The following is a 60,948-nucleotide window of genomic DNA, read 5'->3' on the forward strand; positions in this document are numbered from 1 at the left end:
CCGGCTCGGCCCACCGGCACCCCGACGCCGGCCCCCGACCCCCACCGCTCGGCCATCGGCGCCCCGGCGCCCCTCCTCGACCTCGCGCCCAACGACGCCCCTCCTCCACCTCGCGCCGGCCCCCGACCCCCACCGGTTCGGCCCACCGGCGCCCCGACCCTACGCCACACCGACACGCCGCCCCGGATCGATGGCCGCACGCCACATCGACACGCCGCCTCGGATCGACGGCCCTACGCCGACCCTACGCTGCCCCCACTGCCACTACGCCGCCGACCCTACGCCGACCCTCGACGCCGGCCATCACCGCCCCGACGCCCACCGAAGCTCACCGCCGAGCACACGGTATATGACTTGCATTGTGTGTATGGTATATGACTTGTGTGTATGCAGTGTATGTTGTAACTGCGGAGCAACGCCGCCCCGTTGTTGTATATGCGGAGCAACGCCACCCCATTGTTGTATATGCGGAGCAACGTCGCCCCGTTGTTGTATATGCGGAGCAACGCCGCCCCGTTGTTGTATATGCGGAGCAACGCCGCCCTGTTGTTGTATATGCGGAGCAACGCCGCCCCGTTGTGTTGTATATGCGTAGCAACGTACGCCGCGATTCGTCCTAGCGAGAACGACGATTCGCCCTAGCGAGAACGACGATTCGCCCTAGCGAGAAGGGCGAATTCGCCCTAGCGAGAACGACGATTCGCCCTAGCGAGAAGGGCGAATTCGCCCTAGCGATAACGACGAATTCGCCCTAGCGAGAACGACGATTCGCCCTTCTCGCTAGGGCGAATCGTCGTTCTCGCTAGGGCGAATTCGTCGTTCTCGCTAGGGCGATTTTTCCTTCTCGCTAGGGCGAATTGTCGTTCTAGCTACGGTGAATCGTCGTTCTCGCTAGGGCGAATTGTCGTTCTTGCTAGGGCGAATTGTACATATATGACTTGTTTACATATATGAATTGTTTATATATATGACTTGTTTACATATGTGACTTAGATTTTGTTAAATTTGTTAGATATGGCTGCCCCGGGAGACAACATGGATGAAGAAATGATGAATATTATTGCTGGAGGTGATGCGCAGGATGTTGATGACGGAAGTCAATATCTAGCTCTTGAAAATGAGCAAGAAAATGTTTTGCAAGAAAATACAGGTGAGGTATATATACTAAATATATATTATATGTGGAATATTGTATATATTTCTGTGTACAAAAGATATTTATTTATTATTTTTTTATATGTAGCCCTCTAGATCGGTGACCACAACGGCGAAGAGCAAAAATGTTCGAGGACCGAAGAAACCACTGGAGGGCCGGTACATAATATCGGAATTCAAGATCGAGACAGGCGAACCACTTGGTCCACATAAAAGGAAATTTGTGGAACACTGTGGGTACCTTGTAAGGGGCAGAATTCCGATCAGTATCCGTGAATGGAAGAAAAAGATCAACGAGCCTGATGTTAGTTTTGTCCCTGATGTTGACAAGAATTTGCTCTGGAATGATATCCTTGCCCATTTCACGTTGCAAGCGGATGATTATGATGATATCAACGATGATGAATTGAAGGAGCTAGTTCGATCGTGGGCTATGAAGAAGATGGCCACACAATTCTAGACTTGGAAGAAATACCTATACAACACATACATCAAGAAGAACGAAACGCCGAATTGGGTTACTGCTAAGGGCCCGATCTCGAAACAGAGGGCCTATTGGAATGCTTTCGTACAGTACAAGACATCAGAAGAGGGTGAGGCACGGGTGAGAAGGAACCAAGAGAATGCCCGAAAAAAGGTATACCACCATGACATGGGATCAGGTGGCTACGATACTGCCATTTTGAAGTGGCAAAAAATGGAAGCGGACATTATTGCCAAGGGGATCGAACCAGAATCAGCCAAGTGGCCCCTACGCTCGAAGAATTTGTTTTTCGGTCATGGGGGAAGACTCGACCCACAGACTGGTCGAGCAGTGTATGGGCCAAAACTCGAAACATCAGCACGCCGATTGACTTTTGCTATAGAAGCCAAAGAGATTGGTGCGTTCAAGCCCAATAGAGAGAAGGATGAGCTGACGTATGCCATCAGGACTGCTGAACACACTGGCCGAACCAGAGGCTTAGGATGCAACACTCCATGGGTTCATGGTTTTCCTGATGACAGGGAAACCTACCGAAGCCGCCAGAGAAGCAAGGAGGAGCAAGCAGCGCGGGTGGCAGTGTTGGAGGAAATGGTGCTTGAAGCAAAGGAGCGAGAAAAAGCAATGGAAACAAGAATGCAGGAAGAAATCAGAAAGCAAATGCAGATAGCAATGAGTGCTCAGAGGCAGGCATCAGAGCCAGGAATGAATGTTAATATTAGCCCCCCTGGTCAGTTGAAAAGCAGCTGCGCTTCCACTGAGCTGCCAAAGCAAGATGACGCAGCGCTGCGCTTCCCCGTGGATGATGTCACTATTCCAATGACATCAATTGAGCTACATGTTCCAAGGGGGAATGACACAATCAAGGTCGCTGTCGGTGTTTTTACTCCTCCAGACCCTACCAAGACACCAAGAATCCATGGGACACCAATACAACCTGGATATGCTAGGGTTGCAGTGGACCAAGTGAGCAAAGGTTATGAGGATCTAGTTCTTGACATTCCCGGAGGTGATGGAGAGAAGACTCTAGGAGAAGCAGAGAAGGCATATATACTATGGCGCAAGCGCTACATCATTATCCCTGGGGCGTCTGCTCCACCGCCAGCAGACATTAGGTGCGGACAAAAGTTAACAAAACATTTTTTTGATAATTTTCTATGGGCATGACTAATAATAAGCATTTACTTATATCTGATTATTTTTTGTACTCACAAAGCAGGGCCTCCGCCAACCTAAGTCCAGTTGTTGCTTCTCCCGACCATCATAGTGCTCAGGGCAATGATGACGCCTTCGAAGGCACTGCTGCATCCCCACCATCTCCAACTCCTCCGCCGCCTCCAAGGAAGTCCACAACTCCTCCGCCGAGGTCTCCAACGCCTCCGCCGCCTCCAAAGTCTGCACTGCCTCCAAGGCGGTCACCAACGCCTCCCCCGCCTCCAAGGCGGTCTCCAACGCCTCCCCCGCCTCCAAGGAAGCTAGCCCTTAAGAGGTCCGCCCCACAAACGAAGCCGTTGCCCCGCCCGTCGGCAAAGAAGCAGAAAGCAAGTACTCATCCAGTTCCCCAAAAACTATCTTATGAGAAAAGTGATCAGGAATTAAAGGATGCAGTACAAAAAGATGTGCATGATTTCTTTCAAGGTGTAAAACAGGCACAACGAGCGAGGGACAACCCGGAGAAATCATACTTTTACCTACCTCCGAATCAGCTAAGAAAGAAGGTGGAACAAAAAAAACAGGATTCTCTTAAGAGCGCCGCGAAACAACCGATATCGGACTATGACCGCTCTCTCACCAAGTCATATGAGGCGGCGCAAAAAAAGAAGACAGTAGGGAAAGGTATTGCACAACTCGGACAACAATCGCAACAATCAATCCCCCCCTTGTCGTGCCTAACGAATATGGTTCAAACTTAAACTTAATGGAGGAGGTAGGCGGCTATGAGTCGTTGCTTCAGTTTTATCACAACACTGGTTTGAACCTTGCCCAAGTGCTCGCTGAAGGACCATCTGCTCCGGAAGTGGATCCTTACAAGAAGTTTGTAGCAGGCCAGAGTCTATACAACCCAGAGAAATTAGATGAACTGGGTACGCAAATGTACCTGCTAAACGAGTGGTACATGTCGGCGTCTGCTACGGGACAAATCTATATTTCTGTCAGAATTAGAAACCACCATTACTTCTGTGGCAATGACATTATCTATGTCGAGCTTCCAGAATTACACCAACTATGCCACCTGGACTCTCTCGACAAAAGTCTCATTAGCTGCTATTGTCTGTAAGTGTGATTATTTTCTACTATATTCACAATTTCTTTATTATATATTCACAATATATATTCACTATTTTCATGTATGCAGATATGAGATGACAGAACTTAGAAAGAGAAAGGATAATGATGTTGGGTTCGTTGATCCGTATGTTGTATTCAAACACCCTAACCCCCCGAAGGATTATAAGCCAGAACCTGAGAGAAATCTCATGAATTTCTTAGTGAACCAACGCGACAAGAAGGAGATACTCTTCCCCTACAACTTCAAGTGAGTGTTATTATAAGTAATTAATGTCGATCATATATATGGGACATCAATATTTCCTTACTAGCTAGTTACCTCTCTCACACACACACACACATATATATATATATATGTTTATGCAGCAATCACTGGATATTGATGGTCATCGATATGGCCAATAGTAGATTGAAAATCTTAGACTCGTTGAGAAAATCACAAACGGAGTATCAAGACATGATAGATATTATACAAGGGTAATTAATTTAGTTTCTCTATAACAACATATATATATATATATATATATATATATAATATATATATATATAATGGCGCCGATCTCTCAACAATTATTAAAGGTTAAATTATTTTTTTATTTTATTGGGAGCAGGGTTTGGAAAAGGTTAATTGAGGAACAAAAAATGAAACATTGCAAAGAGCCACTGGATGTAATCGCACACAAAGTAAGTACTATAACTACACATTTATATTCAATTAACACCATATGATGATTTCAATTCACCCTAATTGATTTTTTTTCGTAAAAGTGGGTTCTAAGGCAGGAGCAGGGTAACAACTACTGCGGATACTATGTTTGCGAGTTCATCATGGCGTACTCAAAGAGAACTCCTGAAGAGCGTCTCAAAGTACGTATATAAATACTTTTTCCTTCATATTATTTCGATCGTATATTTACAATTTCTTTATTGCTCTCATTTGTATAAGTAATTACATGAGCAATACACATACATATATATATATTAATACTTTTTTCTTTAACTTTTATTGAAGACTGAATGGTTGAGGAAAAGAGTCATACGACTTGACCAACTTAAAGCAATTCGAGAGACTATAGCAGGATTTCTCAATGATCAGGTCATCAACCCCAACGGCGAGTTCTATAATGACCCGAATGAAACGTGGAATCCAAATCTGGAGGAGTGAATTCCTAAGGACCTAAACAATTTATATATCAAACATTTGTAATATATATAGAGTATGGTGTACAAAGTAAGGACGCGTATATTCGTTTGTTATTTATGTACAAAGTTCGAACGAAAACTTACGCGTGCGAAGTACACATATATATTACTATTATATATTACTATTAGCAGCGTATTCGAAAATATATTTTAATATCAAAACTAACTAATCATTAAATGAAAAAAGAAACCAAAAATAGAAACCAGAAAAAGGAAAAAAAAAAGAGTGACCTTTAGTCCCGGTTGGTAACACCAACCGGGACTAAAAGTCCTGCCGCGTGGCGTTGAACGCCAACCCTGGAGACCCCCCTTTAGTCCCGGGCGCCAAGCCGGGACTAAAGGAGGGTACCTTTAGTCCTGGATTGGTGCTCCCGGTTGGGAAACCGGGACTAAAGGGGTTTCCCAACCGGGAGCAAAAACCCTTGCTGCACTAGAATGCTCTTCATCTCACCTGATCCCATCCACTTCATTCGGTTGTCATCGGCATGCACTTGGTGCTCCACACGGGTGCTTGCCGTAGTATGGTGGATATTTAAGTTAAGGAATACCCTTTCATGCCACAAGTATTTGTACAAGTCGACATCATGTATTAATCATTGACGCGAACTACAATCAACACACCGGTAAGGGACTAGATTGCTCGGTATAGACATGCCCAAGATTAGCCTAACCGACCCTTATGTTTGTTGACGCCTAAACCACATGTTCGCACACGAATATGATGCCACCGGCACGCTAGAAAGTGGCGATTTTCGTAGCCTTCCCATGCGGCATGAGCACCATGACATAGGCCGCCATCAGAGCGTGAGTCAGACTCGGACCAAACGGTATGGGGGAGGACGCGCGCGACTTAGCTCGAAATAATTTTTCTTGTTCTATTGCTTATAAAAATATAGCAAAAAAAGATTCAACGCTGGAGTTCGGACCCAGGCCATTGAGCTAAGTCACGCGCGTCCTAACCAGCTAAACCGCAATGGCATTGTTGCATGTTCCTCGGAACAATTATACTTGTTTCATTTTAAACGCCAAGATCTACGGCGCCGAGCTCGACATCCATTTCAAATGCAGACATCATCACTGTAAAAACTGTGACATTGATGATTGGCCAAGCTGCCTTTATGAATTCGTTGTTAAAACCGTCTGGCCCTGGAGATTTGTTGTTGGGCAAAGCCCTGATGACACTATCAATCTCTTCTAAAGTGAAAGGTTCTTCAAGGTGTTGCGGCTGTGAGCTTGTAGTGATTAGATTTTCTGGTTGCATAGTGAAACCACTAAATTCTGTGACACCTAGTCTCTGCCTGAATTTCATTCCACAGGATCTGATCTTTGTCATTGTGATTAGTTACAGTTATCTCCTCAGTTCATTAATCAACTTGTTTCTATGTCTCAAGGTTGCATTGGCATGGAAGAAATGTGTCCCATCATCCCTCAGTTGCACACTTGATGTTGCCCCTTTGCTTCCAATAAACATTCTGCTTTTCTAATAAGTTCAGGAGATGATTTTCTAGTATTTTTCTGAAGTTCCACTCTGCTAAGCTCAGATCTATGTAATCTTCTAGCACTTCTAGAAAGAGGATGACTAGCCTGACATTTGAGATCAAGGTCTTCAGGTTTGTCATTGAGGCCTGCCACTCCTTTAACCTTTTCCTGAGGACCTTTAGTTTAGCAGTAATGTTCTTAGCTTTATCAGTGATATGATTTGGCTGACTCCAGCTCTGTGTCAAGATGCTTTAGAATTCTGCATGTTTCAACCAGAAGTTTTCAAATCAAAAAATTCTACTTCTTGGGATTAGTGTGGAGACAGCCACCAGACATGGGCAGTGATCTGAAGGAACCATATCAAGGGTTTTAGCAGATGTATTGGGGTAGGAGATGGCCCAACTATTTGGGGTGAATACCTAGTCAAGCTTCTCTAGGAGATGAGAGGGTTGCATGTTTGACCAGGTAAACTTTCTGCCTTGTAGAACAATTTCATTATTGCCGAGAGCACTGATTGCAGAATTGAACCTGAACATTTCTGACAGGTCTCCACCAGGTTTATTTCTATCCTCAGGTTTTCTAATGAGATTAAAATATCCTAAAACCATCCAGTTTGTGTTCTCAGGCATTTCAATCTCTTTGAACCAGTTTAGAAATGAGCCTTTCCCTTCTGGTGTACATGGTCGATAAACACATGTAAGGATCCAGTTTGAATTGTCATGTTTGGAGCAGAATTCAACAGATAAATAAAAATCATTGTTGAATAATTTAGCTCCATCAAACACTGAACTTTTCCAAACTATCAAAATTGCCCCAGAGGCCCTAACTGATGGGAGGAACTCAAAAGCATCTAGAGCTGGGGGGCAGATTTTCCTGATGAAAGATACATCCATATTTTCCTTCTTGGTTTCTTGAAGACAGACAACATCACAAAAAGCATCAGTGATCTTGTTTCTAACTGGATCCCATTTTCAGGCAGAATTGATGCGCCTTACATTCCAGGTCAACACATTCCAGTTTTTAGTTAAGATCTGATTCATTGGGAAAAAATGCATTAGAAGAAGTTCACAGATCCATGCTTAACATGTATCAACAACCAGGTCCATAGGATTAACAGCCGTTTGTAATAACTAAACTCACCAAACTGTTGACAGACCAAGATAGGGGCACCATTACAATTACATTCTGTCTGAGTGCTCAAGCTGAGCCAAAAAAAGCTATAAGCCAAAAGAAAGTTGCCCTTAAGGCATCCTAGCTTCTCTCTACTGCATTTCTGTTCAACTGTCATTTTCACCATTGCCCTCAGGTTCTGCCTCTTTCCCTGCAGGCCCACCAGTGTCTCCCTTGCCTTCTTGTGTCTTGCTCTTTTTCCTTGCCACAGGTTCAGCCTTCTTCTTCTTGAATAGCGGTGCCGTCGGCGCGACAAAATAACGTTGCCGCACCACATGCATTGGCGCGGCAACATCTGTCATGTTAGATGGCGTTTCCGACGTGCACACCTTGTCACAGTATTGTTTTGTCGCTCCACCGGTAGTGGCGTGACGAGGCTGAATCTTAGAAAAATCATAACTTTTGATACGACTTCGGATGAAGATGAACTTTATATGAAAATTGTAGATCTCGATGGGATTTATAATTTTTTAGTTTTGAGTTTTTTCATTTGAGGATGTTAAGACGCTAAAAAAAGTAATATAAAATTTCATGAGCATAATAATTGCGTACTAATGCTTGTCGTATTAGAAAAATAATATCTTTTTTCTGTATGGTCTCAAATGAAGATACTTTTTACATAAAATATGTAGATCTCATTGTTTTGAGTTTTTACATTTGATGTCGTTCAGATGCTCGAAAAATGTAAAATTTTAGCAGCATAATAATCGCGTATTAGCGCTTGTTGCATTAGAAAAATAATATCGTTTTTATGTGGTGTCAAATGAAGGTACTTATTATATCAAAGTTGCAGCTCTTAATAAAATTTACAACTTTATAGTTTTGAGTTTTTATATTTGAGGTCGTTAACATAGTCTAAAAAATAATAAAATATTTTAGCAGCATATTAATCATGCACTAGGGTGTTGCCGCCTTACTAAAATTATAATGTTTTCTGTATACGATATTTTTTATATTAATGTTGTATCTAACTATGGTATCAACAGCTTTTTAGTTTTGAGGTCATTCATTTGAGATAGTTAAAATACCCAAAACGTATTAATCATGTATCAAAGCTTATCTTTTTTAGAAAAATCATATATTCCTTATTTGATGTCTCATAAAAATACTTTTCAAATGAAAGTTATGGATCCCATTGAGAGCTAGAAATTTCATATAATAAATATCTTTATTTGACACCATACAAAAATGATATTATTTTTCTAATGCAACAAGCACTAGTACGTGATTTTTATGCCGCTGAAATTTTATATTATTTTTTTAAGCATCTTAATGACCTCAAATATAAAACCTCGAAACTACTTGTAGATCTCATTGAGGGCTACAACTTTGATGTAAATAATATCTTCATTTGACACCATACACAAAAGATATTATTTTTCTAATATGACAACCACCATTATGCGATTAATTTGCTACTAAAATTTTATATTATTTATTGAGCATCTTAACTTCTTTAAATAAAAAAACTCAAAACTAGAGAATTGTAGATCTTATCGAGGTCTACAATTTTCATATAAAAGTTCATCTTCATCTAACGTCATATTAAAAAGTTATGATTTTTCTAAGGTTCAGTCTTATCACGCCACTCCCGGTGGCCCGACAAAACAATATTGTCACGCCAATGCAAGTGGCGTGACAAGATTCTCCACATCGGAAACATCGTCTAACATGGCAGATGTTGCCGCGCCAATTCATTTGGTGTGACCAAAAGGGCCAGATCGGCAAAAAAAATTTGGGAGCAATTATTATTAAAATATTGAATAAAAAAGATTAAAAATAAAAAAATGCCCACGCTGACGGAGTGGTGGATGTTGATATATAAGTTGACCCACCATCTGACCACCTAACACAATAGTGACGCGAGAATAGTGGTAGACTTTTGTGACCTGTTAGTTTTCTAGATAACAGAAAAAATCGGCGTCAGACTTCTTCGAAGAAGCATCAGACCGAAGTTCTTACACTTGCAAGCGCACACACATCCTCCATACATATTATCTCCACTGAGCGTGTATTTTCTACAGTAAAATATTTCATAGGACAAAATTTGAATGTTAAAATGATTAGTATTTTGAGACGGAGTAAGTAGGATATATCGTAGTTTAGTGTGGCATGATGACATCCAAGGGGCCAGTGCCTTTCCTTGAGCTTTCTAGCTCATTTCGGGCCACATAATTTCTCGGCCTGTTACCGTCGTACAAAAAAAAATGAAATTAGTGCCCCCCCACCCCCGCCATTTCGGTCAGCTTGTTACCGTCGCATCTCGGAAGTTCACAGCGCAAATTCGAAGAAGCTCTGGTTCCAGTTCGAGGACAAGTCATCTGCACGGTGAGATCTCGTTCCCCATATACACTGCTACAAAAAGCATTTTTAGGGGCGGCTGGTAACCCTTTGTAGGGACGGTTTACTCAGCCGCCCCTACGCAAGGGTCTCTACAAATCATGCATTTGTAGGGGCGGTTCCCAAGCCACCCCTACAAATCTATTTGTAGGGGCGGCTGGTAATACGAGCCGCCCCTACAAATCGATTTGTAGGGGCGGCTGTAGTACTAGCCGCCCCTACAAACAGGTATTTGTAGGGGCGGTTCAATCTAGAACCGCCCCTACAGTACGTTTTCCCGTCAATTTTTTTTTCAAATTTACAATTTAAAATCACGTTGCCGAACGTCCCACGACCAACGTTCCGAACCGCGTTCGTGTTGCCGAACGCCCCGCGACCAACATTCCGAACCACGTTCGTGTTGCCGAACGCCCCGCGACCAAAGTTCCGAACCACGTTCACGTTGCCGAACGCCCCGCGACCAGCGTTCGCGTTGCCGAATGCCCTGCGACCGCGACTACAAGCACAAGAGTATTCTATAAACTACAATTACAAGTCCAATTCACAAGAATATATACAATTCATCATTAAATATACAAATTCCATACACATTGTTATCAACGTCCTAGAGCTAGCCTTTCAGTCTCACGAAGGTGTTGGTACTGAGGATTTCTACCTAACTCAGACTCTCGGTCATGGTAGGCGCCTCTGACGTGTACAATCTGATCCAATATGAAGTTGCAAAGGTCGCTGACGAGCTCTAAGAGTTGGTCATCCTTGTATGGGTCTCTTTTCATTCCTTTCTCTTCTCTCCACTACAAGAGAACAAGTTTTGGTTTAGTATTTCATACCATTTACGAAGTTTTTATACTATGGGTGAAGAGGTTCAAACTTACCCTTAAGGGGTCTCCTGTAGGCACCGGTGTTACTCATCATAGAATATATATATAGTATCCACAATGTACACTCCCAGACTTCTGCTTGGGGCACTATGTGTTTTGCATATGAAAATGTTAAGTAATGCTTTTGACAGCCATGTAATGGAGTACTGAAGAAGTAAGTTACACTTACCGCACATAGTGTTTTTATAGTCAACTTTTCCTTCCTTGCTGAATCATGCCTTCCATAATGATTAGTGACATAGAACCTAAATGCCCTGTTCGAATTATTTTAGCAAATACAACTTGTTAGTATCCAAAAGTGAACGTTACAAGTATGTATACAAATATATAAGCTAATGAGGATTGTCGATATGTATACGTCTTGAGAATCGATATGAAGTCTTTGTATGTCACCGTGTCCTTATCTAATGAATCAAAGACCCATGCCATGCTCCTCCCGACATCGACGGCTATACAAATCCAGTGGTTGCTGCATGGATTTAATCATAGAACTAGATAAGCTCTTTTGCATCGAATAATATATATCGAACAAAGCTTTAAGTATAGAGTTGAGCTTACTCGAAGTTGTATGGTAGCCATATAGTAGAGTGTTGTTGGAGATTTTTAAAAGCCAGGGCAATGTATGCCGCAACCTTAAGGGACTCTTCCCTTAGTTTCGCCGTACGGATGTGCTCTTTCTCCCGAAGAGTCTTTGCAGCAGCTAGCTCTTTGGCATCCAGTGTCCACCGTTTAGGGTAATTGAAATTTGTTTGGGCTATAGCTTGAGGGTCCACATACCCGGCTTTCACACTTGGCATTTGTTTGACAATGTGCACTTGCATTCTACAAATCACGGCGTGGGTTAGTTACAACAAAATTCAAAGATTACATTCATAGCATATCGGAAGGACAAGGACTTACAAGCACCACGTGCGAATTAGATTCATCTCCATTTCTCACGGGTGAAAGCATGTCTGCATGTCATTGAAGTCAAAGACAATTTTCCCGGCTGGGCTTCCAAATGTGCCGGTAGGAAAGCATGCTTGTATGATATCTATGCTCGTTGGGAGAACACGCAAGTACCAATCATGGAACCTTCTCATTCCAAGTGGTAGGCGCTGGATGTCCCAGTTTGGTAGGAAGGGCTTGCCTCTTTCATATGTTTTTGGGCAATCCTTTGACCATTTGATGGCATCAACATTTGGATACTGCTTTACAATTTGGTGGAGTTTGCTAGTGACAGCCTCCTCAGAACCCTGTGATGGGACTTTTTTAACTTGGTTCTCAGGCTTGAACTGGTCATGGGAATACCACTTGGACACCAATGAGACGTCTTTGATCGGAACATAAACTGGCCTTATGATGATTGGATGCTTCTTTCGAAGTTCCCATTCAGGCACGTCCTCATCTTCTTCAGGAGGCACTCGTTGTTCATGTATCGGATGTGCTTGTTGAGAAGACTATGGTATCTCATGATGCACTTGCTCGGTACGAGCTAGAGAAGGCTATGGCATCTCATCAGGCACATGCTCGCTAGGAGGCGGGGAAGAATGTGGCATCTCAGGAATGTGGGGGTCACGAGACGGTGAAAATATCTCCCCGACCTCAACAACTCGCTCCAAATTTGGGAGAGGGGGAGGTGGCGAAGAAGCAGTCAATATAATGTCCCATTTGTGCCAGAGGATGAACTGCCCCATAACGTCTCCAAGTAACACTAGCCCCTCGGGAGTTGCGTAGTCTATCCTCCACTGCATGAACTCGGGCTTCACTGTATGCACCTCGACCCTAGTGTAGTCCGGCGGTATCTTATTATTGTGGTGTAAGCCACCGGGAGGATGTGCCACATCCGTTGCCACCTCCATCACAGTGTTCTGCCGACCGCTGAGAAACACCAAGGTGCAACTAGTTGGTTCCCGTATGTGATCGACTGGGGTTGTGGCTGCAGTGGAACCTTGGCTGCTAGGAACTTTTGGAGGGCTGCCAACTAATGCTAGTTCTCCCGGCGGCATCACTAATATCCGTGGCTCCGTAGATAGTCCTTGCTCCTCCAGCGCCTTCTCAACTAGAGCCTTCACTTGGAGCTTAAGACTAGTCTCCCGGTCTCGGCCATGTTTCTTGTACATGTGCCTGTCCTCTTCGAATCTTTGCTTCCAGGTCATCCTTTTTCCTAGCCCCCTGGTGCGGCCTGTGTGCTCCTTGTTTTCCAAGCCAAGGCTAAACTCGTCCCTCTCTTTGGAAGGATTGAATGAGTCCTTCTCCTTGTCTTCAGCATATTTCAGTATCCTTGATACCGCCTCTTGGGTCTCTAGCTTATCAAACTTAAGATTACTGCCGGATGATTCTGTACTCCTCGCATATATCCAATTTCTTGAGCGTACCTTCAAATTCGTCACATCGATATTCCCAGTAGCTGCGGCCTCTTCGTCCATCTTCCTAAACTGCTCTTCCTTGGCATAGTAGCCACCGTGGACTAGATGATGGTGGTGTTTGTTCCTCTTCGCTAGCTCGGTGTTACGGGTACTGAGCTCCAATGCCTCCGGTGAAGTCTTCTGAGCCACGAGCTCCTCCCATTGACTAGGAGTTATTTTGCCGAACTCGTTGAAGGGAGTTAACCCCTTTTGGTTATACTTCGTGTTGAGCTCTGACCTCCAACGTCGGAATGACTCTCCCATCACCCTGATAGCATTTTTTTTACCAATTCGTGCTTACCCTCCGGAAATCTAAAATTGACCTTCAGCTGCTTATCCCATAGTGCATTCTTTGTGTTCTCTGGTACCTCTTTCCAGTTAGGGATTGCTGGGTTCAATTTATCTCTTACTAGGGCCTCGATCGCATTACAGAATCGTCCTCTTAATTCCTTCGGCTCAAGGATCTCCCCTGCTAGCCCGACCTCCGTTATCACATAGCATGCCTTATCTGGATATAGATTTCCTTTTCTATCCCCTCGTTTCCTCTTAGGCTTGGTAGTCGTGGTTGTGTCTTGAGTTTGTGGAGCAGTGGCATCATGATCCGTCTCTGTGGCTGTTGCCTCTGCTCTCCTTTCCTCTACTCCGTCTTGTCCAGCGAGATGTCGCGGACATCGACATCGTCTTTTTTGAGTTTCAGGAGGGACCTGTATATACAATAGGTCAAAGTGTTAGTAGAGGTAACACAGCCAAAACTTTAGCAAAATTTACAAGCTAAGGCTTTTTCCCTACGTCCTCGTTCGGGTCAAAATCCTTGTCCAGATCTTCCTCCATTGGCCTCCTTCTGGCTTCACGTGGGAAAGGATCCTCGGGACTTTCATATCCCTCTTCTGAGTCATCATCATCATTATCCTCTTCTTCTTCGCCTTCAGCAGCCTCTCCTTCGGGGCCTTCCTCCTCGTCACACTCCTCCTGAGTAAGCATCACTTTTAGATCCTTTTCTACCTCGTTATCGAACTGTTCCTGAGTAAGGTGGTCCTCTAGTGCTTGCTCCTCAAGGGTTGGCTGTTCATCATGCTCAAGGCATCGGGCTGCACTGTCTGGTGTCCGCGACATTATTCCGCGCTTTGTTCTAAAAGATGCAAGAAAGTGTGCTTTAGATACGCGAGAAGGTATAAGAAATAAAAAAGGGCTATAAACCAAAGTAGTTCTATAAAACAACAATATATCAAAAAAACTAGTAGTCGCAGTAGTAGAGGCATCAGAAACATGTCAATCATCATCTGATCTTGAACTTGGAGCATCAAGGCATCATAACAGAGAAGAGAAGAGAAGGTAATGTAGGGGCGGCTGCTAATGATGCCAAGTTCCTCACAAGTTCTTGATCATCAGCTCATATTCCATATAATGTATGGACTTGGACAATTTTATCATCGGCAAAACAAAGGAGAGGAGAGGGGAGATTTGGCAAAAAAAAAAACAGCTGCTTAGCAAACATAGTGCAGCAGCTGATGGCAAAAGACAGGACAACAAGTCCTGGGCGAGTCCTGGGAGATTTGACAAAAAAAGGAACAGCAGCCAACAGTTAGTAGCTAGAAGTAGCAAGTAGTAGTAGTAAGTAGAAAGTAGTTGAGGAGAAGAGAGGTGAGAGAAGAGAGGAGAAGAGAGGTGAGAGAAGAGGATCAAGGACAGTTAGCTGTCTTCAATGATCACAATGATGAAGTTCTGGAGGCAAGGTTCAACTTTTAGGAACTCATTTATATTGAAGATGCATTTGTAGATAAAAGCAACTTCGACAAAGCAAATAACGGAGCATGGACATAGTTATTTGCACTGCAGCAACTTCGACAAAGCAAATAACGGAGCTATGTAATCAAAACCATAAAAAATACTGATCATAGTTATTTACAATGCAGGAACTTTGACAAAGCAAATAATGTAGTTATGTAATCAAGACCATAGAAAATATTGATTGGAAAGGAAGAAAGCAATAGCCTATTTCAATAACCCGTGAAAGCAGCACGTGTAGGAATATTTGCCATATCAAACATTCAGGAGCAATCTAAAAACACACAGTTTATTAAACTCTATGTAATTAAAAGTAGAGTTAAAACCACATATAATTGTAGGCTACCCCTAATTCATATTTCCATTGCACAGAAGTAGGAGAATAGATAGTATACACAAGGTATTATATATGTGCCCCTTTATCAAAATGGACTTTAACTAAAACATGGTTCAGTTAGTTATAGGCCCATCAGCAAGTCAAACCACATAAGCTTGCTGATCGCGGCACTAATAGTTTTAAATTCCTGTTGATACCATATATTACAAAAGTAGAACATGCAATCTTAACAAATTGCATGTAATTCTAGACCGGGCATCATTGTAATTCTATTAGGCATAAGCAAATTGCTGTTTTATACTAAATAAATAAAAGTATTCTGAAGCATCCCATAATATCTAGACCGGGCAACCTGGACACATGCAGTGCTAACCATAGACCATACAGGCATACAGCATCTCATTTTGAGCTGATGTATTGTAATTTCTGTATCATTTGTTTTTAGGATAAGTCTCTGTTAGATCATTTTCTGTTCACTGCTGAAGTATGCTCTAGATCTTGCGCCTTTTCCAATCTCCCTGGCCATGTTAGTCTTACTTTATCCCAAAGATAATTTTCCATGACCTTTTGTGATGCAACCTTAAGATTTGTAAATTAGTTATGTGCCAGTCATGATTTCAGCAGCCTAGGTAGAAAAATGTGCACTACTGTGTGTGGCTAACTAAACAGCAATTAGTAGCTGACAATGAAGGTTGTCCACTTACTCCACCTCTTCAGAAATGGCATATCTGTTTGGTGCTGCTTACATAGAAGCGCATTTTAACATGAGAGGAAATGCTCAATTTTTGATAGTTTGTTCTTCTAGCATTAGAACTGTATTTTTATTGGCATCAATGCCAGCATAAATAGGCTAAACTATGGCAAGCTACCATTGAAGCAGTGCTGTCTTGAGTTCATGTCGTGTGGGGTCAAATGCACAACTGTAGGTTCATTATAGTGCAACACTGACACTGGAAATGGAAGGCATGATCCAATAAGAATTCATCCAAAAAGTGGTTTAGCAGTTGCATTACAATCGGCTTATACTAGAAAGCTGTACGGTTTATGTTAACTTTGCATGTGTGGGGATTGTAATGTAACAAAATTTCTTTGGAGTACTTGTAGTTAGTACAAAATAACAATTTTAGATACAAATGTCCGATGAGTAGTTGTAGTTATGAAATTTTAGATGTGAAAACCAATTCCTCATGAGTTTGAACTTTCAAAGAAGTTGAAATTTTGCCAAAATTTTTGTTGTTTTACCTACATGAACATATGATTGCAGTACATTGAACACTACAAGTACGATGCATCTACACAGGGTGACGAAAATCAAAACGCTCAGTGACCATTTCATAGTTTGCTCTTGAAGCATGAAAACTACATTCTGGCATCAATCTCACTGTAAGAAAAGCTGAAATGTGGCAACCAATGGGGAGAAGGAATTACAGGAAATCGGAGTCCCAGTGTGGAATCGACCCAATCTCGACCAACCTAATCCATTTATCGGCTGAGATCGACGGAATAGCTGCAAGCACACGTACCTGACGAAATCGAAGAAGAGAAATAGGTCTACCGCCACCAAACGCCGCCAATATACACCGCCGCCGTGCACCCCCAAAAGCAGACGAAAAACTTGGGTAGAAGGGAACCCGCCGACTGGAGAAGTCGTCGCGTCTCCGGCAGCCAACCCGAGCTGGATCGATGGAGCCGCTGCACCGAATCGGGGAGGTTCGCTGCCGCCGCACCAGTTCGCGCCGCCACTGGTCCGGATGAAGAAGAGCCGATAACTAGCATCGGAGCAGGAGCAGACGCTACCCACTACCCCACGCCGAGGAAGGCTGATCAGACGCTTCACAACATCACACGTCGCCGCTCCTCTAGAAACCCTAGGGCAGGTGCACGGGAGGGGGCGCGGGAGGGGCGAGGGGGCGCGAGTGCGGGGAGGTGGCGCGGAGATGGGGCGCGCGGGTGCGGGAAAGGGGCGCGTGACGGCGTCGGCGGAGAAGGGGCGCAGGCCGGTGTCGGTGGGGCAGCCTGACGGCGACGGAGGAGAAGAGAGCGCCCAAATGAAGACAACACCTGTGCGCCCTCTGTTTTATATACAGGATGATTTGTAGGGGCAGTTTCTGATCCAACCGCCCCTAGAAATGTATTTTTATTTTTTTAAATTGTTAATTCTATATTATAAAAACAATTGTGTATATATAAAACAATTGTGACCAAAATAAAAGCAATATAAAAACAATTGTGTATATGCACAAATATAATATTTTGTGTTATTCTATATATGAAGAAATATATATATATAAACAATTGTACACAAAACAATATAGAAAACAAAAATTAAAAATTTGAATTTTAAAACTTTGACTACAATTTTATGACATTAAATGAAATAAAATGAAAATGTTGTAAACATAAAAGTTGTATAACTCATCAACATGTACAATTTTTATTTTGGTCATCTTGTCATGTGACTTTGTTTGAACGATTCAAATTTTGAAATTCAAACAATTTCAACTTGAAACAATATTTTGAAAGAGTAAATGATGTTCAAATAGAGTCATCTGGATGTTGCAAAGGGTAGTCTCACACACATGCATAAAATGTAGTCTCACACACATACAAAAATATGTAGTCTTACACACGTACATAAATATATAGTCTCACACGCATGCATAAATGAAGTCTTACAAACACACACTTACACAAACACTCCACGTTCAACAACTAGCTAGCCCGCTGTAACGACTTTCCCCTTGACACCTTTTCGTTCCCATGGCATTATGTCTTTGGGGAGGTTCTTTTCCACAACACTGATCTTCTTAGGAAAGTCTGTGAATAACGGCATCTTATCGTAGTTATTGTAAGCTTCAACATCGTCCATGCCATCAACTCCAATAATGTGTTGTTTTCCGGAGGCAACCATGTGTTTTGTCTTCTTCTTCGAGGGGAGGTTACTTTGTGGGTCAGACATATAGAAAACTTGTGCGACACATGAAGCGAGCACCCAAGGGTCATCTTGGTAGCCTAGATTCTCGAGGTCCAGGACTCTCGATCCAATCTCGTTCAGTTGGTGTTGTTTGATCCAGCGGCATCGAAACAGGGCCACTATTATATCCCTTCCATAGTCAAGTTCCCATATCTCTTCAATGATGCCAAAGTATTGGATCTTTCGCCCTAATCCATCGAGAGCCTCTATTCGAACGACGCTATTTTGGTTCACATATTTACTATCCTTTGCGTGGGTACAGTACATATACCCATTGATGTTATAAGCATTCCAAGATGTCACTTGTCTCGATGGCCCCTCCGCCAACCTACTGATGGTAATAGAGTCTATGGTTTCTCCAGGCGGTATGTTTTGGTCCTTCAGCCATGTAGTTAGTCTTGCTTGTGTTGTTTCATGACCCAATCATCTGAACGGCCATTTCTCTCTGCCATAATGATAGCCAAGTGTTCATCAATATACGGTTGCATCAGTTGTGTACTCTGCAAGACACTGTAATGCGCTCGACTCACCTCTTTGTAATCATGGTCGATGAACACTTTTCTACCACTAGTGCCCTTCCCAGCCAGCCTACCCTTGTGATGAGAATCGGGTTTACCAATCCCTTTCTGTACTTTTAGGTACTCTTGACAACACTAGACGACTTCTTCAGTACTGTAACCCTCTATCATGGAGCCCTCTGGGTATGGTCGATTATGCACGTATCGACTTAGAACCGACATGAATCGCTCGTAGGACCACATTTCATGCAAGTAGCAAGGGCCAAGCGCTTGTATTTGATGAACCATGTGAATCATGAGATGTGGCATTATATCAAAAAAAGCAGGAGGTAAACACATCTCCAGTTGGTTTTGTGTCTCCACATATTCATGTAGGTCACTCAGCTCTTCCTTGCTAATCGTCTTCTGTGAGATCTTCAAAAAGAAGTAGCACATGCGGGTGATGGCCATTTTCAAAAACTCTGGCTTTATAGCCCTGATTGCAATAGGTAGAAACACTATCAGCATCACATGGCAATCGTGAGCCTTGCAGTGTGTTATTGACAAGTCCTTCATCGACACTAGCTTCTTCACATTTGCTGAAACCCAGTCGGGACTTTGATCCCCCTCAGGAAAGTGCATATAGCTCTCTTCTCGTCTGGTATTAAGTTCAAGCACACCGCGGGCAGATTGTATTTTCCATTAGCCTCAGGTACCGGGTGAAGCTATGGCATCACGTGTAGCTGCACCATGTCTTTTTGTGCTTTCAGACCATCCTTTGACTTGCCTGTGTCCATCAAGGTAGCAATGAGACTCTCAAAGACATTCTTCTGCACGTGCATAGCATCAATGGCATGGGGGACCTCCAAGTCTGGCCAATAAGGCAGATACTGAAAGAAGATCGATTGTTTCTTGAAAGGTACGCCTTCGACAGGAGGTGTGCGTCTATCTCTGTTCGTCCCATCCGGATTCTTCTTTCCATACACGACGCGTATGTTTTTCACCATTCTGTACACGTGTTCTCCGTTATGATGTCTCTCCAGAGGGGGTTCAATCTCCGGGGCGTTGTCATAAAATCTAAAGAATAATTTGCTGCGGTACTTGTGACTTGTCTTTAAGAAGCGTCGGTTCCTTAGGTAAACTATCTTCTTGGATGCATCCAGGTACACCCATGTAGTACCATCCAAGCAAACCAAGCATCCCGTCTTCCCTTTGATCTGTCCAGACAAAGCAAACAGTGTGGGGTAATCATTGGTAGTAACAAATATTATTGCTCTACATATGAAGTCCTCCTTTCAGAACGCATTGTACATCTGCTCCCCATGCCTCCATAGCCTCTCCATTTCTTGCATCAAGGGCTCGAGGAACATGTCTATATCAATGCTTGGTTGTTTAGGGCCAGAAATAAGAATAGTGAGGAGAAGGTACTTTCTCTTCTGACACAACCATGTTGGGATGTTGTACATGGTCAAGATCACTGGCCATGTGTTGTGGTCGCTCATCCTCTCATTGAAGGGATTCATTCCATCGGTGCTCAAGCCAAACCGTACATTCCTTGGGTCATCGCTGAATTCTTTGTGCTTCTCATCAAACCTTTGCCACTGACTACAATCAGCCGGGTGTGCAATCTTATCATCATCCACCTTGCGCTCATCATCCCACCATGTCATGAGTGCGGCTTCTTTAGGGTTTAGGAAGATACGTCTCAAGCGGTCGGTCACTGGCAGGTACCACATTACCAGGGCAGGAATTCTTCTCTGCTTTGCATCGTTGCCTAATGGAGTGTCCTCTGGGGGCTGAGATTCTTGTACCGCCTTTTTTGTACCCTTCTTATTCCTCTTTTTCCCCGTGGAGGGTTCATCCCCACCGTAAAGGTCATTGTTCTTGTACTGGCTGGCCCCACACCGGGGACATTTATCCAGTGACTTGAACGTTTCGCCACGAAAAAGTATACAGTGGTTGGGGCATGCATGGATTTTTTTAACCCCCATTGTCAATGGACTTATGACCTTCTTCGCTTGGTATGTGTTGGCGGGAACTGAGTTTGGTTGTGGCAGCACCCATGATAGGAGATGCAATAGATCATTGAAACTACAGTCTGACTAGCCGTACTTAGCCTTCAGGATGAGCAGCTCAAGCATGAAACGTAGCAATGTCCAATGTGTCGAACAACCCTTTTCAACACCATACACAGTCTCCTTTGATGCTTTTGTCACCCTTTCTAAATTTTCTAGACCTTTCGGGCTATTTAGTAAAATCTCTAGTCTAAGGGCTCGAATCATGTCCTCCAAATCATCTTTATCCCCGACACATGCTCCACCATCATTATTGGCACCACCTTCATCGTTACCATCCCAACCACCAGCATCACCACCTTGTTCATTACCAAACTCGAAATCCATTCGTGCATCAAGCTCTGTTGAATATTGGGACATGGATTCTATGGTTTCGTCGTCGTATTCCTCCTCATCCTCGTCGTTAACAATAACCGTTTCACCATGATGAATCCACACTGTGTACTCCTCAACAAATCCTCGCATAATCAAATGTGATCTGATGATAGCCACATCTGTCCATGCCATACGGTTCTTGCAATCTTTACAGGGGCAAATAATTGTATCCTTATTCTCTTTCAATGTCGTTGCATGCTTCTTTGCGGTTTCAATAAATTTATCCACCTCTTCACGGAAACCTGCCTTGAACCTTAACGAACCATACATCCAAGAGTTCCTGTACTCCATCTTTTACAACAACAACAAAACAAACATTAAAGGACTACTTATTCAGATATATATAAAAATGAATCAAATTAATAATTACTTGATAATAAATGTATATACTTCAGATATATATGAATATAATAAATCTACTATAATTACATGAAGCATACAAACACACCATGGTAGAGGAAAATTAATTAATGGCCCATTTATCCATAAATAATTTAAATACATATCTATTGATTACAATAAATAATTTCAAAGACAACAATTATACTTTACCCAATATCTTTCATACAAACCCTAGTCCAATTTCATCAAACATAAATTTACAAAAACAAAATTAATAAAAAAACCAAACCCTAGATCTAGATCCACATGCACATCAAACATCCATAAAACTAACTAATTGTTCACTAAAATTAAGAAACATGGACCAAATAAGGGTATGATCTTGTTCCCCTCCCTACCCCAGTACATCTAAAACTTGGGTCTAATTTGCTTCATAAGTAGCTCAAGCACCATAGAAGAGAGAGAAAAACAAAACTCTAATTACTCACTAACCAACCATTAAAACTTCAAAAAAAGTGTGAAATAGCATTTTCTTACCTTCTACAACCTCTCCACCAAAGGATTTGAGACCAAAACCTTCCCCCCCTTAATAGAGCAATTTTTGGGAGGTGCCCAAGGCCTCCCCACCTTTCTTTCACGGGTTGGAGTGAGTGACCCGAGGAGGAAGAATGTTCTGCAGTGTTTTTATATGTGGGTCATTTGTAGGGGTGGCTGGTGATTGAGCCGCCCCTACAAATCAGAGGTATTTTATACCACTACTACAGAATGGACTTGTTGTCCCGAGCGGTAACGGCCTTTAGTCCCGGTTACCGCGCCGGGACAACGATCCCGGGACTAAAGAGGGACCTTTAGTCCCGGTTGGTGTTACCAACCGGGACTAAAGGCCCTCCAGCCGAGCAAACGTGGCCGCACCCTTTAGTCCTGGTTGGTAACCCCAACCGGGACTAAAGGTTCCTTTTTTTTCTTTTTTTTATTTAATTTGTTTTCAGTTCAGTTACACGTATTTGTTTAATATATAATATGTTTTTATGTACATATTCTACGCTGCTAATATAAATACACGCACGCATATAATTACATCTAATTCTCATCTCGAGCATTATTATATTCGAATAAAGTATGAACCTATATATATTATAGATATATATATGTATATATACAACACTTTCATAATCTTGTTCTCGAAAATAACGATATCAATAAACATTTAATTTACATCATTTATTCCTTAGGATCAAAGTAGAACTCGCCGTTGGGATTTAGCACTTTTTCTAGAAGATATCCTGCTATTGACTCTTGAACTGCTTTTAGATGGTCTTTTTGCATGACCCTTCGTTTCAACCATTCAGTCTTGCATTTGAAATAAAAGGAAAAGTATTAATACATATATATATATATATTCATTTAAAAATAAATAAAAAATTGATATATACATACTCTAAGGATATCTTTAGGAGTTCTTCTTATGTGCGCAGTGATAAATTCACAAACGTAGTATCCACACAAGTTATTACCTAGTTCCTGCCGCAAACACCACTGTACGAGAAGAAGATTATTCTCATCATCTCACATGTAAATTGAAGTACGATATAGTACTTAAACACGTGGGGAAGTGTATATAGTACAACTTACTGGTATTTCAACTACATTAAGTAGTGCCTTGCAATCCTTGCGATGTTGCCGAATAAACTCTTTCCAAACCCTGTGCGACCAATAATGTACGATCGTTAATAAATTATGGCAAAGTCTATTCAATAATAGTTGTGCGCGAGAGATCGAAATTACCCCTGGATAATGTCTATCATATCTTGGTATAGTGCCCGCTCTTTTCTCAACGAGTCAAAGATTACTAACCGACTTGAGTTTAACTCAATGACAATGAGTATCCAGTGAAACCTGCATTGGTTTATACACACACGTACATGCATATAAGTTGTATTGATATTACATAAAATGTGTAGACTACATTATTATTAACACTTACTCAAAGTTGTATGGGAAAAGTATTGTTGTCTTGTCGTGCTGCTTCACGAAGAACATCATGATATTCTCCTGTGCTTCAGATACCCACCGCTCCTTGACAATAATATCGGTTTTGAATACGATATAAGGATCAATGAAGCCAACACTGGTGTCTTATATTCTTTGGAGCTCTGACATCTGGAATCTGTATATAAATATAAGTTACATGTAAGGATAATTATATACACATACGCATGGAAGTGAGTTTATTAAATAAAAGTAAGAATCACTTACAAACAAAAGGAGCTAATGATTGATTTGTCCAGAGCGTCCAAGTGGAATAGTTGATGCAATTCTTCGAAACTAATATGTAAGATGTCATCGCCACGGAAGTAATGATGGTCTCTAAATCTGACAAAGATCCCCTGCTCACCCCTGCCACACGCCTGCATGTACCACTTGTTGAGCAAGTATATTTGCGTACCCAATTCATTCAGAGCCGCAGGGTTGTACAGACTTTTGCCATATTTATAAGTCTTCCAGGTATCAACTTCCAGGTTCTGGATTGGAGCTTTGCCCGTCAATTGATCCAAGGTTAAACCAGTATCTTTAAAAAAAGCATTAAGGGCTTGAACCGACACTTCTCTAGAGTTGTCTGGTCGATAGACTTCTATGTTGGAACCATATTCATTAGCAACAACAAGATTTTGCATTGGTTGCTTCTGTTGTCCGAGCTGTGGGACATCCTTCCCTGATGCTCTTTTCCTTTTCTTACCTGCATCATGTGACTTCACGAGGGAGCGGTCATAGTCTGATAGTGGCGAAGGCTTACGAAGTTCAATCATCTTTTTCTTGTGAGCATCGACCTTCTGCCTCAGCACCTCTCGTGGTAGGTAAAAGTACGGCTTCTCCTTAAGCTTCGCTTGACTCTTGTTTTTGGTATCTATAAAAAAATCTTTCACTTTTTTGTCTTCTTCAGCTACTATTTGCTCATCAGTCTTTTCAGGAAGTATTTCTTGAGAAATAACTCTTTTTCTCGGGGTCTTCTTTGCCGTCGGGACCTTAGACGTCTTTGTAGTGCGTCGCTGTGGAGGGGGTGGGGGTGGTGTTGGAGACCGGCGTGGAGGCGATGTGGCCGGTGTTGGTGGAGATCAGCGTGGAGGCGTTGGAGATCGTTGTGTAGGCGGTGGGGCCGGTGTAGGAGTTGGAGATCGTTGTGGAGGCGATGGGGCCGGTGTAGGTGTTGGCGATCGCCGTGGGGATGAAGTCGTCTCGCCCCCCGCGACGCTGTGATGAGATGGGGAATGAAAGATTTGGCTAGGCTGGGGGGAGACCCTGCTACAAAAACAAGTTGTGTGTCAATTATTTTTGAAGCCAATAGAAAATTAATGGAAAATAATATTTCATTCACTTTCATTCGTACCTAGGGTGAGGTAGGGGAAGCGGTGGCGCCCCAGGAATGATGATGAAGCGTTTGCGCCATTGAATAAATGTCTTCTCTGCTTCTCCTAGTGTCTTCTCCCCATCACCGCCTTCAATGTCAAGAGGAACATTGCTGTAACCTTTGAGCACTCTATCGACCGAGACGCTAGCATATCCAGGTTGAATAACTGACCCATGAATTCTTGGTGTCTTCGTTCGGTCTATTGGAGATACAACCCCGACAGCCACCATGATTGATGCATTATTACCATCTGGAATGTGCAGCTCACATGTTGTTAGAGGCTCGGTAATGTCATCAACAGGGAAGCGCAACCCAGCGTCGTCTTGAATAATTGGCAACACCGTAGAAGCACAACTGTTTTTCATCTGACCAATGGGGCTAATGGTGACTCCCGGCGTTGATTGCGATTGCATTTGACTCATTGCTAGCTGCACTTGCCTTTTGATCTCCTCCTGCATTCTTGCCTCAAGAGATTTTTCTCGTTCACGTGATTCAAGCAATGCTTGTCGTGACTCATCAACAAATTGCTCCAATGCACGGATTCATTCTGCCTCCTCATCCTTCTTTCTCTGGCGGCTTCTGTAGGTATCCTTGTCTGCTGGGAATACGTGTAGCCAAGGAACCGCCCCATAGCCTCTTGTTCGACCACCGTGTTCGGGATTCTCTAGGGCATATGTCAATTCATCCTTCTCTCGGTTAGGCTTGAAAATACCACTATCAGCTTCTTCCCTAGCACGAGCTAGTCTCTGTGTTGCTCTCTCAATTTTTTGGCCAAAAATTAGCTTGCCAGTGTCTGGGTCTAGGCTTCCCCCATGAGCGTAGAACCAATTCTTCGCGCGTTGAGGCCAGTTCTTCTCTATTGTTTCAGGTATGATTCCCTTGGCAGTAATCTCTGCTTCTAGGTTCTGCCACTTGGGAATAGCACTCCTATAACCACCTGATCCCATGCGATGATGGTATTGCTTCTGTCGGGCATTCTGCCGATTCCTCATCACACGTTCCTCACTGTCTTGAGATGTCTTGTATTCTACGAAGGCATCCCAATGGGACTCCAACTTGATAAATGCCTTAGCATTGAAATTTGGCGTAGCATTCTTCAAGATAAACTTTTTATACAATGTCTTCTTCCAACTCTGGAACAATGTTGCCATCTTCTTCATTGTCCAATCCCTCACTAGCTCCTTCAAAGCATCATCTGCTTGTAATGTGAAATGCTGAGTTATATCTCTCTAAGCTAGGTTCTTGTCACGATCAGATACAAAACTAACAATAGGAGCGGATATCTTCTGCTTCCATTCATGAGCACTAACTGGGATCCTATCCCTTACAATGAACCCACATTGATTGACATATGTCTGAGCATGTGGTCCCAATGGTGTGCCGGTGTCGGTGTCGAATTCTGATATTATGAAACGGCCCTCTAATGGCTTTTTTGGCCCTCGGACTTTCCTACTTTTGTCGGTGGTTGATGTAGATCCAGAGACCAGCTACATGAGTAGAAACACAACGATTAACAACAAATATACGTACGCATGCATCTATAAGAGATGATAGATAATCGAATATACCTCGCCAGTATTTTCTTGCGCGACAATTTGTTGATCTTCAACCACCAGCATATTCAGGATATCCTCATAATCAGCAAAGTACTGACTCGTGTCATCTACATCCACATTGGTGCCGGCGTTGATAATATCCGCCATTATGTCATCACTCAAGTTATCATCCGGAGCAGCCATTTGTATCTTCAAGATAACACATAGATAGAATTACTATGGTACATAACATAAGTACATGTGATAACACATATAGAATTACTAAATCCAATTAAATATAATAACACATAATATTTCATAAGGATAAACAATAATAAGGTATAGGCTTTGGAATCGAATCAAAAACACTTTCAATCCAAAAACATGGAAATAAGTACATGTATATATATACACATATAATGATACAATATATTTTCTCTCTCTCTCAACACATAGAAATAAGTGCATATGTCTATATCTCTAGATATGCATGTGATACACATAGAATGCCTCTCTAGATACAATTTTCTCTCTCTCTCAACACATGAAAATAAGTACATGTATATATACATATAGAAATAATTAAGTACATATGTATACATATAGAATCTCTCTCTAGATATAATATATATAGAGAGAGATATATAGAATATATAATTACTAAATCCAATTAAATAAATCTAACATGAAATTAGATAAACTAGTAATAGATAATACATTTTAATCTAACATATATCAAAAACTATAATAAAAAACTATCTAAAAAACTATCTAAATAAAATACTAATTAAATTTTAATATATTTAATCTAATATATCAAAAACTACCTAAGAAATAACTAAAAAACTAACAATAATAAACTACTAATTAAAATTTAATACATTTTAATCTAACATACAGCCAAGACTTTGTAAAAAAAATCTAAAAAGCATCCGATCGAGAGCATGCAGCAGATCAAGCAGAGTACTCGACGGAGGCCGTACGTTTGGCGCGCGGGAAGCGTCGGCGACGGAGGGTGTGGTCGGGTGCGGCGGCGGAGACGGGATGCGGCGTTGCGGGCCGGGAGAATGGCGCGGCCGGGCGGGGGTAGATGACGGCGGCGCGGCAGAGACGAGCTCGACGACGGCGGATGGCGCGGTCGGGCGGGGCTGAGCGACGGAGGCGACATTGAAGATGAACAGAACAGACATTCGATATATATAGGCCGGGACCCTTTAGTCCCGGCTTGTAACACCAGCCGGGACTAAAGGACATTTAGTCCCGGCTGGTAAGACCAACCGGGACTAAAGGGTTGGACCTTTAGTCCCGGTTGGTCTTACCAGCCGGGACTAAATGTCCTTTAGTCCCGGCTGGTGTTATCAGCCGGGACTAAAGGTATTTTTGGGCGGGCACCGAAATTGCCGCCAACCCTTTAGTCCCGGCTCTTAGTCTGGGCCGGGACTGAAGGCCTGAAAATTTTGGCAACCCGCCAGCGTAATTGGAAAGACCTGAGATTTTGATTTTGTTTAATACTAGGTTAATCAATTAATTCCATAGCAACTTCAATACTTTGCAATATTTATTTTAAAAAATACTATTGATTAACTAATTATTTATTGTAAATAGGAAAATTTTGTAACCTAAAGTTTTTAATTTCTTTTATGAATATAGAATATAAATGTTACTAATACTAAGTATTTTGTTAATGCAAAAATATATTTGTAACTTAAAATTAATAAAACTAATATTATTCGATAGGAAATTTATTATCACATTATTGTAACGTCAATGTTTCAATTTTGTCTCGGTTTTTGACCAAAATTCACAGGAAATTTTTGTTGAACCGATAAAAATAAAGAAAATATAGTATTTTTTGTTTTATAGCTCATTTTTCTATTTTAGAAATTTTTATCAAACACTAGTCACAACTTCTTTAATCTCATATAGACTTTCTAAAACTATGTCACACACTTGTGAAATTTGAACTACATTTTGTTCAAGCTTTCTCAAATGAAAAAATGGCCTATATAAGGATTGTAGATATTGATGAGCTTAACAAACTTGGTATTCAAAACTTTTCAATTTGAGACAATCTAGGGTCCCGAAAACTAGTTTGTAGGCGTTGAAATTTAAAAATCACAAATTTGAACCGTCCAAACTTTCTCAAATGGAAAGTTGACCAAAACAACAATTGTAGATCTTTTTGAGTTTAACAAACTTAGTATTCAAAACTTTTCAATCTGAAGTCATTTAGAGTTCATAATACTAGAGTCAAAGTGTTGTTTTTTCATTTGACCAAATTTGACTTGGTCAAACTTGCTCAAATGAGACACTAAATGACCTCAGATGAAAAAACTCTGAATACCAAGTTTGATCATCTCAACAAGATCTACAATTGTTACATAGCTCATTTTCCCATTTGAGAATTTTTTATCAAACACTAGTCACAACTTCTTGAATCTCATATAGACTTTCTAAAACTATGTCACACACTTGTGAAATTTGAACTACATTTTGTTCAAGCTTTCTCAAATGAAAAAATGGCCTAAAACTATGTCACATCATAGACCATTGCGAGTACATCTTCCCCGGTTCGGTTATGAGGCTTCTTCCGGTGGTCTGGCTTACCTTTAAAATGCTTACCTTTCTTTCTTACTTGGTGATTCAAAGGAAGGAATCGACGATGGCCAAGGTACACGACCTTTCGACATCTTTTCAAATATATACTGTCAAGGTCATCAAAACAATGTGCATGCATTATATCCTTTGTTTGTCTGACCTGAAAGATTACTTAAAGCAGGCCAATCATTGATTGTTACGAACAACATTGCTCGTAGGTCAAAGTGTTCTTGTTTGTACTCACCCCAGACACGTACACCTGGTTTGTTCTATAAAACTAGAAGTTCTTCAACTAATGGCTTCAGATAGACATCAATGTCGTTGCCAGGTTGCCTTGGACCTTGGATGAGGATCGGCATCATAATGAACTTCCGCTTCATGCATAACCATGGAGGAAGGTTGTAGATACATAGAGTAACTGGCCAAGTGCTATGACTAGTGCTCTGCTCCCCAAAAGGATTTATACCATCTGTACTTAAGTGGAACCTTAAGTTTCTAGCCTCATTTGCAAACTCTGGAAATTCCCTGTCTATCGCTCTCCACTAGGACCCATCAGCTGGGTGTCTCAGCATATTGTCTACCTTACGGTCTTCTTTATGCCACCGCAACAACTTTGCATGGTCTTTATTTCTGAACAAACGTTTTAAGCGTGGTATTATAGGAGCATACCACATAACCTTGGCAGGGATTTTCTTTCTAGGACGTTGTTCACCCTCGACGTCACCAGGATCATCGCACCTGATCTTATACCGCGATGCTTTACATACCAGGCATTCATCCAAATTCTCGTATTCATTGCCATGGTAGAGGATGCAGTCATTAGGACATGCATGTATCTTCTAGATTTTTAATCCCAATGGGCAGACAACCTTTTTTGCTTCGTACGTAGTGGTGGGCAATTCATTTGGCTTCGGAAGCATCTTCTTTATAAGGTTCAATAAATTCCCAAATGCCTGGTCGGATATACCATTCTTTGCCTTTCACTGTAGCAATTCCAGTGTTGTACCTAGCTTTTTTTGCCCCTCTTCGACCGTCGGGTATAGCAACTTCCTATGATCCTCAAGCATGCGCTCGAACTTAACTTTCTCTTTTTCACTTTCCAATTCTTGTTGTGCATCACGAATGGCATCGCCAAGAGCATCACCGAGATCATCTTCTACCGCTGCCTCTTCTTCATCTCCCCCCATTGTAGTATCATCAAAGGCACCATACTGAGCAATAATGTCATCAATGTCTAAATCTTCTCCTTCACCTTCTTCCATCATTACCCCGCTTTCTCCATGCTTAGTCCAACATATATAGTTTGACATGAAACCTGACTTAAGCAAATGTGAATGAAGACTCATTGAGCTTGAATATTCCTTTAAATTCTTACATTGGGCATATGGACAGCACATGAAACCATCCCGCTTATTTGCCTCGGCCACACCTAAGAAATAGTGCAAGCCCTCAATAAAGTCTTGGGAGCGGCGATCGGCATTGTACATCCAATGGCGTGACATAATCTGTATTACACGACAAATTATGAAAACCTTGAACATAATTAAGTATTTTATTACACAACATAAATGACACACACACGGTTGATTAATTAACTAAGCCTGGCTACAACGTAACCAATCCCAACTATCACTAAACAAACTAAAATTACAATGCACTTCAGTAACATAATTATTTCGTGATCGTACGCAACTAAAACAGACAAATCATTCTTCTGTTGAATATCAATAAGCTTCTCCTGCTGGCTCACTGACTCATCAGCAGCAGCCGCTACCTCAAGCGCACCCAAATTCTGCACATATGTAGCATAATCTTCCTCCCAGTACCAACCATCACATCCATTGCCCTCCCACTGAAATTAAAGCCAAAAAATATTTAGTCAAAAATATTCAAGAAAAGCAGGTCAATTAGCCATAATTATAAAATGCGTAAGAAACTCACATCGCGATCCGGGCACTTGTAGAAAACACGACCCTTGTTGGGTCCCTGTCTCTTGACTTGGTACTCCATCACAATATTCTGCTTACACTTGCCGCAGATAATGAGAGGGAGTTCTGGCCTCAGTCGTTTCGCAACCGAACGAGAGGCCGAGGATCCGGTACCAGTTGTCATCTACTTTCTATACTTATTTTTGCAAACTAGTGTAAATTTCATATTTTCTAAAATGATATATTTAAATAAAACTAGTACGGATTTCACATGTTTCAATAAATAACCATCCGTACTAGTTGACCTTGCTTACGTGATCATCTCGGCCAGCATTTCTCCACCGGACGGCACCGTACTTGACCAAGGAAGAGCTCCGATTCTACGAGAAAGGGAACACGGTCTTCCACGACCGTTGCCGCTCTCCCTCGTAGAATCAAAGTTCCTCCTTGACGTCCGTTACCGCTCGGTAGAGAACATGTTGGCCGAGCTGAACACGGTCCGCAAGTTCAACTAGTACGGATTTTCTATAATTTTCTAACTATTTACTAAGTTTTTCATTTCATGGAAAATTTAATTCTAAAAAAAAGGCATGATTTCTAAGTAGTTCATTTCATGGAAAAAATAATTCTAAGTGACCTGCTCGATATCGGCGAGCTCACGGACGTTTAGGTTGCCGAGGATAGTAACATTTGTAGATGATATTTATAGGTCTGAAGTTATCAAATATCCATCAAATTATAGCTCAAAAACATGTTTCAATAAATAACCATCCGTACTAGTTGACCTTGCTTACGTGATCAACTCGGCGAGTATTTCTCCACCGGACGGCACCGTACTTGGCCAAGAAAGAGCTCCGATTCTACGAGAAAGGGAACACGGTCTTCCACGACCGTTGCCGCTCTCCCTCATAGAATCAAAGCTCCTCCTTGACGTCCGTTACCGCTCGGCAGAGAACATGCTCGCCGACCTGAACACGGTCCGCAAGTTCAACTAGTACGGATTTTCTACAATTTTCTAACTATTTTCTAAGTTTTTCATTTCATGGAAAATTTAATTCTAAAAAATAAAAGGCATGATTTCTAAGTATTTCATTTCATGAAAAAAATAATTCTAAGTGACCTGCTCGATATCGGCGAGCTCGCGGGCGTTTAGGTTGCCGAGGATATTAACATTTGTAGATGACATTTGTAGGTCTGAAGTTATCAATATCCATCAAATTATAGCTCAAAAACATGTTTCAATAAATAACCATCCGTACTAGTTGACCTTGCTTACGTGATCATCTCGGCCAGCATTTCTCCACCGGACGGCACCGTACTTGGCCAAGGAAGAGCTCCGATTCTACGAGAAAGGGAACATGGTCTTCCACGACCGTTGCCGCTCTCCCTCGTAGAATCAAAGCTCCTTCTTGACGTCCGTTACCGCTCGGCAGAGAACATGCTTGCCGAGCTGAACACGGTCCGCAAGTTCAACTAGTACGGATTTTCTACAATTTTCTAACAATTTTATAAGTTTTTCATTTCATGGAAAAATTAATTCTAAGATCACGTAAGCCACCGGGGACGAGGATGGCGCGTGCTCCAGCGAGGACGAGCGAGGCGTGATTTTGATGAACTAATTTAACTTTTGTTTATCCAAACATATATGCAAATCATCATGTGATTTTGAGCTAAAAATGACATATAAAATCATAATAAAGTCCAACATATAAAGTTACACATGCATCTACATCGCAAAATGAGATAAGCTACTGATAAAACATAAGAGGATTAAGTTTGTTACCTCTAAAATCGAAGAGCAACACCAATGGAGGGGGAGAGAGCAAGAACAACAGCAAGCTGAAGAACAGAGGCAGTGAGTTTGAATGGAATGGCTCAGGCTCGGGGAGGAAGAAATGAGCTGAATTATAGGCCGGGATAATTAGTCCCGGTTAGGGGTCCAAACCGGGACTAAAGATTAATCTTTATTCCCGGGGCATCACCCAAACCGGGACTAAAAGCTTTAGTCCCGGTTGGTATTACCAACCGGGACTAAAGGTTAACCTTTAGTCCCGGTTGGTAATACCAGCCGGGACTAAAGATCCCTGCCCCGCGGACGACCGTTGGGCAGGGACCTTTAGTCCCGGTTGGTATTACCAACCGGGACTAAAGGGTCCTTTAGTCCCGGGGGCAAAAAATGCCGAGGCTAATGTCAAATTGGGACATCGTTCTAAAGTCTGTTCTCTAGTAGTGTACGGGGCATTTGTAGGGGCGGCTCAATCACCAGCCGCCCCTACAAATAGAAACTCCTGGGGCGGCTAGTGATTGAGCCACCCCTACAAATCAGACCCCATTTGTAGGGGCGGCTCGTATCACCAGCCGCCCCTGCTGTTCCATTTCTAGGAGCGGCTGGTGTCTGGGCACCCGAACACGTCACTGTAGGGCCGGCTCCATCGCCAGCCGCCCCTACAAAAAAAATTGAACCGTTGCTAAAAATCGTTTTTTACGTAGTGATATATGCTTGATCAGCATCAGCTAGCTTGCTTTTGTTCACACTATCTGCCTAGCTGATCTTTGTTTTCCTGGGCGGCGGACAGGTGTTTGTCGACTACTGCACTCCAACAGATGAGAATGAGATCGAAGAGCAGCAGAATAACTTCACTGGCTTCGGCTACTGCGTACGATTTTCTCCACGAGCATGCATACGTTCTGAATTAGTCAAACATAGATAGGCGGATAACTTTTGTTTCCTTTCTGCAATATATCTCGTTCAACTGAGCTCGTTTCTGGGCGCTGGAGTTATATATATATATATATATATATATATATATATATATATATATAAGAGAGAGAGAGAAATTATTTCTTACTCGTAGGGAGTAGTTACTGTCATGTTTATATCTCTAGATTTAGGGCGTCTATGGCCCGACGAAATTTATGTAGACGGAGTATATCATCATACTAAACCATCTAGGGTAGTATTTATGTCAAGTATGCAAATATACATATAGTATATGGTTATACTTTTTTATATACTACTGCAGTGGTATTTTAGTAATATATTAAAAACTATGGGCTCTTTTGAAAAAAATTCACGTACTAAGATTTGAAGTATCTTAAATTGAGTATCTAAACATACTCAAACCGATAAATTAGTATGCACACATACACAATGTGATTTATTGAAGATGGGAGTAACTACTCCCGAGGTAGGAAATGCGCGCGCGCGCACACACACACTGTCCCGTGAAGTTCTTGTCAACCGTGCCTCACATGTTTAATTCGGATCTTGGCTGCTTTGTTTGCAAATTATGGTTAACTCTGATTTGATTAGCTTATCTTTAAATAGTTTTAACCATTGCATGGAGTTGCATATATATATATATATATATATATATATATATATATATATATATATATATATATATATATATATATATATATAACAATTGAAGTACCACTTTTCCATGAAGGAACAGAGCGTAATACTCGGCGATGGTGTGGATGACGAACAGACGATGTGCTAGTGAAGTCGATGCCGTGGTCAGAGTAGTATGCGCGAGGTTGACGGGCGATGGGCGACTCAATCCCGATCAGTGATCGGGCGAACAAAAAAGATACAACAGTAGGGGATCGGGTGTACCCAGTGAGACGGCACGATGGCGGCGGCGCGACCTGATCCGGCGGTGCCCCCGGCGACATTGCACATCGACGCGGCTCATCCCGGCCGGCAGTGGCGCGACTCGATTGGGCGGCGCGGGGCGCACGCCGATCAAGGACACGTGGGGTCGAAGGCGCCGATGCGGATCGACGTGGTGGAGATGCTGTAGATCCACCCGGCAGCACGACACGCCAGATCTGGCTGCCTCCATGGCAGCTCAGGGTCGGGGCGTGTGGTCGGGCCTGACTGCCACCACGGCGGCACGGGACGGGGTGAGATCCATCTGCCTCCATGCGAAGAAGATCAGGAAGGTGTTGATGGCGACAGCCCAGCGATGAGCCCGAGGACGAGGCGACAGTGACCCGGCGATGATGAAGGGGAGATCCCGACCTGCAGCACGATGACGACGATGGTAGCCGAATCAATAGTTTCGGGTGCCTAAACAGGGGCGCTGCCCGCGGCGGAGATCAATCTCTCCGCGAGGGCCTGCAGTGCGGAAGCGGCAGCGGCTAGGGTTAGGATCTAAACCTAGGCGAATGATACCATAAAGGAGAATGGAATTGGTGGGATAATGGTTGTATTCCATTTGGTCTCATGGGCTGATTATATAGGATATATAGGACTAAAACCTCATGTGGGTAGACAATATGGTATTATTCCTATTTACTCTAACATCCCCCCGCAGTCACAGCGGGAGCGCCGTAGACGGTGAGACTGAAGAAGAAGCTGAAGCTAACATCCCCGGTCATAACAGTCGGTGCATCGCGTATGCTATGGCTAGAGATGAAGCCGATGAGTCCTCATGCAAGGCGGTAGCGCTTTTGTGTCGTTGTCGAGGTAGCCGAGTGTGAGGGCACAATAGCCATGGTCGAAGACGCCGTGCTGAATATTGCCGAGGTCGACATAGTCGTGGTCGGGTTGCCGTGTCAATGGAGGTGCTGGCGCACAAGTGGTGCCATGGGGATGACGGAGACGCGTCGAGGCAGTCATCGTGCAAGGGGGCGATGCTGTGGTCGACGCAGTCAGGGCCGTTGTGGACGTAGAAGAAAGGCAGGGTGGGAACGGGAGGGTCGATGCCGAAGTCGATGCAGTCAAGCCGCCTGTGTGCCGAGGCGCTGGCTGGATTTGCCAGACCTAGCAGCGCGTCGGGGACGAAAGCACACGTCGGTGTTTCCAATACCGGGCGTACAAGGGAGAGGGCCTCAACCACGGGGATGCGACGTGGTTGTGATGGACGAAGAAGAAGCAGTGCGGGAGCGGACGCATCGGCGAGCAGGGCTCAGCGACGACGCGAGGGAGCGGCTGGCGAGCATGGCTCAGCGATGGCGTGGGTAGCGGCAACTAGATGATGAAGACCCAATCAGCAGGACGAAGGCCTTGTGCAGACGGATGGCGGAGTAAAGATTGCGCAGCACAGTCGTCGATGCATAGGAGATGGCGATGTGGATGCACGGCGAAGCAGACACATGGGTGGCGATGCTGCGGCCTGATGAGGCGACACAGCAGCAGCCCTGTTGCTCGGAGAAGATGCGTGTAATACTCGGCGATGGTATCGATACGAACCGATGATGTGCTAGTGAAGTCGATGCCGTGGTCAGAGTAGTACGCGTGAGGTCGATGAGCGGTGGGCGACTCAATCCCGATCGGTGATCGGGCGAACCAAAAAGATACAACAGTAGGGGATCGGGAGTACCCAGTGGGATGGCACGGCGGCGGCAGCGCGACCCGATCGGGTGGCGCCCCTGGCGACAATGTGCATCGGCGCGACTCGATTGGGCAGCACGGGGCGCATGCCGGTTGCGGACGCGCGGGGTCGAAGGTGCCGACGTGGATCGACATGGTGGAGATGCTGCAGATCCGCCCGACAGCAGGGACACGCTAGGTCTAACTACCTCCATGGCAGCTCAGGGTCGGGGCGTGTGGCCGAGCCTGGCTGCCACCACAGCAGCACGGGACGGGGCGAGATCCATCTGCCTCCATTAGACGAAGATCAGGAAGGTGTTGATGGCGATAGCCCAGCGATGAGCCCAGGGACGAGGCGGCGGCGACCCAGCGATGACGAAGGGGAGATCCCAACCTGCTGCGCGATGACGACGATGGCATCCACATCAATAGGGTCAGACGCCTAAACAGGGGCGCTGCCCCCGGCGGAGATCGATCTCTCCCCGGGGGCACGCGGTGCGGAAGTGGCGGCGGCTAGGGTTAGGATCTAAACCTAGGCGAATGATACCATAAAGGAGAATAGAATTGGTTGGATAATGGTTGTATTTTATTTGGCCTCATTGACTGATTATACAGGATACATAGGACTAACACCTCATGTGGGTCGACAATATGGTATTATTCCTATTTACTGTAATGGAGAGGCATGCAGACTGGGCCGAAAAGTTTGTAGCAGAGGTGGAGTCTAGCTGCCCACTCCGGCGCGACACCTCGCGCTACCCATTTCTCAGGCATCTGTTTGAAGGGAAAACTGTCGGGTGAGAAATAATGGTAAAGAAACCAAGCCAATCACTCAGTTTCTACCTACATCCCGTGATTGTGGATGGGCGTGGCGTAGAGGTCATACTGTGTATTATGCATATGATGATTGCAGGAAGCTTGAGCAATCCTTCTTTCTATATATGGTCGAGCATACGAATCTCGGAGGACACCGACATAATCGGGATCAGCATCACTATTAAGTGCATGGAGTGGTGGACATCTCAGTTCAAGCTTGTGCTTCAATCTGCAATAGGAGGACTCACACTGCTGCCAAATTTTCAAGACATTTTCCATTTGTATGTTCCTCCACCGAGTTTCATGAAACAAGACGAATATGCCTTTTATTCAAAATGCTTTTAGGGTGGGTTCCCATGTGGGGTATGCGTGGATGGGTGGAGACCGGTTTTACAAGACTGGGTTGGGGTGGGTCGGGTTTAGATAAAATGCGGGTTGGGGTGCCATCATCGCGGCCATGGCAGCCGGCATGGATCAGCTCTTGCGCAGGCGGTGGAGCCACCTGACTCTCTCACCGCAACATGGGCTCTTGCGCAGGCCGACAAGCATGAGATGGAACGGACGGATTGCAGCAGCTCTGCGACTCCCTCGATGTTCATCGCCTCGGAGAAGCTGAGTGCTGCACCTGAGAGCTGCGGGTTGGGCGGGTTGGAGCGGTGAAGTGGGTTGGGGCGGGGCGGGTTGACCAGCTTTAATATTGGGTGGGGTCGGGGTAGCAGAGTTGTCTCATGAGCGGCAGGGTGTAGCGGGTTTAACCCCATTAGGAGGCGTAGATCCAATATGTTGCAATTGCAATGGAAAAAGCTACGGGAAATCTAGCAAAGTCATTAAACGAAATCCCAGAGCAAATTATTCAAACCTATTTTTGTTGTAATATTTCAGCACTGAAAAACAAGTCGCGTAACACATCACCTCTGATTCTGGACGGTCTTTTTGCGCCTCACGCGCCTTGTTACCCACCTGAGGAGATTTATATTGAGTATGGTGGCAAAGAGGAATGTTGAAACGGTAGTGTGCAGCAACGGGAGGAGATAGCAACATCAGATGGGCTCGTTTATTAGGTCCATGAGCCAGAACCGACGGATTATGCTCTGCTTTGGTTTTTCTACACATGGTGCTGCACTCGTTACTCTGAATTGAAGGCCGTGCCAAGACCCGGCTGGAGGGCTCCCTAGAGACAGCGGTGGAAAAAAAACATTTTCTAAAGCTAAATATGGCTATTTTGACGGAAAAAACGTCTCCAACAGATTGTAAAGTGGCTGTCCAAATTTACACGCTCTCCGTCCCAGAAACTTCGGTCGCTCGCCATCGGGTCTCTTCTGGCGCGTGGCGCGCCTTTGCCGTGCTCGCTCGACTCCAGTTCCATGCACGTGCCACCTCCCCGCCGCTCGGTGTCAGGCGTCAGCACTACTTCTCCGCCCAAGTCGCCGAGGCCTGCTATGGTCTGCTCCCATGGTCGTGCCGAGGTCTGCTGCTGGTCTGCTCTCTGGATGCCACCAAGCGAGGACTGAGGACAGCGGCCGGCCGGCTGGCTGGGGATCTCTTGCCTATTTACAGTCCTCGGCGCTGATGACGATGCATGTACGGCAAATCATGGACTAATTAGATTTAATAGATTCGTCTCATAAATTAGTCTCTATTTATGTAATTAGTTTTGTAATTAGCATATGTTTAGTTCTCCAAATTAGCATCCGAACGTTCAAGATGACAGTGCCTAAAGTTTAGTCGGGAATCAAAGCACGCCCTAGTTACACATGCAACGCTACATGCATGTGCGGACAAGGCACGTCCTACGTACAATTAATAATGCATGGTGAGGCGACGACTAGACCAAAGACTTGCAAGTCATTGCATACTTCAGAATGTGCAGTAGTGCAGCTACCTCCAGCTAGCTCTACCTCCGTCGTGAACTTGTGGTTGTAGTAGGCTGGTACAGCAACCTTGGGTACCCCGGCCGGCAGAGTGGCGGACACCCGACAGTAATTCGTAGACAGCACATGCACGCACACGAATAATAATGATGTCGCAGTTGTGCAAGCCATTGCTTTGAGATTGTCAAGTAGTGCAGCCTAGTTCTCGTGAACTTGTCCTTCATCACTTTGTTGTGGCATCCTAGGCAGGCACACGGCCGGGCGAAGCCGCCTCTGCATTTCCTTGAACGTTCCAGCTACTCCATGGATGGAAGGATGGACCGCTCGATGGCCACACTGCTGAGCACGAAAAGCAGCCCGCTATGGGCAGGACAGCTGAGTCAGCTCAACAGTGAAAAAGGCAGAGGCAGACATGACTTGTACAATACATCCTCCGGTCCATGATGTGCATTGTTGCATGCGGCCAAAACATTGCAATTATTAAAGCAAAATAAAAGCTACTAATAAAGCATATTGCTGATTAAGTGATCTAAGAGTGTGGTGGTAAGGAACTCCGCCTATGATGGAGCGTCTTTGGTGTTCCAGCATAGTAGGTCACAAGCCCTGGTAAAGGAGGAGGGTTGTGTTAGGCGTGGCGAGCCAATGTAAAAACTTAGCCACTTTAATCGAGATGAAACCCGAAAGAAAATCGTTGGGGCGTAACCCTCTTAGCGACGCGCCATATCGGAACCCGGGTATGGTGTTAAATGGGCAAGGGCCGGGTCGTCACCCCCGTGACGCGCCGTGTCGTGATTTGGGCATGGTGTCAAGTGAGCAAGGATCGAGTCATCGCTTCCTTAGTGGCGCGCTACATCGGCGCCCGGGTGTAGTGAAAAATGAGTAAGGGTCTTCACATCTGAGTCGACGGGTGCGAAGGGTAAGGAAGCTAGTCGAACCAACTAGAATCCATTTAGGTAGTTGGAATGTAGGGTCGCTTACAGGTAAGTTAAGAGAATTAGTTGATACCGCGACTAGGAGACATGTAAATATATTATGTGTTCAAGAGACTAAATAGAAGGGTCAGAAGGCGAAGGAGGTGGACAATACAGGTTTCAAGCTTTGGTACACAGGGACAGTCGCGAATAGAAATGGAGTAGGAGTTTTGATTGATAAGAGCCTCAAGAATGGTGTGGTGGCAGTGAGAAGGCAAGGAGATAGGATTATCTTAGTCAAGCTTGTCGTTGGTGATATGTTCTTGAACATAATTAGTGCGTATGCCTCCTAAGTAGGCCTCGACGAGAGTGCTAAGAGATAGTTCTGGGAAGACTTAAATGGCCTGGTTAGAACTGTACCTAGTAGTGAGAAGCTTTTTATAGGAGGAGATTGTGGCAGAACCGCCTAATTTAATGCCTCACAGGAGTGCTTGTCTTCCACCAGACACTAAGCACTCGAGGGAGAACGCTAAATTACTTGGTTCCGTCGGGCACACCCCAGGGGAGAACCCGAAAATCCATATTTTTGCCATCAGGATCACAAATAAGAGAATAAAGCTTACATCATTCGTAACCATTTGTTACATCACTTTTAATACAACATCAGAGTATAATATTTATTAATATAACAGCGGAATGAAATCATGTAATCAGAGTTATAAACAATTTAATTGAACAGCGGAATAGAAACATGTGAACAGAGTTACAGCGGAAATAAACATCTATTAATGACATGATAAAGTATTGATATATAGACTACGACAACAGATTATGAAACTTTCGTTTAAAAAGTATTTAGTGAGAGTTATAGATAACAACTACGATCGCGGCATAAAGGAATCCTCGCTGAGCCCACCAGGAGGAATCCATACACAAGGGTCAGCTTTAGCATCCACCTGTCACCTGCAACAGGGGGAATAAAACCCTGAGTACTCAATTGTACTCAGCAAGACTTACCCGACAGGAGAAAAGAAAAGACTCCAAGGATATGCAAGGCTATCTGGCTTGTGGGTTTATTGCATTTGCAGGAAGCATTACTAAGCGTGCGTCCTTATGTTCGATTTTTATTGATAGCCGTATTGGTTTATTAACTAACCATTCTATGTAAGCACCTGTGCTACTTTCAAGAAGGTGGTAAGCAATCAGATTTCCTTTGTCCATCTTTCATCTTCCAGTTCTTACTACGATGCTAAACCGTAGACAAGCCGTACCGGATCGCCCGGCGATTCGCAAATCAATGCCTCCAGCTGGGTACCCCGAAAACACACGCCCCGCTTGTACCCCGGGCACAAGCCGGACCAACCCATCACTCTCATGTCCTGGGTGTCCAGGTCCCCGTCCAAACTGGGACTCCAAGCCCCCGCCCCTGAGTCCTGGACTCAACGTGGTGCAAGGACCTCCTCCACCAAAAAGAAACCCTAATAGTCGGTCCGAAAAGAGTCGGATCCACGACAAAAGAGCAACAAGTCTTCCAAGCGCCCATACACAAGTATGTGCTCGGGATAATAAGTCTGTGACCTGCCTAGAGTCTTATGCAACGAACGGTCCTTAACCGACCAGATAGGGAAAACGGTGTAACAAAGCTATGACCCGCCTCCGCGGTGACACAACTTCTAACACCCACCAATACCCAAATCATATTCCTGCCCGGTCACCATTTTTCCTTCCACCATTTTATATATTCCAGGTGATAATCATATAGTCACATATTTCCTATATCTCGCGAGTGACAGGCAATCACTCGACTTCTACCGGAGTCCTGTAGCATAGCAATCTACACGATCCTGTCATACTATTAAGACTCATAGGATAAAGATATATATGCAAGTGGGTTTCATTCAACTCTTTGAAACTTAATGCACAAATATAATTTAAACTGCAGAAAGTAGGGTTATGCACCAGGGCTTGCCTAGGAAAAATATAATAAGAAGTTAGCTTTCCATCATGGCGACATGATCTCCAAAAGCACCATTCCTCCAACAACTCCCGACGACTCCGTGACCCACCGACGTCCCTATTATGATATGCAATGTAATGTCATGCAAAGATATAATTAATTGACTGCAATCGTGACTCGTATAAATACGCTTTACGCCTCTCAAGTTAATGAGCTAGTTCTAACGATGACCGCACTTGGCTACATATTCCCATTGTCAGATAAGACGTTATTTCCCAAATAGTATTTCAGCTATACAAACCCAAGTGATTTCTTTATTTTATCCTATCGTTAATGTTCACTCGCAGTAGGACATCATTACCTATTTAGCCACTAATTATTTTGGGAGCTACAAAAATTACATTAAGCAGCTAATATTGCTAGGAACCTACTGTAAAGATTTCAGACCCAATACTATTACCAATTTATCACAACACTTCCTATAAGTTTATATTTTACAACATTAAGTATCTTAAATTAATTATATAGCTTCTAGGAAAAATATCACACTATGTGAACCAACTATACTAACAGGTAGATCATGATTTTAGGAACTTAACAAAACTGGTTTCACAATTTTTGGATCCCTATACTATTTTATATTGATTTTACAATTTTATTCCTGAGACTAAATTAGCAATTGCTTAGAACAAAAGGACCAACAGACAACAGACGGCCCAGTGGCCCGCAGGCGGTGGCCCAGTAGCGTTGCGTGGCCCACCGACTAGGCGCGGCCTAGCCAGGGCGCACGGCGCGCGCGGCCCGCAGAGGCGCGAGGCCCAGCAAATAGCTAGCCCACGCGGCACGGCGGCCCAGGCGGGACGCAGCCACGGCAGGCCGGCCCAACGAGCCGGCCCAACACGGCTTGGGGCACGGCGGCGATGGCATTTTTGCGAAGTGACCCCTACGTTCTTCTGTAATCAATCCAAGGTCTAGATTACTGTTCAATGAGTCATGTATTTTGCAGAAAACACCCTGCATATTTCTATTCATTGGATTTCTCACCTTCTCACCTTTACAACTCTTCCCAGGAGCAGAGCACGAATAGAGGAGACCAGCCGCCGGCCCTACGGCATCGGCCGGGCATGGCGTGCTCGCGTGTGGCCGAGGGGCACGGCGCGGAGGTGAGGCGGTGACCCTGCGGCGCCGGCAGGGTGGCTCCGGGCGGCCGGTGGGCCGGCTCTGATGAGTAGCACGCGCTCACGGTGATGGCGGTTGCGGGGCATCGTGGCATGGTTTGCAGCGGTGTCGGTGGCCAAGCAGCGTGGCACAGGACGCGGCAGTGGGACCCACGCTCCCACACACGGTGGCAGGGCAAACCGGCTCGGCAGCGGGGCGCATCACCGGCCATGGGCAGCAGGCGAGCCGCATGGATGATGGCGAGGCGACGATGACATGGCCCGAGATGGTGGCGTGGGAAAAAACAGGGGCATCGGTGCTGGCAATGGCCGGCCACGCACACGGCGACTCCGACGTGCCGCGGCGCTGCAGCGGCCACGGCGAGACACTATAGGCACAGGTAGGGTAGCGGCCATGGGTCAGCACGGGGCCAAGGAACGCGCGGAGCAGCGGAGCCGCGCACGGGCTCGGGCGATGCGGTGGAGTGCGCTCGTGCGCACGGTGGCGGCGGTGGAAGCAGCTACGGCAGCACGGAAGAGCGAGGCGAGGTAGGGCCACACGTGGGGTGACGGCTCGAGGAGGCACAGCGACGGCGGCAAGAGCACGGAGGAGGGGCAATGGTGTTGGCTAGCGGCGTGTGGGTAGCAGCGGGGCCGAGGGCGCGGCCAGCGCGGACCAGGATGGCATGGCGGGGCCGGAGAAGGCAAGGCTGCGGCGGACCACCGGGCAGAGGACGGCAGGCGCGGTCGAGGAGCTCCGCGGGGCTCAGTGCTCAAGAAGTATGCGGGCAGGTGCGGTAGGTGGATGGCAGCTCGGCAATGCAATCGGAGACAGAGGGCAGACCGGGACAAGATGAGGCAGAGACGTGGAAATACGTGAGTTGGAACTTTGCTCAGGCGATAGCAGCTCGGCGTGGAAAATCAATCAGAGACAGACATGACCGGAGAAGATAGGAGCAGACAAGGGGCAGGCAGAGGCCAAGCCAAGGAGATACAGAAGACAGACGCGTGAGGGAGAGCAAGGTCAACTTGTACCGAGGACAGATTTCCACCACCAAATGGGAAACTCTCATCACCGTTCATGCATATAAAGCTAGACCCGTGAGTCTATATATGTATATATATCTCATTCTATTTATTACGGACTTTTATTCTATTATAACAGTTGCTCGTCATGCCGAATCTTAAAGATCAAATCGTTCGATAGCATCGTTATCGGATAGTCCTAAATATCCCTACGTACGGCGTAATTTAACTTGAGCATGTATTTGAGTCCACAAAACTAAGTCATACAGGATTCGCTTATCACTTCACGTATGTTTTAATAAAAATTCGAGAAACTCATTTCAAAAGTTTTACTTAGGCCTAAATCACGGCGCTAAATAATATCGTAACACCGGGGTGTTACAGAGATCTTAATGGGCATGTAGGTACTACAAGAGCAGGTTTCGAGGCAGTTCATGGAGGTTTTGGGTATGGTAGTAGGAATCAGGAGGGGAGAAAGTTCTGGACTTCGCGGTAGCTTTTGACCTGATGATAGCCAACACTTTCTTTAGAAAGAGAGAATCTCATCTAATGACCTTCAGTAGCGAACAACACTCTAGCCAGATTGACTTTGCCCTCGCAAGAAGAAAAGACAAACGAGCATGCTTGGGTTGCAAGGTGATACTAGGGGAGTGTGTTGTTTCTCAACATAAGCTTTTGGTGACAAACTTTTGTTTTCAGGTGGATAAACAAGCTAAGATTGAAAGAACAAAGTGGTGGAAACTGAAAGGAGAGACGTCAGAGGTATTCAGGGAAAGGGTTATCAAAGACGGCTCTTGGAAGGAAGAAGAGGGCATAAACAACATGTGGGAGAAGATGGCAACCAACATTCAGAAGGTGGCATCAGAGGTGTGTGGAGTAACCAAAGAAAGTGGAGGCGAGGCTAAAGATACTTGGTGGTGGAACGAGGAAGTCCAAAAGGCTATTAAGGAGAAAAAAGAATGCTATAGACGCTTGTACCATGATAGGAGTGTGGACAACATAGAGAAGTATAAGGTGGCAAAGAAGACTGCAAAGCGAGCTGTAAGTGTGGCAAAGGGTAGAGCTTACGAGGATCTTTACCAATATTTGAGTACGAAGGAAGGAGAGGAGGACATTTATAGGATGGCTAGGGTTGATGAGAGAAAGACAAGGGACTTCAACCAAGTTAAGTGCATTAAGGATGAAAGGGAACATCTCTTGGTGAAGGAGGATGAGATCCGACATCAATGGCAAGAGTATTTTGACAAATTATTCAATGGTGAGAATATGGACACAACCTTTTAGTTGGATGACTCTTTTGATGACACCAATAGGCGCTTTGTCTGGAGAATCCAAGAATCTGAGGTCAGAGAGGCGTTGAAAAGGATGAAAGGAGGTAAGGTGATGGGACCGGATGGTATCCCAATCGAGGTGTGGAAATGCCTCGAGGACATAGCTATAGTATGGCTAACCAATCTGTTCAACCATATTTTTCGACCGAACAAGATGCCTAATGAGTGGAGGAGAAGTATATTGGTACTGATCTACAAGAATAAAGGGGATATTCAAAGTTGTACTAATTACCGAGAAATTAAGTTGACGAGCCATACTATGAAGTTATGGGAGAGAGTTATTGAGCATCGCTTGAGAGCAATAACGTGGGTCTCTATGAAACAATTTGGTTTCATGCCCAGAAGATCAACCATGGAAGCCATTTTCTTAATAAGACAAGTTATGGAGCGGTATAGGGAGAAGAAGAAGGACCTACACATGATTTTTATTGACTTGGAGAAGGCTTATGATAAAATACCAAGGAATGTTATGTGGTGGGCTTTGGACAAACATAAAGTCCCAACGAAGTACGTTGGGCTCATTAAGGACATGTACAACAATGTTGTGACTAGAGTTCGAACAAGTGATGGAGACACGGATGACTTCCCGATTAGGATAGGACTACATCAAGGGTCAGCTTTGAGCCCTTATTTGTTTGCCTTAGTGATGGATGAGGTCACAAGAGACATACAAGGGGACATCCCTTGGTGTATGCTTTTTGCGGACGATGTAGTGCTAGTTCATGAAAGCCGGATAGGAGTGAATCAGAAACTAGAGTTATGGTGGAAGACTTTGGAGTCCAAAGGTTTTAGACTCAGTAGAACTAAACCTGAGTATATGAGATGTGACTTCGGTACTACTACTCGGGAGGAGGAATATATTAGTTTAGAAGGTCAAGTAGTGCCTAGGAATGATATATTTCGATATCAAGGATCAATGCTACAGAGAGACGGGGATATTGATGAAGATGTTAGCCATAGAATCAAAGCGGGGTGGATGAAGTGACGGCAAGCATCTGGTGTCCTATGTGACAAAAGGATACCACAGAAGCTAAAAGGTAAGTTTTATACAACGACGATTAGACCTGTTATGTTGTATGGTGCAGAATGTTGGCCTACGAAAAGACGACATGTTCAACAGATAAGTGTCGCGGAAATGCGTATGTTGCGTTGGATTTGCGGTCATACAAGAAGGGATCAAGTTTGGAACGATGATATACGTGATAGATTAGGGGTAGCACCAATTGAAGAAAAACTTATCCAACACCGGTTGAGATGGTTTGGACATGTGCAACGGAGACCTCCAGAGGCACTGGTGTATAGTGGAATCTTAAGCCAGGATAGTAATTTGAAGAGAGGCAGAGAAAAACCGAAGTTGACTTGGATGGAGACAATAAAAGGAGACTTGAAAGAATGGAATATACCCAAAGACTTAGTCTTAGATAGGAGTGCTTGGAAGACAGCTATTCACGTGCCTGAACCTTGATTGCTTTTGCTGGGTTTCAACTCTAGCCTACTCCAACTTGTTTGGGACTTAAAGACTTTGTTGTTATTGTTGTAAGAGTGTGATGGTAAGGCAGTAATGACTAAGGACCCGGATAAATGATGATTATTTGCACCGCCGATCTACTAATAAAGCTACTAATAATGATCTAGTAGTTACTCAACGCGCTAATAAAATCCAACAGCGACGATGACCGAGGCCGACCATGGTCGTACAAGTTTTCCAGTCGTCGCATTCAGAAATCGCGTTCCGATCCATCCTACACCATGATACATGATTGTATATATACTACTGGAAGGAAGTTGCTAAGAAGCATCCTCGGTGCTTCCTTGACTTTTCCTGCCGGACATGTGCAACACCCTGAATTTTTGCCTAGTTTAAAAATCACTAAAAATTTGAACCGTTTAAAACTTTCTATAAAACAAATAAATATGACTTACATAGGAATTATTTTATCACAAGTAGATCAACTTAAGAAATAAAACTACATGAGTGACAATGCCTTGAAGTGTTTGATTGCTTGCTTTGCTTGTTGAACATATGGTGGTACACTCTTCTTGAAAAGCCATATTTAATTTTGCTTCAAATTCATCTCAAAACACCCTATAGAAATTTCTGGAAAAAAGAAAAAGGAATTCATAAATGGAAAAGAGCTACCGGGCTCATTCTTGTTCTCTCCTCCCCTCGGCCCACATTGCAGCCCGCCGCCCTTCTTCTCTTCTCCCGCAATGGGCCGGCATCGGCAGCAGCCCGAGCGTGCCTGCTCCCGCACTGGGCCGGCCCAGCTCGGCCAAACACACGCCTGCTCCCCCTCCTCTCTCTCACTCACTGATGCACGGATCCCACCCGTCAGATATATGTGTTGTCTACCTCACGCAGCGACGCGGTATGCTCCTCGGCCACGCCGTCACCGCCTTGCCCCGGCGCCGAGGGGATAAGGATGAGGACGCCCTCTGGAAGCTTCCTAGCCCCACTGTTTCTCCCTCTGCGCTCCATGAACACGCGGTGGCGCAAGCTCCGTCGACCGTTGTCGCCATGGATAAGGATGAAGCTCCTCTGACGAGCGCATGGATAAGATCGCATTGTGGCAAACCGCCTTGTGGATTCAAATGTGAGCGCGACAGAGGAAATATCCCACCGGTCGGGAAAATATCCCAACACCGGGCACCGCCATGGCCGGCCTATAAATATGCTCGGCCAGTGGCGCTCCGGCATCACGGCGACCAGAAAGAGCTCAGCTACGAGCTAGAACATCCCATCTCCCCTCCATTCCTCGTCTTTCCCTCTCTTTAGAGCGCTAGGTTTGTTTTCCCCAGTTCAGGCGCTACCGCCGTGATTGGAGTCGCCCTCAATACTCTCCTTCTCCGCTGTGTCTCTGGCCGATTAGGGTAGAAGGTGAGTCCCTCAACCTCTCCTCCACCCTCTCCTTTACTTGTCTCCCTCTCTCTCCCTCTGTGTTACGCTAGCATCGGAAGCTATGCTCTGTCGAGCCACCATGGTCGCCGGCTGCAGTCGACAAGGCTTGGTTAGGTTCCACAACACCTCTAGCATATCCACATCACACCCGCAAGCACGTACAAGGGGCAAACGAGCCAAAAAAGGCTCCTACGCCCATCTACACGGCACAGCGCCGCCGCGGACACTCCGGCGAGCCGCCACCACCACCACGGGCGCCCACCGTTGCCGACAACCCCGCATATGGCTGCGGCTTTGTCGACGAATCGGTGGAGGTGCGCGAGATATGAACTAGTTGGTAACAGAGACACAAGACACAAGATTTATACAGGTTAAGGCTGTCAACGTGACGTAAAACCCTACGTCCTGTGCTGTGTTATTTTGTATTGATTGAGTATGAGATTCGATCTATTGTCTAGGGGACCCCTGCCCCTCCTTATATACTCCGGAGGGGTAGGGTTATAAGAAAAATATTATATTTGGTATTATACAATAAATCACATCTTCTTGTAGCCTTACGGTGCACGCCTTGATCTTGTGGGCTGGGCCACCTTTGGGGCACGGCCCATGTCTTGTCTTGTGGGTGCCGGGCGTATCATTGATGAAAAGTAACCTGATGTGGCATATCATTGATGAAAAGAGATAAAATAAAACTTATCTAAACTGTTTTCAACACATGAGAATTTGGAAACAGTGACATGAAACTCCTAAATACCCCCTTAACCACTTTCCGTTTGGTCGGATATGCTGAAGTGGTTCCAGAAGCTGGTGGAGAAGATCCATCAAACGGCCCCTTAGCCACTTTTCCGTTGCCAATGTCTTGTCCAGTGGAGGTCTGTGTTGGCCATCCTCATCTTAAGAAAAGGCTCCCAAAGAGAGTGTGAACTGGCACCACCGGCGACCGCACTGATGTCTTGGTTGAACCTTGAAGCTTGCTCAATATAGCCTTTGCTATATATATATCTAAGGTGCAAGTCATTCGGGATTTTTATATACATAGCCAAGATATAGTGTACATCTATGTGCATGATAAAAAGCTATGTATCTACAAATAAAAGGCAGAATGACTTAAAATTTGGGAATAGAGGTATTAAAAAATATGTGGCGTGCGTTTGGATGAAGGGACAGCCCAAGTTCGATTTGATATTATACAATAAATCACATCTTCTCGTAGCCTTACGGTGCACGTCTTGATCTTGTGGGCTGGACCACCTTTGGGACCCGACCCATGTCTTGTCTTGTGGGTACCGGGGGTATATCCTCTACAGGCTTGGCCTCCCGAGCACCATCCGCCACTCCACATCTTGCCCCGAGGCTCGCCGCCGCCAGCGTAATAAGCTCCGACGAACTCGACCCCTCTTCCCCTGTTCCGTCGTCACGCCGGCTACCTAATTTCCTTACTTAGAAAAATTCCCAGAAAATTTCTTAATAAACTAGATGCCCCCAGGAATCTACCTATATTATTTTCACCCATTTTCCATACACCAAAATATTTCCATAAATTCTATTTAATTCTCAAACTATATTTAAACTTCTAAAAATCATATCTTTCTCATCCTAACTCCGTTTCCCGTGAAACCACTTCCAAAATTCTTCTAAAATCAAGCTCTATTTATTCTACCTAGTACAACCATATTGTTCTATGCGTGGCAATGTATTCTACCTAGTATCACCATATTGTTCGAAACTATATTGTTTGAACATATATATGGCCATGTATTCTGATGAGCGTGGCAAGGAGGCTGTGCTATTTTACCATTATGAGGATAGCACAATGACAGAGAAATGTTTCTTTCTGTGCTTGTTCCTACGACTATTATATATCAGAGAGCACAGACAGTTGGGGCTGCAACTAAAGGCTTGCAATTATTGACATCTCAAATTTACGCTGAAGCTTCCTCCTAGGAACAGACCCATATCATCTGCATTTCCCTGACCTTTCCTGCTCATTTCAATGGCACCCAATCCAACTTGTTCGCACACTGGGCCCAAAACAATATTGGACCTCCTTCCTCCACTCTTATATACTACTATAAAAGCTTGGTCGTCCCACTCGCTGAATACAAGCAGTGCACAACTTCACTACTCTCTTCCTGAGCTCACCTTATCTTGAGACCTGGACCCTTCCTTCCGTGGCGAAGCTGTGATCGGGGTGCAGCTGGTGCTCCACACGCGGCTGCTGCACTCTAGAGCTAAGGTAAAGATTAGGCTTACATTTATTCCATCAGAATCCCAAGCTTGTGTGCCATATATATTACTCAAGATCTTGTGCACCTCAAAATAAAGCAGTAGCTCCTTTTGTTAAATGAACAGGCGGAGAGGACAGTATTTTTGGTACAATTTGACCAATTTTGTTCGATACTGATAGCTTAGTGGTAAAAAATTTCTAGTTTTAGAGTTGTTTGGCCAAAAGCATACTTGAGCAATAGCTAAATGGCCAAAAATATATAGACTTCTCTGTAACATGAAAAAGGCCTTCAATTATCAAACAGAAATAAACATGAAAGAGGTCTTCCTGCCTTTTTTCGTGCATTGAAAAATGCTAATGGTGCAGTAGGTTGCTGAAAGAACATGGCAACTCAAATAAAATACACCATTACAGTAATAACAAAAGTGAATTATGAAGGAACAAGAAGCTGACCTTTTGGCAGTTAGCTTTTTGCTCTTGACTTTTGTGTTAATGGGTTAATTTTTTTATAATGGTACATAACTTAGATGTAATAAATACAAAGGGTTATTGTTGGCTATTTTTATACAGTAACATATGTGAGATATTTAGATGCACCATTGAGGGGATTCCTTTACATTATTTATATAACAGAATAGATGGGATTACTTTACATTATTTTAATACCCATGTATACAACTCACCTAAATACAAAATCATGATGGCAAAGATGGGTAATTGACAAGAAGATTATGGATTACTTCAGGTTATTCTTCATAGTGATATAGGTTAAATGTGGGAAATTTTGATAGATTTAGGGGGGGGGGGGGGGGGGGGGGGTTACTTTTGTGTATTTTCATAACAGCAGAGGTGGATAATTTTTTAGAAAACAAAATAGATCCAACAGCTATTTTTGTTGGCGATAATTAGAGTATAACAAATCATTGGCGGGATGCATTTATTTTTGCAAGAGGTTTACAAATTTATCAGTTCTTCTAACCTGTCTCGTGATAATTAATTTTATTAACAAGAAAGGTCTATAATAATGTTTCTTCTCAGTAAGATAGTAAGATATCATTTGGAATTCAAGCTTCATATATTTGTGTCAAAGTACAGCTCTCATTATTTTGTATCTTGAACAGCTGTACGGTAACTTGATGGCACTACCTTCAGCCATCGCTAAGGAGGGTGTGAACAAAGTGTCCTCGTACATCTCAACCAAGGTCGAAGACAAGGCGTCCAGAGCAGACACAATCGCAAGGCTCGAGATTGCACTCGCTCGCTTGGACATTGCCCTTGAGAAGACAGGGAGGACACCAATCACATACGTCTCATTGCTACGTAGCAGGAAGGTTCTCAAGAGAGTCTATATGGAGGGGATAGAACTGCTCAACAAGCACAAGAAGCCGCATGATGAGAACGATGACCATGTGGTGGTAAGGAGTTCCTCGTACCTTCAATGGATCGCCGATAGGGCTGCAAACTTCTCCATCTCTTCTCTTGTTGGCTTGGGCAAGGAGAAGTTGAGTTCCTCCGTTGCCCAAAAATTTGAGAGGTATGCAGACTGGGCTGAAAAGTTTGTAGCAGAGGTGGAGTCCGGCTGCCCACTCCGGCTTGACACCTTCCGCTATCCATTTCTTAAGCATCTTCTTGAAGGGAAAAGTCTCAGGTGTCAAATCGTAAAGAATCCAAGCCATTCCCTCAGTTTAGACCTACAACCCGTGATTGTTGAAGGGCGTGGCGTAGAGGTCATACTACGTTATGAATATAACGATCTCAGGAAGCTCGAGGAACGCTTCTTTATAAATCTGAGCCTACGAATCTCCGAAGACACCGATATCATAGGGATGAGTATTAACTGCATCCAGCGGTTGACATCTCAGTTCAAGCTTGTGGCTGAATCTGCAATAGGAGAACTCACGCTGCTGCCTAATTTGCAGGACACTTTCCATTCCTATGTTCGTCCACCCAGTTCCATCAAAGAAAAATATGGACGTGTTGTAGAAATATTCCGCCCCGATCCAATATGTTGCAATGGAAATAGCTGCGGAACTCTAGCTAACAAGTCATCAATAGAAATTCCGGAGCCAGTTACTAGGATCGATTTTAGTTGCTACATTTCAGCGCCCAAAAACAGCTTGCGTAACGCACCTCTGGTTCTGGACGGGACTTTTCTGCCTCATTTTCCTTGGTTCCCCAACGAGAAGATTTATATTGAGTATGGAGGCAAACAGGAAAATAGAAGCGGTGGTAGTGTGCAACAACTGGAGGAGATAGCAAGATCAGATGCGCTCGATTATTTGGTCCATCAACCAGAACCCACGGATTATGCTCTGTGGTGGTTATCCACGCATGGTGCTGCACTCGTTACTCTGAAGGCCCTGCCACCCAGCCGGAGGGTTTCTAAGAGAAAGCGGTAGAAGTTCAAAGGTGGCGACTGATTTGTGCTTAGACTTATTTATTTACGAACTCATTACTTCAATTTTGGGGGGCCGTCTTATATATATAGTTTTAAAATTTGTCAAGGTCCGCGCTTCAAAAAACGTTGTCAGACAAATAAAAACTACTTTTTCATGCCTGGATGTGAATATCCGGTTTGTAGTTTGCTATGCTGTATTTCTGTACACGACTGATCTCTATATGTATGATTGAAATTAGCGTGAATTCAGTTTTAGCCCTCATGTTGTCTTGAGTTTTGTCCTAACTAACACTATGTATTTGGACATGGTTTTGGAAAAGTACCATTGGTACTTCCAAGTAATTTCATTTGTATTATTTTCTAGCTAATTATCTAACAAAGAGTATTTATAAAATGTAATTTTTATCGTAGACGGTAATTTTGTAATTGAGTTTTTTTTGTCCTTTCTCCGACAAGGCAGCATGGTGCCTCGCTGGCTCACTCTCACGTGCGTCTCAAACTAGATAGCCACAGTCCGCAGATGCCTTCCACTCAGGGCATCCAGCGCCGCCGCCTTCGGCTAGCCCCTAGCCACCGCTGCCCCCACCAATGACGCCGTGCTGCTCGACGAGCTTGCCAATGCCTACTCCGTGTTGCTGTACTTTTCAAGTCATCAGTGAGCAATCACGGCGATGTTGATGTCGAGGTACAGACTGTGCCGGCGCGTCTCCGATGTGGCCACCGGTGAGGCTACCGTTGTGCCCGCTGGCCCCCGAGCTACATCAAGGACGCCTCGCTATTGCTGAGGACCACGGCCTACGACAGTTGCACATTGACTCCCCCACCGCCCATCAGATCTCAGCCGAGACGGACGACGCTCGGCGCTGGCGACGGGGAGAAGAAAACAGAGCAAGAATGGGCTTAGATTGAAACAAAGATGGAATACGAGATCTTAGTTTTGCCCTTAATGAAAATACACAAATTACATAATTAAACTTCTCTGAAAAAATAAATATGGGTACTGGTCCCACCTAATAATTTTGTACTATCCCCACTATTTGGTACCTTCAGGTACTTTGAATAGAGTACCTCTTATTTTTTCCACCGTTCGATCTCGCCTAATAAATGGCCCAGGTTTTTTTCAACCATTGTAAAATTTCTCCACATATATAGCATCCAGGTGAATTATTGACCTGCATATTCGTAGCACAACAAAGGAGAAATGGATCGCTAGCACTGTACTAAACAGTTGTTCTCTGTTTGTCCCCTTGTATCCACGCCATTGCAGCTAGAGGTGTCTGCAGCCTCCAATAATCATCGCCAGAAGCCAGTCAGACCTCCCTGCAACAACTGCTACTTGCAAAGTTGCAACTCAGATCGCTGGTTTGACAATTTCGCAAGTAAAAACTGGCGCAGATAGTGAAGGCCAACAGTGACAGACAAGGTTTGCAGGTCATGTTGCTCGGAAGTTACACTGCAGCTTCCTCCTTGTGCTATTCTCCTAGAAACCGACGCATCCTCTGCACTGCATTGCTCCTATATGGAAATTACTACCTCCCCTTTTTCTTTACTACTGTAAACCATTTTATAGTTGTATTATTGGCCGTTATTGGTGACGACAGTGAGCTCCATTTAAACGGACTGATTATGGGTGACATCACTGGTTGACTAGATAATTAATAAGTAGTAAAGACTCTGGTACATTCCGAACCGGTAGGAAAAACATAAGGGAGCAATGTAGCAAAAATGCGCTGTTTGGATGCCATGATCTAAAGTTTTACCATTAAATTTTAAACCACTTTAGCTTTTGAATTTCCAAACATGTAGTCTAACATATTGTCAAATTTAACCAACCTCATAAAAAAGTCACTAGTTCATTAGACTACACAAGTGAACTAAAGTAGTCTAAAGTTAGTACTTAACTTTAGCTTACTAATTAAATTTTAGAGAATGAGAAACAAGCAAGCCCTAATAAACAAAAGATATCCCCTCCCCTTTTATTTATTATTACTGTAAAGCTTGGTCGTCCCATTCACTGCCCTGTTCCATTCGCGGAAAGCAAGACGAAGCTTCGTGCTATATTCTCATTCCTGTGGAAGCCAAGTCATTGAGAAGGATGTAAACCGTTTTATAGTTGTAGCATATAATATATTGCCGACCGGTCTGTGATGACGGTGAGCTCCACTTAGGGCGCGTTTAGATGAAAAATTTTTGGGTTTTGGCTACTGTAGCACTTTTGTTTGTATTTAGCAATTAGTGTTTAATTATGAACTAATTAGGTTTTAAAGTTTCGTCTCGCGATTTCTCACCCAACTGTGCAATTAGTTTTTTTTTCGTCTACATTTAGTACTCCATGCATGTGCCGCAAGATTCGATATGATGGGTACTGCGCAAAACTTTTTGGGAACTAAACAGGCCCTTACACATTGCAAATGGAATGGTTGATAAGAACAAGGGGCTTTTTTTTGATAAAAAAGCAAACTTTATTAGCAGCAGTGTGCTGCAATGATGTGAATGAGTCACCAATTACATATTGCAAGGCTATCCTTGTAGGACAGCTGTTTACATGACTAGTATTGGTATAGGTGATCCGTATTTTATATTGATTAAGTATGAGATTGACGTATTTTATATTGATTAAGTATGAGATTCAATTTATTGTCTAGGGGACCTCTGTCACTCCTTATATACTCTGGAGGTGTAGGGTTACAAGAAAAATATCCCATTTGGTATTATACAATAAATCACATCTTCTTGTAGCCTTGCGGTGCACGTCTTGATCTTGTGGGCTGGACCACCTTTGGGGAGTGTGGGGGTATTAACCCCTATACCCTTACGACTAGGCTTGGGCCGGCCCAGTTTAGGGGGTCCGGTCTACTAGAAGATGACGCGCGGCTCGGCCGATCTGCTCGTAGTCCCGCGCAAGGAGTCAAGACAGACTTGGAGATCAAGCAAGATCCTGATCGATTAGAATAAGAATCCTTATCAGGCCACCTATGGCAATTGTAACCGGGTAGGATTAGTTTCCAGATCTGTAACCCTGCCCCCAGACTATATAAGGCGGGCAGGCGACCCCTCTAAAAACATCTCTCATTGACATACAGCAATACAATCAGACGCAGGATGTAGGTATTACGCCTTCACGGCGGCCGAACCTAGATAAAACCTCATGTCTGTCTTGCGTCACCATCTTGTTTGTAGCTTGCGCATCTGTCTGCCGATAATCTACTACCTTGGGCATACCCCTAGGTAGACTGCCGGCCATATTTCGTCGACAGGGAGCGGCCCATGTCTTGTCTTGTATATCCTCCACAGGCTTGGCCTCCCGAGCACCGTCCGCCACTCCACATCTTGCCCCGAGGCTCGACGCCGTCGGCGTAATAAGCTCCGATGAGCTGGACCCCTCTTCCCCTGTTCCGTCGTCACGCCGGCTACCTCCGTTCGGCGTCGTCTCCTTCTTCCCTCTCTTTCTCTCTCTCTGTCACATGGGACCGCCAAGTGACGTCGTCCCGTCTTCGCGCCGTCCCCGTCTGTCTCCTCCTCCAACTCTGTCAGGTGGGCCCGCAGCCGTGATGCCATCGCCCTCCATTCCAGTTAAAGGGCAAGGCTGGCCCACACGTCAGCGGCACCCATCGCCGACATCCTAGCCCCACCTGTCACACACACACTAGATTCACACAGCGCACAGCGCACAGATATTGCTAGGTACACCCGGTTAGTGCACACGTAAAGTTAAATACCTAATTTCCTTACTTAGAAAAATTCCCAGAAAATTTCTAAATAAACTAGATGCCCCCAGGAATCTACCTATATTATTTGCACCCATTTTCCATACACCAAAATATTTCCATAAATTCTATTTAATTCTCAAACTATATTTAAACTTCTAAAAATCATATCTTTCTCATCCTAACTCCGTTTCCCGTGAAACCACTTCCAAAATTCTTCTAAAATCAAGCTCTATTTATTCTACCTAGTACGACCATATTGTTCTATGCGTGTCAATGTATTCTACCTAGTACCACCATATTGTTCTAAACTATATTGTTTGAACATATATATGGCCATGTATTCTGATGAGCGTGGCAAGGAGGCTGTGCTATTTTACCGTTATGAGGATAGCACAATGACAGAGAAATGTTTCTTTCTGTTCTTGTTCCTACGACTATTATATATCAGAGAGCACATACAGTTGGGGCTGCTACTAAAGGCTTGCAATTATTGACATCTCAAAACAATAATGGACCTCCTTCCTCCACTCTTATATACTACTATAAAAGCTTGGTCGTCCCACTCGCTGAATACAAGCAGTGCACAACTTCACTACTCTCTTCGTGAGCTCACCTTATCTTGGAGACCTGGACCCTTCCTTCCGTGGCGAAGCTGTGATCGGGGTGCAGCTGGTGCTCCACACGCGCGCGGCTGCTGCAATCTAGAGCTAAGGTAAAGATTAGGCTTACATTTATTCCATCAGAATCCCAAGCTTGTGTGCCATATATATTACTCAAGATCTTGTGCACCTCAAAATAAAGCAGTAGCTCCTTTTGTTAAATCAACAGGCGGAGAGGACAGTATTTTTGGTACAATTTGACCAATTTTGTTCGATACTGATAGCTTAGTGGTAAAAAATTTCTAGTTTTAGAGTTGTTTGGCCAAAAACATACTTGAGCAATAGCTAAATGGCCAAAAATATATAGACTTCTCCCTAACATGAAAAAGGCCTTCAATTATGAAACAAAAATAAACATGAAAGAGGTCTTCCTGCCTTTTTTTCGAGCATTGAAAAATGCTAATGGTGCGCGCAGGTTGCTGAAAGAACATGGCAACTCAAATAAAATACTCCATTACAGTAATAACAAAAGTGAATTATGAAGGAACAAGAAGCTGACCTTTTGGCAGTTAGCTTTTTGCTATTGACTTTTGTGTTAATGGGTTAATTTTTTTTATAATGGTACATAACTTAGATGTAATAAATACAAAGGGTTATTGTTGGCTATTTTTATACAGTAACATATGTGAGATATTTAGATGCACAATTGAGGGGATTCCTTTACATTATTTATATAACAGAATAGATGGGATTACTTTACATTATTTTAATACCCATGTATACAACTCACCTAAATACAAAATCATGATGCCATAGATGGGTAATTGACAAGAAGATTATGGATTACTTCAGGTTATTCTTCATAGTGATATAGGTTAAATGTGGGAAATTTTGATAGATTTAGGGGGGGCTACTTTTGTGTATTTTCATAACAGGAGAGGTGGATAATTTTTTAGAAAACAAAATAGATCCAACAGCTATTTTCGTTGGTGACAATTAGAGTATAACAAATCATTGGTGGGATGCATTTATTTTTGCAAGAGGTTTACAAATTTATGCGTTCTTCTAACCAGTCTCGTGATAATTAATTTTATTAACAAGAAAGGTCTATAATAATGTTTCTTCTCAGTAAGATAGTAAGATATCATTTGGAATTCAAGCTTCATATATTTGTGTCAAAGTACAGCTCTCATTATTTTGTATCTTGAACAGCTGTACGGTAACTTGATGGCACTACCTTCAGCCATCGCTAAGGAGGGTGTGAACAAAGTGTTCTCGTACATCTCAACCAAGGTCGAAGACAAGGCGTCCAGAGCAGACACAATCACAAGGCTCGAGATTGCACTCGCTCGCTTGGACATTGCCCTTGAGAAGACAGGGAGGATACCAATCACATACGTCTCCTTGCTACGTAGCAGGAAGGATATCAAGGGAGTCTATATGGAGGGGACAGAACTGCTCAACAAGCACAAGAAGCCGCAGGACGAGAACGATGGCCATGTGGTGGTAAGGAGTTCCTCGTACTTTCAATGGATCGCCGATAGGGCTGCAAACTTCTCCATCTCTTCTCTTGTTGGCTTGGGCACGGAGAAAAAGTTGAGTTCCTCCGTTGCCCAAAAATTTGAGAGGTATGCAGACTGGGCTGAAAAGTTTGTAGCAGAGGTGGAGTCCGGCTGCCCACTCCGGCATGACACCTTCCGCTATCCATTTCTTAAGCATCTTCTTGAAGGGAAAAGTCTCAGGTGTCAAATCGTAAAGAATCCAAGCCATTCCCTCAGTTTAGACCTGCATCCCGTGATTGTAGAAGGGCGTGGGGTAGAGGTCCAACTACGTTATGAATATAACGATCTCAGGAAGCTCGAGGAACCCTTCTTTATAGACATGGACCTACGAATCTATGAAGACACCGATATAATAGGGACCAGTATTAAGTGCATCCAACGGTTGACATCTCCGTTCAAGCTTGTGGCTGAATCTGCAATAATAGGAGAACTCACGCTGCTGCCTAATTTGCAGGACAATTTCCATTCCTATGTTCTTCCCAGTTCCATCAAAGAAATATGTGCCTTTTATACAGAATTCTTGCGCCCGGATCCAATATGTTGCAATGGAAATAGCTGCGGAACTCTAGCTAACAAGTCATCAATAGAAATTCCGGAGCCAGTTATTAGGATCTGTTTTAGTTGCTACATTTCAGCGCCCAAAAACAACTTGCGTAACGCACCTCTGGTTCTGAACGGGATTTTTCAGCCTCATGCGTGTTGGTACTCCAACGATGAGATTCATATTAAGTATGGGGGCAAAAAGGAAAGAAAAAACGGTGGTGTGCAACAACTGGAGGAGATAGCAAGATCACATGCGCTCGATTATTTGGTCCATGAACCAGAACCCACAGATTATGCTCTGTGGTGGTTATCCATGCATGGTGCTGCATTCGTTACTCTGAAGGCCATGCCAAGACCCAGCCGGAGGGTTTCTAAGAGAAAGCGGTAGAAGTTCAAAGGTGGCGACTGATTTGTGCTTAGACTTATTTATGTACGAGCTCATTACTTCAATTTCAGGGGGCCGTCTTATATATATAGTTTTAAAATTTGTCATGGTCCGCGCTTCAAAAAACGTTGTCAGACAAATAAAAACTACTTTTTCATGCCTGGATGTGAATATTCGGTTTGTAGTTTGCTATGCTGTATTTCTGTACACGACTGATCTCTATATGTATGAGTAAGATTGAAATTAGCGTGAATTCAGTTTTAGCCCTCATGTTGTCTTGAGTTTTGTCTTAACTAACACTATGTATTTGGACATGGTTGGAAAAGTACCATTGGTAGGTACTTCCAAGTACTTTCATTTGTATTATTTTCTAGCTAATTATCTGACAAAGAGTATTTATACAATGTAATTTTTATCGTAGAGGGTAATTTTGTAATTGGGTTTTTTGTCCTTTCTCCGATGAAAGCATCTAGGCCCCTAGTTGGGTTTCGGTGATTAATGACAATACAAGATTACTATGACTAACGTGTGTTTTGCGGAGGCAATTAAGTTAGGTCATGGTAATGGAGATCGATTGGGCAATCATGGATGTCATGCCCCTACGATGGAAATCGTTTCGGTTTTCAAAGGATGGACGACAAGGTTAAAAATGACTAGTTCTAAGTGTCGATTAGAGTTGGAGAGACACTTAGAGTAGTTTAGGACTTTGTTTTTCCTTTGTCCGTACTATTAAGGGGGGTATGGACGGGTAGCTTGACCTAGGTGAGTCTAGTGAGTTAGGTGTGGTGCACACTTACAAATTCTAGCGCTAGGTAGCTCCAAAATAGCCCTTAGATCCAATGGAGCAAACTTCATTCACATATGATTGAGAGTTGGAAGTGGATAGAGGGTCAAATACTGACCGGACGCTGGCTCCGGTGCGACCAGACGCTGGCCGCAGGGTCCGGTCAGTTCATTTGACCAAGGAGATTGCGTCTGGTGCGACCGGACGCTGAG

At 44.0% G+C, this 60,948-nt stretch overlaps 2 protein-coding genes and 1 pseudogene across 2 annotated transcripts; all 3 read left to right on the plus strand.

Moving 5' to 3' along the window:
- Window positions 1-37,235: 37,235 nt before the first annotated feature.
- On the plus strand, window positions 37,236-38,551 carry LOC136543008 (uncharacterized; annotated as a pseudogene).
- Window positions 38,552-50,644: 12,093 nt separating this feature from the next.
- LOC136544834 (uncharacterized) lies at window positions 50,645-53,154 on the plus strand. The gene is made up of 2 exons (XM_066536898.1): window positions 50,645-50,764; window positions 51,877-53,154. Exon 2 carries the CDS (start codon window positions 51,892-51,894, stop codon window positions 53,152-53,154), a length of 1,263 nt encoding a protein of 420 aa, XP_066392995.1. The 5' UTR covers window positions 50,645-50,764; window positions 51,877-51,891.
- A 4,291-nt stretch (window positions 53,155-57,445) lies between these two features.
- On the plus strand, window positions 57,446-60,073 carry LOC136544835 (uncharacterized). The gene is made up of 2 exons (XM_066536899.1): window positions 57,446-57,575; window positions 58,675-60,073. Exon 2 carries the CDS (start codon window positions 58,690-58,692, stop codon window positions 59,953-59,955), a length of 1,266 nt encoding a protein of 421 aa, XP_066392996.1. The 5' UTR covers window positions 57,446-57,575; window positions 58,675-58,689; the 3' UTR covers window positions 59,956-60,073.
- Window positions 60,074-60,948: the final 875 nt, after the last annotated feature.

The sequence above is a fragment of the Miscanthus floridulus genome, chromosome 3 (genome assembly GCF_019320115.1).
Source record: "Miscanthus floridulus cultivar M001 chromosome 3, ASM1932011v1, whole genome shotgun sequence".
NCBI classification, from domain to species: Eukaryota; Viridiplantae; Streptophyta; class Magnoliopsida; order Poales; family Poaceae; genus Miscanthus; species Miscanthus floridulus.

Excerpts from the sequence above, each read along its gene's own strand:
- LOC136544834 (XM_066536898.1), top strand. The coding sequence starts at position 51,892 with ATGGCACTACCTTCAGCCATCGCTAAGGAGGGTGTGAACAAAGTGTCC.
- LOC136544835 (XM_066536899.1), top strand. The coding sequence starts at position 58,690 with ATGGCACTACCTTCAGCCATCGCTAAGGAGGGTGTGAACAAAGTGTTC.